The sequence below is a fragment of the Schistocerca piceifrons genome, chromosome X, assembly GCF_021461385.2.
Source record: "Schistocerca piceifrons isolate TAMUIC-IGC-003096 chromosome X, iqSchPice1.1, whole genome shotgun sequence".
NCBI lineage: Eukaryota > Metazoa > Arthropoda > Insecta > Orthoptera > Acrididae > Schistocerca > Schistocerca piceifrons.
In genome coordinates this window covers 874,902,898-874,974,986 of record NC_060149.1, presented here as the reverse complement: position 1 = coordinate 874,974,986, position 72,089 = coordinate 874,902,898, and positions in this window count along the sequence as shown.

The window sequence follows — 72,089 nt, the reverse complement described above, 5'->3', positions numbered from 1 at the left end:
GACCTCACACAAGTCTTCGCACCCGAGAGGAGCTCACAAAACTTCAGTGGACTGTTCTTCCTCATGCACCCTACAGCCCCGATCTCGCACCGTCGGATTTCCATATGTTTGGCCCTATGAAGGACGCAATCCGTGGGAGGCACTACGCGGATGATGAAGAAGTTATTGATGCAGTACGACGTTGGCTCCGACATCGACCAGTGGAATGGTACCGTGCAGGCATACAGGCCCTCATTTCAAGGTGGCGTAAGGCCGTAGCATTGAATGGAGATTACGTTGAAAAATAGTGTTGTGTAGCTAAAAGATTGAGGAATAACCTGGTGTATTTCAATGCTGAATAAAACAACTCCTGTTTCAGAAAAAAATTGTGTTGCATTACTTATTGAACTGCCCTCGTATTAATGACTTCGCGTATGAAACACGTGTAGCGCTGCTGTCGTAACTTAATTGTGCTATACTTGTAGAAAAATACACATGGCTCACATATTGTCACTAATGAGATAGCGGGTGTTAGCATGCATATAAAGGCAGCCGTAATGTATGCAGTCTCCTTCGTACGTTTGCTACAACTTCTAAGTGTTCCGGTAAAAAATGCTGTACTGCTGTGACATACAGCAGTACATATTAGTTTACATTATATTTCGTACAGCAGTACATTTTAGTTTTAGTTTACATTATATTTCGTACATGGGAGACACGGAAGGTAAGTGGACATTTTGGGTATTCTACATAGCTTTCATTGCAATAGAGAGCAACAAATCTTACAGTAGAGTTATCAAAATGCTGTATAATTAGGTAGACCCATTCCCATTGCAGTGATCGTGCGACTAGCTGTGGACGCCTCAGCAGCCTGTAGATATTCACGCTTGAAATAAAACATCCAAATAAATAATGCTCTGTTAATTATCTTCATGACTGAAAAACATAGTATTAAGCTGCTATTTAAGCCTCATAGTGGTGCTATGTATTTTTATACTACCAAGCAGCATTTAAAATACAACCAATGCTATATGCTTCTACTGTGGAGTAGACTGGCAGTCAGTCATTTATTTGCTAAGTTGGTAGAAACTCTAGTTCTATATGTAAGAATAAAGCAAGAAGAGTTGCTAACATGCACCCAATACGGTGTGTGTTCTCTCAGACTACGGTTTTAATTATTAAATGTGGAAACTTATTACACAAACGCTATCACTATTTATGATTTCGTCACTGACTTGCCGATATTGCAAAGCACCTTGGCTAAAGAACGTTGTATTACCATAGGCGATCGCTGGTGTGAAAGCAAGGCTTAAAAAATTGTATAAACCCCATACATTGGAAATATCTGTATAGAAATAGGGAAGATAAGATATCAGTATTTACTCTAAATAGCAATTGAAAATTGTCAATTGTAGAAAATATGGGTTTTTAGAAAATTTACTACATTAAAGGATGTAAATCTGTTTATATGAACCTATGTTATATTTGCCTTAACTCCAACACTATTTACCATTCTCTATCCAAGTTATCGATGTTACAAAGTGCCCTGAAGTGCATCTTTCTGCCTGAAGAACATGGTACTAAACTGCTATTTATAACTCTACACATCACTACGTTACGGAAAAATAGTTGTAAGAAATTATCCTACCAGCAGTGAAAGCTTGGCCCGAGCACTGTAGGGTTATTAAGTAGAATATTGCACCCAAGTAGGAATGCTTTACTTCTATTCCTGCCACTATATTTTGTATCTAACACGATACAGAACATGTATCTCTGAGACACAGAACTCCATACAGCATGTGTTTTGTAACGAGGGCCTTCTCTGGAGGCGCGTTGCCAATCAGTCAATGAGTCAAGTTTGGAATTGTAATTATCAAAAACATTGTAAATAGATTGGGGGTTTGCAGTATGTATCACTTGTCTGCACAAGGATGCAGTATACAGTAACTGTCAGGCTATGATATAAAACTCACTTTAATAAATACACACGGCTACGTTTCCTCCTTAGGTAGGTGTTTTAAGGTGGAGGGCAATGTGAAGTGTACAAAGAAGATGTAGGTTGCTTATCATAGTATACAAATATTACTACAGATCCCTTATCATGAATAAAATCGTGTTAGGTCAATGATTTGGTTGTGCTGACCCGCAAAGCAGATGTAGCTATATAAATGATCCAGAGGATAATATCAGAAGCTTAGAAAGGTTCTAGGATCGTATCTGATTGGTACATTCCATTCAAAAAGGTAACAGGAAAGCTCAGAAAAAAGATGACGTATTTTACGAGAAAAGCTACTGGGTAAATTTTAAGAAACTGCATTCGACGAAAATATCTGACGCAGTGATCATAAGAATAAAATAAGAAAATAATTAGGAGCATGTACAGAGGAATACAGAAAGTCACTTCTTCTTGCATCAGCATGTGACGGTGGAATAGGAGAGAAAATAGATAACACTGTTATGATGTACACTCCTACATCTACATCTACATCTACATTTATACTCCGCAAGCCACCCAACGGTGTGTGGCGGAGGGCACTTTACGTGCCACTGTCATTACCTCCCTTTCCTGTTCCAGTCGCGTATGGTTCGCGGGAAGAACGACTGTCTGAAAGCCTCCATGCGCGCTCTAATCTCTCTAATTTTACATTCGTGATCTCCTCGGGATGTATAAGTAGGGGGAAGCAATATATTCGATACCTCATCCAGAAACGCACCCTCTCGAAACCTGGCGAGCAAGCTACACCGCGATGCAGAGCGCCTCTCTTGCAGAGTCTGCCACTTGAGTTTGTTAAACATCTCCGTAACGCTATCACGGTTACCAAATAACCCTGTGACGAAACGCGCCGCTCTTCTTTGGATCTTCTCTATCTCCTCCGTCACTCGATCTGGTACGGATCCCACACTGATGAGGAATACTCAAGTATAGGTCGAACGAGTGTTTTGTAAGCCACCTCTTTGTTGATGGACTACATTTTCTAAGGACTCTTCCAATGAATCTCAACCTGGTACCCGCCTTACCAACAATAGATTTTATATGATCATTCCACTTCAAATCGTTCCGCACGCATACTCCCAGATATTTTACAGAAGTAACTGCTACCAGTGTTTGTTCCGCTATCATATAATCATACAATAAAGGATCTTTCTTTCTATGTATTCGCAATACATTACATTTGTGTATGTTAAGGGGCAGTTGCCACTCCCTGCACCAAGTGCCTATCCGCTGCAGATCTTCCTGCATTTCGCTACAATTTTCTAATGCTGCAACTTCTCTGTATACTACAGCATCATCCGCGAAAAGCCGCATGGAACTTCCGACACTATCTACTAGGTCGTTTATATATATTGTGAAAAGCAATGGTCCCATAACACTCCCCTGTGGCACGCCAGAGGTTACTTTAACGTCTGTAGACGTCTCTCCATTGATAACAACATGATGTGTTCTGTTTGCTAAAAACTCTTCAATCCAGCCACACAGCTGGTCTGATATTCCGTCGGCTCTTACTTTGTTTATCAGGCGACAGTGCGGAACTGTATCGAACGCCTTCCGGAAGTCAAGAAAAATAGCATCTACCTGGGAGCCTGTATCTAATATTTTCTGGGTCTCATGAACGAATAAAGCGAGTTGGGTCTCACACGATCGCTGTTTCCGGAATCCATGTTGATTCCTACATAGTAGATTCTGAGTTTCCAAAAACGACATGATACTCGAGCAAAAAACATGTTCTAAAATTCTACAACAGATCGACGTCAGAGATATAGGTCTATAGTTTTGCGCATCTGCTCGACGACCCTTCTTGAAGACTGGGACTACCTGTGCTCGTTTCCAATCATTTGGAACCTTTCGTTCCTCTAGAGACTTGCGGTACACGGCTGTTAGAAGGGGGGCAAGTTCTTTCGCGTACTCTGTGTAGAATCGAATTGGTATCCCGTCAGGTCCAGTGGACTTTCCTCTGTTGCGTGATTCCAGTTGCTTTTCTATTCCTTGGACACTTATTTCGATGTCAGCCATTTTTCGTTTGTGCGAGGATTTAGAGAAGGAACTGCAGTGCGGTCTTCCTCTGTGAAACAGCTTTGGAAAAAGGTGTTTAGTATTTCAGCTTTACGCGTGTCATCCTCTGTTTCAATGCCATCATCATCCCGGAGTGTCTGGATATGCTGTTTCGAGCCACTTACTGATTTAACGTAAGACCAGAACTTCCGAGGATTTTCTGTCAAGTCGGTACATAGAATTTTACTTTCGAATTCACTGAACGCTTCACGCATAGCCCTCCTTACGCTAACTTTGACATCGTTTAGCTTCTGTTTGTCTGAGAGGTTTTGGCTGCGTTTAAACTTGGAGTGAAGCTCTCTTTGCTTTCGCATTGGTTTCCTAACTTTGTTGTTGTACCACGGTGGGTTTTTCCCGTCCCTCACAGTTTTACTCGGCACGTACCTGTCTAAAACGCATTTTACGATTGCCTTGAACTTTTTCCATAAACACTCAACATTCTCAGTGTCGGAACAGAAATTTTCGTTTTGATCTGTTAGGTAGTCTGAAATCTGCCTTCTATTACTCTTGCTAAACAGATAAACCTTCCTCCCTTTTTTTATATTCCTATTAACTTCCATATTCAGGAATGCTGCAACGGCATTATGATCACTGATTCCCTGTTCTGCACATACAGGGTCGAAAAGTTCGGGTCTGCTTGTTATCAGTAGGTCCAAGATGTTATCTCCACGAGTCGGTTCTCTGTTTAATTGCTCGAGGTAATTTTCGGATAGTGCACTCAGTATAATGTCACTCGATGCTCTGACACTACCACCCGTCCTAAACATCCGGGTGTCCCAGTCTATATCTGGTAAATTGAAATCTCCACCTAAGACTATAACATGCTGAATAAATTTATGTGAAATGTATTCCAAATTTTCTCTCAGTTGTTCTGCCACTAATGCTGCTGAGTCGGGAGGTCGGTAAAAGGAGCCAATTATTAACCTAGCTCGGTTGTTGAGTGTAACCTCCACCCATAATAATTCACAGGAACTATCCACTTCTACTTCACTACAGGATAAACTACTACTAACAGCGATGAACACTCCACCACCGGTTGCATGCAATCTATCCTTTCTAAACACCGTCTGTACCTTTGTAAAAATTTCGGCAGAATTTATCTCTGGCTTCAGCCAGCTTTCTGTACCTATAACGATTTCAGCTTCGGTGCTTTCTATCAGCACTTGAAGATCCGGTACTTTACCAACGCAGCTTCGACAGTTTACAATTACAATACCGATTGCTGCTTGGTCCCCGCATGTCCTGACTTTGTCCCGCACCCGTTGAGGCTGTTGCCCTTTCTGTACTTGCCCAAGGCCATCTAACCTAAAAAACCGCCCAGCCCACGCCACACAACCCCTGCTACCCGTGTAGCCGCTTGTTTCGTGTAGTGGACTCCTGACCTATCCAGCGGAACCCAAAACCCCACCACCCTATGGCGCAAGTCGAGGAATCTGCAGCCCACACGGTCGCAGAACCGTCTCAGCCTCTGATTCAGACCCTCCACTCGGCTCTGTACCAAAGGTCCGCAGTCAGTCCTGTCGACGATGCTGCAGATGGTGATCTTTGCTTTCATCCCGCTAGCGAGACTGGCAGTCTTCACCATATCAGATAGCCGCCGGAAGCCAGAGAGGATTTCCTCCGATCCATAGCGACACACATCATTGGTGCCGACATGAGTGACCACCTGCAGATGGGTGCACCCTGTCCCCTTCATGGCATCCGGAAGGACCCTTTCCACATCTGGAATGACTCCCCCCGGTATGCACACGGAGTGCACATTGGTTTTCTTCCCTTCTCTTGCTGCCATATCCCTAAGGGGCCCCATTACGCGCCTGACGTTGGAGCTCCCAACTACCAGTAAGCCCACCCTCTGCCACCGCCCGGATCTTGCAGACTGAGGGACAACCTCTGGAACAGGACAAGCAGCCATGTCAGGCCGAAGATCAGTATCAGCCTGAGACAGAGCCTGAAACCGGTTCGTCAGACAAACTGGAGAGGCCTTCCGTTCAGCCCTCCGGAATGTCTTTCGCCCCCTGCCACACCTTGAGACGATCTCCCACTCTACCACAGTCGTAGCCCGATCGGGGGATGCGTGGGACGAGCTGGCCGTCCCCGACAAACCCACATCCGGACCCCCACAGTGATGCCCATTGGCAACAGCCTCAAGCTGTGTGACCGAAGCCAACACTGCCTGAAGCTGGGCGCGAAGGGATGCCAACTCAGCCTGCATCCGAACACAGCAGTTGCAGTCCCTATCCATGCTAAAAACTATTGTGCAAAGAACGTCTGAACTAATCTACAGATAACGCAAACAAATCGACACAAAATTTAAACAGTTATTAAAATACAAGATTGCCTAGTAAATGCAGTAATGCTGCTACTTGCGCACTGCTGACACACTGCTCGGCGGCGAAGGAGACTACGCGATTTTACACTATTCAGGTACTAAAACGCGGTGCTACAACTCTCAAATACTATAATACGCCCGAAATTTATGAATTAAACAATGCAAGTACCAAAAACACGCAAAGAAATTAAGAATTAAACTATGTAACAAATGAGTGAGCTAGGAGTATATGACTTGCTGCTGCAGCTGCTTATCCAACGGCGGCAGGGAGCACACCATGCATTGTACAGTGGCCTGCGCTGTATTTGCTTAGATCTAGATGTAGGCTGTTCTTGGACGACGCAGTTGTCTTTATAGACAGAACACAGTAGCAAATTGCAGAGCATCGACGACTGGTACGGAGATTGTACTGTACGATTACAATATCGTTGGGAACATTAACGCCCATATAATACCTAGGAGTAGCCATCTGGATTGATCTATATTGGAGTGAATACATAAAGCAAAAGGAAATGCTGCAGGACTCTGACTCATTAGGAGGGTTCTTAGGGAAATTTAATTCATACACAAAGGAAGAAGTGGATTACAAAGTACCTATACGACTAATTTTTGAATATTGTTCGTCTGTTGCAGATTTTTGTCAGACTGGATTAATAGATGATACAATGATTATCACCAAGCACACAGTCACATAGTCGGTGGAAGACGGTAAACAGATTTCAGGAGCAGTCGCTGGAAGAGAGGCAAAGCTTATCACAGGGAGTTATACTGCTGAAAATTCGAGGAAACATGTTGAGAGAAATATATAACTTCCTTCCACACATATCACGTGAAATGATCACAACAAGAAACGAGCTAATACGGGTGACCAAGCGAGGTGGCACACTGGACTCGCATTCGGGCGGACGACGGTTCAATCCCGCGTCAGGCCATCCTCATTTTGGTTTTCCGTGATTTCCCTAAATCGCTCCAGGCAAATGCAGGGATGGTTCCTTTGAAAGGGCACGACCGACTTCCTTCCCTGTCCTTCCTTAATTCGATGAGACCGATGATCTCGTTGTTTTGTCTCCTCCCCCAAACAACTCAACCCTAATACGGATGGAGCAGGAATGAGAGTTAAATGTCACAGGCACTCTCCACCACATACTGTAGCATTGTATGCAGGTGCTACACGTCTGATTTTCGAAACAGGCACTGGGGTTGCCTCAGAAAGCTGCTAGATTTCTTCCATGGAATCCTATTTCAGTTCTTACAAAACATCTATAAGTTGCTTGTTGCAGTACATTAGCGTGATTATAAATGACTGCTATGAGGGAGAACATATCGCTCTATCGGAGGTACCTGACCTTGGTGGTGGTATGGGAGCTAATAAGGAGTGTGAATGAACTTTTATAATATATAGTGCTTCTTTGCTGTCATTCTCGTACAGAAGTCATAGGAACTTATCAATTTCGTATTCGTGGAAGGAGTTTACCACTATACAACAATAACAATGAATTAGTACGATTTAGGACTATTTTTAAACTGCGATGTAATAGTTACAGAAAGAGAAGTGCGGATAACAGTAAGGAAATTGAGCGATTTATCTTATGTCCAAAATCGCATAATCCTTAGCTTTTGGCTCAAGGGTGGAAGCATTTCCGAAACGACTATTAACTGTTTGCGTGCCGCCGTAGTTAATGCACACTGCGCGTGGCAAAACGGCGCTATCCAAAACGGGCGCTAAGGCAACAGTGGTGCACTAAGGGTCATAGATAACAAGGGTGAATGACAGCTGCTGAGTCTTGCAACTGTTGAGCAACTGATTGCCCAGACGAACCAAAGGGCTTCCAACCGTAACTCCTCAATGAACATTCAGTGAAAGTGGCTGTGCATGGGCCTCCGCTGCAGGCGCCTGGTCCAAGCGCCCGTACTGCCTATTGTTCATTGGCAACGAAGGTTGGAAGTAGAACACCAGTACTGCAGCTGCACGTATACTGAGTCGCACTAGATGTCCTTTTTAGATTAATCACGTTTTATACTCCATCGGACAGATAGTCGTTGGCGTTTACGGTGAGAAACGTCTGAAAGGAAACACCCTCCAACAATCATCGGAACTGTCCTGGCTGGAGGGTATTCCCCGAGTGATCTCGTCATTCCTGAAGGCAGTCTGGATCAACACAGGTATGCACATATCCCTGGGGACCATGCCTCTCCCTACACGCAGATTGTTTTTCCTCGGCAGGATAGTATCTGCAAGCAGTACAACGCAACATCTTGCACGGTAGGCGGGTGGTTTGAAGAACACCAAAAAGAGTTTATCGTACTTCGCTGCCCACCAAAATCGCAGTATTTACACCTAATCGAGAATCTGTAGGAGCACCTCGATCGAGCTGTTCGCACCATGGATCCTCACCCCAGAAACCTAGCGCAGGTGGCCATGGAATTGAAGTCGACATAGTTCCACATCCCTGTCGGTAGTTTCTAGAAGTTCACTGACTCACCGACGGCATATCTCTCAACAGTCTGCACTGCAAAAGGTGGTTATTCGGGGGTTTCACACTTTTCAGAAATTTAGAGTAACTTGTTCGAAACTCGACGGGGATTAAAAAATGTGACTGAACAGTGTGTGAAGTAATCAGAACGTTTAAGATTTCCGACATACAATGAACACAATAGCCACTCCCTACACACTAGGGTGGCCTTTATTTTTCAGCTTTCAAAAGGCTTACCTCTGCCCCCGCCCATCCCTCCCCCCCCCCCCCCCACTACTTTGTTCCAGTCAATAAGAAAATGATATGTGCAAAATTTTAGTTCAATCGGACAGCTACATAATGACCGTCAGTGACCACGAAGTTTTGAATTTTTGCTGTATAAATTTTGCTACACAGCTCCTCATTATTATTGTTATTATTATTATTACTATTATTATTATGAAATAAAGTCTTCTTATTAGATATACATACTTTTAATCACCCTGTTTTAAGACTTCAATCCTAATATTGTAAATATATGTCATAACTTTATTAATAGTAAAATATTAGTAGCGTAATACAGACGGCTGTTGCAGCTTCCTCCTACTGATTTGTAGAGTACTGCTGCCTAGCGGCGAACACTTAAAACCAAACAAAGAGACTACTGTCGTAATGTCAGCGAGCTTCGTGCCAATAGCTGCATACAAACGTTTGCGGTGTTATTGTTTATGTTACTCCGGAATGGGAAGTTGCTCCCAGCACTGAAAGGCGTTGAGAAGGTAGATAGACTGGCAGTATTAGTAACATTTCAAGGCGAGGAACAGATGTCTGGAGTCTGTGAAATCCCACCATATTCTGGAGAAGATCAAGCCATGACTGTTTCTCAGGCTATAGAGAAGTGCGGTGTAGCTCTCAAAATTCGTGCACTTTGCTGTGATATGACAGCAAGTAACACAGGTCGAGTAAATGACAGCTGTACAAATATAGAAAAACTGTTCACTCGGGGCCTATTATACCTCCCTTGCCGTCATCATATTTTTGATTTGGTGTTGAGGACCGATTTAGACTCACTCACGAGGGCAATTTCCGGCTTGGCCATGAAGCATTTTTAGAAATTTAGAATAACTTGGTTGAAACTCGAAAAGAATTGAAAAATCCAAGTACAAATCTTTCTACAGACATGTATGCCGACACTGTACTAACTGTAAAATGTGTGATATTATAGCTTTCCTTGCGATGTGTTTATATCAGTCAACATATCTGTGTGCTTTAAAACTTCACATCACGGAGTGAAGAACTTGTAAAGAATGGCTTGAAACTAAAATTTCAAAACTCTGTAGCTAAATAGTTGATAAACACTCATCATTGCTATACGTAGTAGTAGGATTGGAATGCGAAAAGTTTGCACTTTATTTATACCAAAGAAAAAGGCGAGGAGTAGTTTGATACGTTACCGTCTCCTGGGTCGTGCACACCTCCCGGGTTAACAGCCACCGCAGCACTGCCACTGCAGGCCAGTGTCTTGTGCTCGGGATGGCCGCTGCTTCACGTATGAGGACGAGATACTGCCTCATCTCAGTCACTAACATACCTCGACAGCAGCGGCCACACTTCAACAAAATTAAAGTGCCCCGTCCATATAGACGGTCGATTCATTGTATGGCAGGATGCCACTTCTCTGCGTGGCTTTCAGCTATTTGCAATTTTCTGAAAGTTAGAATTTAGAGTTTTGCTTACCGCCCACTTTTGTTCCAATTGACAGAAGGCAGTCTGTGAAAAATTTCATCTCAGTCCAAAAAATTCTTGGCGGTCCTCAAACGCCTTGAAGTTGGAACATAGCATCCGCAAGTACCTGATAATGTACAGTCTATTATTCACGGATTTCTTGAAATCTATCTTTCTACGTAGAAACAACCGCCTGTGATTACCCAGAACCACCGGAGCTGACGATGATCTTTCTTGGTGGCATTCCAAAGTACGGGATATCGTTTCAAGCCCTATGGTTCATTCTAGGTGGAAAGCAGTGGCCATATACGCATTCTACGTATTCATGTTTCAAAACCAGTTTCAGTTATCTGATATGGAGAACTCATTACTGAGAACATGTATTTTTCTTGCATGTGTGTACGTCTGAGCCTGGCTTCTGTTCACAGAAGCAACTAATGCCCCTCACCGTGATTTCCCAGTCATGGGTCAACTGATAAATTATCATGATATTAATCCAGAACCAGTAAGCCTGTTGGAAAATAAGTTTCAAATCACCGCTGGTACTTAGCTCCAGAAACTGTGGCTTTAGCTTGGTTTGATGGCAAATCAAATGGTTCAAATTGCTCTGAGCACTATGGGACTTAACATCTGAGGTCATCAGTCCCCTAGAATTTAGAACTACTTAAACCTAACTAACCTAAGGACATCGCACACATACATGCCCGAGGCAGGATTCGTACCTGCGATCGTAGCGGTCGCGCGGTTCCAGACTGAAACTTCTAGAACCGCTCGGCCACACAGGCTGGCGATGACAAATCCCACAAAGGTCAAGGAAAATAGAGCTCAAGTTAACTTGGAATTAGAAAAAGGTGTAGAAGAGGAAGAAGCAAAAAATCGAGTGAAATGGTACATTACACAAAATATTATCTTTCTTCGATTACGAATATTGACTGTCATCATTTGTACCATCTTTAACGGAAAATATCTTCACGAAGTTTTCCATTACCATCAATTTTCTCCAAAAAGACCCTTCAATATGGAAATCTGTCTCCATTTACAAAAGTCCTATACAAAAAGTTGAGGAGATGGTTGATGTGACTGATGTTGCAGAGGGAAGTGTCAAACTCATTCATGAGTACAATAAAATTCCCATAAAAGACGAAACAAAGAACTATTTTATTTTACAGATTGTTGCTGGGGATCGTAAAAATACCCAGTTGCTGCCATATATTCTCATAGGAATAAATGATGTTCAGTGTCCATTCAATCAAGTTCTTTTGAGTCTGCAGAAATGAGTGTTGTGAAATAATTATTCTAAATAAACTTTCTCATAGAAGAAATGGGTGCTTATCGAAAATGGAATTGATGTTTGTTAAATTTTTCCAGTTGTTTGAATTTGTCGAATGATCTTTTCAGTAAGGCGAATCAAAATGATTTGAAACAATGTTGTTGGGTTTTCTTGACTGTGTCACATACGTGACTCTCACGAAAGACAGTTATACAATGGAGATAAGGAACTATACAATACGTTTTAACGGAAATAGGTCTTGCGGCTGCTGTGTTCCAACTAGTAGAATTTGTTGGACTCAGATGAAATTTTTCACAGACTACTTTTTTGTCAATTGGAACAAAAGTGGGGTGTGGGAGAAGAAAAATTCCAAGTTTCAGAAAATAGCGTATAGCTAAGCGCCACGCTGCTGCACACGCTTACACCACTGTGGGGTGCTTGCTGCATAGACAAGTAACAACCGGCCGTATAATGAATCGACTGTCTATACATTTGCCGAGGTCCGCTGTGCCGTGCACGGACGGGGGACTTTAATGTTGTTATCTGAGTGTGGCCGCCGCTGGTGAGGTATGTCAATGACTGATGGCTGAGGTAGCACCGCATCCACAGACGTGAAAAGGTGTACAGGACACAGGTGTACAGTGAGGCAGTGGCGTTGCAAATATTTGCAGTGCAACCATTTCGCGTTCCAGTCCTACTACTACCTATGGCAGTTATGAGTGTTTGGCAAACGGTGAGCTATAGAGTTTTGAAACTTTAATTTCAAGTCATTCTTTAGAAGCCCCCTACTCCGTGATGTGATGTTTTAAAGGATACAGATAATGTTGACCGATACAAACACGTATCAAGAAACGTATAATATTACACATTTTATAATTAGTACGTGTCGACACACATGTCTGTAGAATGATTTGTACCTGGAGTTTTTAAATACAAGCTTCCACTGTAACGGCATAGCGTCTGAGTAGCCATGTTTGACTGAGATGTCATTTTTTTGGTCACAGATAATAGTCATTAAGATAACTGGTTGCACCAACCAGTAGGAAAATGTTCATTCGAAATTTCTGCCAGCCAGTAGAGCTAGTGGAATGGGGAAGGGGATAAAATCTCAGGCGAGCATTTTTGTGTCATAAATTATAGTAGTTATGATAATTCTGGCAACAGGATAATGCCCCTCCATTTATACATCACTTATTTGGCTTAGAGGAATGGAGGAGGGAGGAGGGGCATATTGGGATGAAGACGACCATTTTTTGATCCATAAATTATAACTATTATTATAATTTGCTCATCAATTAGACTTACATAAACATAACGTATGAGCATAAGTAACTGGTTTTTTTACATATGGTTGGCTGATTGATCTGAGGGACGGGATCAAACAGTGAGGGCATCTGTCCTATCGGATTAGGGAAGGAAGTCGGCCGTGCCTTTTCACAGGAACTACCGCAGTGTTCACCTGGACTGTTTGAGGGAAATCACGAAAAATCTAAGTCATGATAGCCGGGCGTGGGTTTGAACAGTCGTCCTCTCGAATGTGAGTCTATTGTGCTAACCACTGCTCCACCTCACTGGATTTTACGTACGGGTCACAGGCCAAGTAGCTGGCCTGTTTACACAAGGAAAACAATGCGTCCTTTGAGATAGAACACACTCAGCCCTTATACTGTTTGAATTTCACACTACCGTGTACTTCCTAGTTCACGTGTGGCACAGTTGTTCCTTAGTTTACAGAGTGGGTCGCCTATCCATTGCTGGCTGCGTCCATACTCACTTACCTATACTATTAGTGGTGACTAGGACTACACCACGTCTGGACCAGGCTCTGCGCCTGCTTTTATGAGCTGTATGAGCAAAGCTGATATCTTGTCATAACAGAGGCATGTAGGATGGCCATGAATACTGCTCGCTCCAGCCATGCAGTATGTGTCACTGATCGCAGCGTACACCGAGAAATATTCCACGCCAGCCATCAACATTGGGTCTGTAGGCTGCTTCTGACCTGGTGCCTCCCAGATTGTGGTCTACTCCAGCCGACTCCAAGACACCTTCTGGAGTCCTTGATCACTGTCCACACTTGGGTGCCTACGGCAGCGCATCCACTGGCAGCTGCTGGTGTGACCAGCCTACACCAAAGTTCACTGCTGCTGCAAAGGCACCTAACTACCGTGTGGCTATAATTAAAGTGCAGATAATCGCAGAGGTAAAGTGTAGGCCGTAATTATCGTACTGTAGTGAAACTTGGTAGCTATACTAATACGTTAATACAAAACCAGTTTACGCTGGAAAAAAAACATTAATTCACTTTTGACCAGCAGGTCCAAACCTGGCGCTCTGAGTGCAAGAAACATGTATTGTGGGCAGAAAGATGTATAATGGGCAGAAAATGTCAAACAAGTGATAAAGGCATTGAGCCGTGTGCAGCTAGCATTGGTGCTGTTGGTAGGTTGGCATCGCGTAATAAGGATAGTGGCGTCTCGTTTCCTTCTTCTGTTTACTGGCGCCACTACATTTGCTAGCGTTGTCTGTGCACGAGTGGCAGCAGCAGCGTTTATCGATATCTAGTACCCGCACTATCTTTTCAAGGACGTGAAGTGTTTTCCGGGTAGTGTGTGTTGGTAGTTCAGTTGGGACAGAGCAGCAGAGAGGTTCGGCAGCGCGCGAACATGCCGGGACCACTGGCGGCAGGCAGGCATCGCCGGATCGAGGGGCTGTAGTTGCGAGGGCCACAACCTCGTTGTATACCGGACCCAAGACGTTTAGTTGAGTGAACATTAATCTAGTAGTGAAACCTCCACTATTTGGTGATCACGCCGTTTGTTCGTGTGTTGCTGCTCGCAGGGTTGCTGTGAGACGAACAGCAACAAGTGGAACGTAACGAGTTGGAGGAATCTATTAGCCCTCTTCTACTGCCTGTTATTAGTTTTTGAATTTTGTGTTATTATTGGTGAAGTGCAACCAGCGGTATTTTACTGCCTAGTGGCCGCTAACGCCCAGTTACCTGCCATGGAGGTTAGCGTATTTTTGCAGCGGTGTATATTTCCTCGTCTTTCCGATGCTGTCCGGCATGACGTGTAGTTCGACAGCATCCTTGATTGCGGTATGGATTGTGGTTTCTTTTGTCTACCTTGGCTGTAGTAGTTCCTTCTGCCTTTCGATGTTTTAAACACCGTCTTCTGAAGACGCAATGCTGTCTGTCACTTCGTTCTCGCTTGAATTATTCCGTTGTTGCACTGGTTATCACACGTTAGGTGGATTTGGTACGAGCATTGATCGGCGTTTAAACTGTCCCTGGTTTGAGTTGGCATCCTGTTAGGTGAGCATAACTCTTGGCTGCTTGTCTCACTGCTTACGCAGCTGTAGGAACTTTTCACAGATCGATCCTTTGAGCACTGTCTGTGCATCACTCCCTTCTTGATTTGATCTGATTGTGTCAATAGCTTAAAAATAATATTTTGTTTAAATTATTCCTACTGCTTGTGGCCTTCAGCCGACAAATAATTTGAATTCTTCTTAATAAGATCTTCAGGCATCAGTGTAGCTTCTGTTACAGTCAATTTTTTAATGATTGTTTAAAAAATTATTTTCAACGTGTAGTTATCTTCCTCACTTGTAATTCAGGTATTTAGCTGCTGATTGTTCTGAAGTATTGCTCGTGGCCTTCAGCCGACAAATAATTTTGAATTATTTCTTAATAAGGCCTTCAGCCGTCAGTGTAGCTTGTGTTACAGTCAATTTTTTAAATAAATGATTGTATTTTTAAAAATTATTTCCTTAAATAAAGTGTATGTGTTTATGCAACCATCGGTAACTGATTAGGCCCCGTTCACACCTTTTCCTGCTTTCCGTAAGTCACACGTTTCAGGTATAATACTGATTTTATTATTAACCATTGCATACACAGTTTGTGCAATATGAACACCAGAGGCGACGATGAGATGATATACAGCGCCAGATTTTGACCAGGTGGCCTAAACTGAAACTAATTTTTCCAGAGTTAATTGGTTCTCCTGGTTGGTTGGTTAGGTGGTTGATTTGAGGGAAGGGGACCAAACAGCGATGTCATCAGTCCCATCTGATTAGGGAAGAACGGGGAAGGAAGTCGGCCGTTCCCTTTCAAACGAACCATCCCGGCATTTGCCTCAAGTGATTTAGGGAAATCATGGAGAACCTAAATCGGTATGGCCGGACACGGATTTGAACCGTCGTCACCCCGAATGCCAGTCCAGTGTGCTAACCACTGTGCCACCTCGAACGGTCGCTTCTGCATTAACGCATTAGCGTATGTACCAAGTTTTGCTCCCACACGTCAATTACAGCCCGCACTGAACCTCCGTGAGTAGCTGCGCTCTAATTACAAATACCCAGTATACTTCTTCCGTGGTTGACAGCTCAGTCTGGCATCTTAATTCTGGCGTCTATCTCCTGTTGCTACGTGCTGAACCATGGAGGCCCTGTTGCTACATGCTGAACCATGGAAGCACCGTCGCTGCCACTGAGAGCAAACACACGCAACAGAGGCACTGCCTACTTCACTATTACGGCTCTATGAACTGTGCTAATTAAATCCTCTTATTATTATTATCATTATTATCACTGTCTTTATGATTCCACGGCAACTCAGCGAGTAATTCTTTCTACCAACTGTCCTGCCTAACATCTTGCATCATCGTCGTCATTATTTACGAGGTCAGTAACACTCGGGACTCTCCTGACCCCGTTAGAGAATAATTGTTCATAATTGACCTCACATCCTGCTTTTATTTTCTTGCAGCAAGTTCTCAATTTGGAGTGCTTGATGACTTTCACACAAGCAATCACGTCCCCATTGGTATTTACCTTTCAATAAGATCAGCTCTAGGAAGCAAGCTTCCATGATGCACGACCACAAATTTCTGACTCGATTATTAGTTCCAAAAACTGTATAAAGATATGACAAGCCATCAGGAGTAATTATGAAAAAGTTGCCAGGTGACAAACAACTGCTGTACTGAAGCAAGAGTGTCTCCAACATAAACATGGAAATATTGCCTAGACTCTGGCAGAATACAGTGATTTGCTAACTGTCACTGAAAACCAGGATATATCTATCCATCGCCATTGGGAATTAGCAGAGATTTTTTAAGCAAACGTCATCCATTTGACTGTAAATTACTACTCATTTATTTAACACAATCATGATTTTGGCTTTAGTACCATTCTCAAGCGCAAGTTGTATTGAAAATTCTTGAAACGTACAGATCACACGGTGCAGGGCATAATATGAAGCACAAACAGTCATTTCATATTGAATGATATTACTTATAAGTCGCAAAATGTCCGACACACCAACATCGCATATTGTCATAGAGATAGTGTTTTTCTTTGTCGTTATTACATCGCCCCTCGCCCCACATGGACAGGTAATGGGATGTCAGTGGTAAAGTAAACCAACTGTTCAGCCAAGCGACAAGTAAAGAATAGCTATGACGAAAATAAACACTAACATGAGGGTGAAGATATTTACAATAAATTAAAACTTTTTTTAAGTGTGAAACAAAATGTATATTTTTATATACAAGAGAAATGTCTTCCGTCTTTTTCAGTTAAAAACAGTAGTAATAAGAGGTAAACTGAGCACAAAATGAGTACATTTAAAAACATTTAAAACATGATGCAAAACACTGATGATAAAAAGAAGCACTTCACTGTCACAAAAAGTGGAGGAACCCGATGTTTGATAGGTATCCATTGCTGAATGGAGAAAGGTTCGCCGTAAACGAGGGTGGGCAGGTGATAGTATAAGGATGCATGGTATCGATGGGGTAGGAGTCACTGTTGGGAGACAAGAAGAGAGGAGTAGATGGGCATATTGATGAGGCTAAAATATGAAGCGGAACTGGGGAAGGGAAAGAAGGGAAGAGGTCAAAAAGAGGTGGAGAAATATGAAGATGGACAGAGAGGGATGCCTGATGAGGTGGAAAGAGTGGAGTGGATTTAAAGTTGGTAGGATGGGAAAATGTCAGGGTGGAGTTCATAATCTGGTAGAGGCAGAAGGTAGAAACTTCTCTGCGAGAGTGTGTGGTGGATATGTAGGTGTAGGGGTGACAAGATATGTCGGTAGAAACACGGCAGCGTTCTGTGTTGGGAAGTGAGGTACAGTGCATGGAGTTAAAGGATCTGGAAGGACTTGTAGAAGCTGGGTGGGGCTTACATACATGCAACAATAGTATAGCAAAGCATGGCTCAGAACAAAGTTTTACATCTACATCCATCTTCATCCATACTCCGCAAGCCACTTGACGTTGTGTGGTGGAGGGTACCTTGTAGTCTTGCGCATAATAGCTCGCGATAGGGAACGTTCACTTTAGTTCGCGGTTCCGTCGCGAACTAGGTCGCTCTCTTAGTTCGTTAGTTCCCATCTTGATTTCCAGAAAGACAGTTCGCTCGCTTTGCTACCGCAGTACCGCTACTGCACACGCTATATTATTCTAACAAGCATGTCAAAAGTAGAATTCCAGCGGGTCTGGACGTCCCGTTTGATAGGCAGATTCATTTGCTGCTGTGTAGCAATCAGTTTCTTTTCTTTTTTTTTGCCTTGTGTACTACGTTGAAAAACTTGACAATATTTTTAACTTACGCCAAAATGTCAGATATTTCTTTGGTAGCTGCTTGTACTACAAGATTTAGAGAGTGGGCGAAACATGAGACTGATCGCCACTCACCAAGTCTTACAGCAGATAAGATATTTGCAGCATTATCGCTAACTATAGCAGCAACTTTGTGGGAAATATGCCAGTCTGTCATAACGTCTTTCATGAAATTGCACAAGTTTTGGCTGGTATGCCGCTCTTTATAATTGATACAACCAATTAATGCCGACTGAAGTCTAGTCTCTTCATCTATACGGTGGGCTACAATGGCTATATAGCTTTCATTACTCCTCGACGTCCAACCATCAGTACTGAAAGATAACGCAGATACAGCTTGCACCTTAGCCGGCCGAAGTGGCCGTGCGGTTAAAGGCGCTGCAGTCTGGAACCGCAAGACCGCTACGGTCGCAGGTTCGAATCCTGCCTCGGGCATGGATGTTTGTGATGTCCTTAGGTTAGTTAGGTTTAACTAGTTCTAAGTTCTAGGGGACTAATGACCTCAGCAGTTGAGTCCCATAGTGCTCAGAGCCATTTGAACAGCTTGCACCTTCTTTCGTACTTCATCCATTATGTCATTGTGAACCCTTGATATTGAGTTTTCCGATAACGTTTACCTTGATGGAAATTTGTAGTTTGGGCAATGTGAAACTAGTTCTATCAGTTTTCGAAAATCTTTTTCTTCCACAATTCGTAGAGCGTGATGCCCTGTAGCTAACATCTTGACAACTTGTCTGCCTATTTCTTCAACCTTTCGGACTGACAGTGGTCTTCAAATATATTGATTCATTGATTGTTGGGAGGCTGATACCGAAATAACATTCTGCATTAAGGATGTAGTTTGATTTGCTTGCAGTGAGTTTCAACTAGACATCATCGGTGGTTGTCTTTCCATCGTTATTGGGATTAAAGCGTGTTTGTTTTCATATGCCGGGTTAAATTTCCGTTTGAGCCTCCTACAATACTTACCAATGTTGAACAGTGGTTACATTTTGCTTTTCTTTTATCTGTGCCTTCAGTGAAATGTGTCCACAAGGAACTATGTTTAATTTTTGATGACATCGTAATAAACAGCCTAAAACAAAACATAATAACCCTATAATGAATAGATACGCATTACCGTACTCCACATCATCGCATTGCAGAAGTCCATTATTATGTAATGATAGTTAATTTTCATTACACATTTTAGGTACTGTACTTACCTAACGCTGTGTACGATTTTACTTCTTGACACTATGGCTATATGTCAGACACTGCAGTGCAGAATACCGTAAAACAGAAAATTCGCAGCACTGAACTATGTAACTGCAGCTGGCAGACGCTCAGCACGATATGACGCTCATCGGCGAGGGGGGGGGGGGGAGGGGTGAAGCACGTGATTTTATAAAGCCTACTGCTCCGTCTCGCTATTTGCCGTCGGTCTTCGGAAAAGAGCGAACGAACTAAGTAGCGAGGTTATCCGTGAACTAGTTCGCGTAGTTCGCCTGTGGGACTGCTCTTCCGATCTAGTTCGTTCGCGAACTACACAAGACTAGTACCTTCAGTACCTCTATCGGTTCTCCCTTCTATTCCAGTCTCGCATTGTTCGTGGAAAGAAGGATTGTCGGTATGCTTCTGTGTGGGCTCTAATCTCTCTGATTGTATCCTCATGGTCTCTTCGCGAGATATACGTAGGAAGGAGTAATATACTGCTTGACTCCTCGGCGAAGGTATGTTCTCGAAACTTTAACAAAAGCCCGTACCGAACTACTGACCGTCTCTCCTGCAGAGTCTTCCACTGGAGTTTATCTATCATCTCCGTAACGCTTTCGCGATTACTAAATGATCCTGTAACGAAGCGCGCTGCTCTTTGTTGGATCTTCTCTATCTCTCCTATCAACCCTATCTGGTACGGATCCCACACTAGTGAGCAGTATTCAAGCAGTGGGCGAACAAGTGTACTGTAAACTACTTCCTTTGTTTTCGGATTGCGTTTCCTTAGGATTCTACCAATGAATTTCTGGTATCTGCTTTACCGACGATCAACTCTATATGATCATTCCATTTTAAATCACTCCTAATGCCTACTCCCAGATAATTTATGAAATTAACTGCTTCCAGTTGCTGACCTGCTATATGGTAGCTAAATGATAAGGGATGTTTCTTTCTATGTATTCGCAGCACATTACACTTGTCTACATTGAGATTGAGTTGCTATTCCCTGCACCATGCGTCAATTCGCTGCAGATCCTCCTGCATTTCAGTACAATTTCCCATTGTTACAACCACTCGATATACCGCAGCATCATCCGCAAAAAGCCTGAGTGAACTTCCGATGTTATCCACAAGGTCATTTATGTATATTGTGAATAGCAACGGTACTACGACGCTCCCCTGCGGCACACCTGAAATCACTCTTACTTCGGAAGACTTCTCTCCATTGAGAATGACATACTGCGTTCTTTTATCTAGGAACTCATCAATCCAATCACACAATTGGTCTGATAGTCCATATGCTCTTACTTTGTTCATTAAACGACTGTGGGGAACTGTATCGAACGCCTTGCGGTAGTCAATAAACACGGCATCTACCTGGGAACCCGTGTCTATGGCCCTCTGAGTCTCGTGGATGAATAGCGCGAGCTGGGTTTCACACGATCGTCTTTTTCGAAACCCATGCTGATTCCTACAGAGTAGGAAGTCATTATACTCGAACATAATACGTGTTCCAAAATTCTACAACTGATCGACGTTAGAGATATAGGTCTATAGTTCTGCACATCTGCTCGACGTCCCTTCTTGAAAACGGGGATGACCTGTGCCCTTTTCCAATCCTTTGGAACGCTACGCTCTTCTAGAGACCTATGGTACACCGCTGCAAAAAGGGGGACAAGTTCCTTTGCGTACTCTGTGTAAAATCGAACTGGTATCCCATCAGGTCCAGCGGCCTTTCCTCTTTTGAGCTATTTTAATTTTTTCTCTATCCCCCTGTTGTCTGTTTCGATATTTATCATTTTGTCATCTGTGCGACAATCTAGAGAAGGAACTACAGTGCAGTCTTCCTCTGTGAAATAGCTTTGGAAAAAGACATTTAGTATTTCGGTCTTTAGTCTGTGTCCTCAGTTTCAGTACCATTTTGGTCACAGAGTGAGTGGACATTTTGTTTTGATCCACCTATCGCTTTGACATAAGACCAAAATTTCTTAGGATTTTCTGCCAAGTCACTATATAGAACTTTACTTTCGAATTCATTGAACGTCTCTCGCATAGCCCTCCTCACACTACATTTCGCTTCGCGTAATTTTTGTTTGTCTGCTAGGCTCTGGCTATATTTATGTTTGCTGTGAAGTTCCCTTTGCTTCCGCAGCAGTTTTCTAACTCGGTTGTTGTACCACGGTGGCTCTTTTCCATCTCTTACGATCTTGCTTGGCACATACTCATTTAATGCATATTGTGCGATGGTTTAGAACTTTGTCCACTGATCCTCAACACTATCCGTACTTGAGACAAAACTTTTGTGTTGAGCCGTCAACTACTCTGAAATCTGCTTTTTGTCACTTTTGGTAAACAGAAAAATCTTCCTACCATTTTTAATATTTATATTTACGGCTGCAATCATCGATGCAGTAACAGCTTGATGATCGCTGATTCCCTGTTCTGCGTTAACTGTTTCAAATAGTTCGGGTCTGTTTGTCACCAGAAGGTCTAATATGTTATCGCCACGAGTCGGTTCTCTGTTTAACTGCTCAAGGTAGTTTTCAGATAAATCACTTTAAAAAAAAAAAATTCACTGTATTCTTTGTCTCAGCCACCCGTTATGAACGTTTGAGTCTCCCAGTCTATATCCGGCAAATTAAAATCTCCACCCAGAACTATAACATGGTGGGGAAATCTACTCGAAATATTTTTCAAATTTTCCTTCAGGTGCTCTGCCACAACAGCTGCTGAGCCAGGGTGCCTATAGAGACATCCAATTACCATGTTTGAACCTGCTTTAACCGTGACCTTCACCCCAATTTCGGATCTCTGTCAATTTCCTTCGATACTATTGCACTTTTTATCGCTATAAACACGCCTCCCCCTTCACTGTCCAGCCTGTCTCTGCGGTATACATTCTAATCTGAGTTTAGAATTTCATTACTGTTTACATCTGGTTTCAGCCAACTTTCTGTCCACAGTACTATGTGGGCATTGTGACCGTTTATTAATGAAAGCAGTTCTGGGATCTTTCTATAGACGCTCCTGCATTTTACTATTACCACATTAACATTGTCATTCCCTGTTGCGTTTGGCCTACTACTACCTTGCCGCGTCTCAGGAGGCGTCTTGTCGGGACTAGGGAGAGAGTTCTCTAACCTAAAAAATCCACATGTGCACTCCACACGTACTCCGCTACCCTTGTAAACGCTTCCTGCGTGTAGTGCACGCCTGACCTATTCAGGGGGACCCTACATTTCTCCACCCGATAGCGGAGGTCGAGAAATTTGCACTCCAGATCTCCGCAGAATCGTCTGAGCCTCTGGTTTAAGCCTTCCACTCGGCTTCAAACCAGAGGACCACGATCGGTTCTGGGAACGATACTACAAATAGTTGGCTCAGATTCCACCCCGCGAGCGAGGCTTTCCGCCTTCACCAATTCCGCCAACCGCCTGTACGAACTAAGGATGACCTCTGAACCCAGACGGCAGGAGTCATTGGTGCCGACATGAGCAACAATTTGCAGTCGGGTGCACCCAGCGCTCTCCATCGCCGCCGGCAGGGCCTCCTCCACATCTCGGTCGGATGAGAACCCCCCCCCCCCCCCTCCCGGCAAGCAGAGTGAACACTGGCCTTGTTGATGTGGAGGACAACGGAAGGAGGCAGTTCGAAATTTCAGCCAGTTAGTAGTTTTAGTAGTTGAAGTCTGTTGTGAGCTTCCTATTGGATACCTAGTAGGTAATGTTTCCATGTTAGTTACCTTTAGATGATTACTCACAAATATATAAGTGTATTGGTTAACTGAATAGAGCAGCTGTAAATGTGAAGGTAGAAGTCATGGAGATGGTAGGTGGTGGTGGTATGTCCTGCAATTCTGCCTGGGTTTTAAAAGGGTTTATCTTTAGGAGCCACTGATTTCACCAGGAGGTAAATTAACTGAAGTGGATTTGGAGTGATTTCTAAAGTGTAGGACAGATGGCGAGGAAAGCGATGTCATCAGCATACTGAAGGAGGAGGACTGGAGGAGGTGGTTTGAGCATATCAGCAGTGTGCAGGAGACAAAGCAGAGGGAAACAGAGAGGTGGGGCAAGGCTGCAATGGAGGTGAGGGAATTGCTTTTTTTTAATGGTGACAAAAGGTGGACGATTAGAGAGGAATGATACAATAAGGTGGACATTATTGACAGGAAGTGCATAAATCTGGAGTTTGAAAAGAAGACTAGAAAGCCATACATTGTTTCAGGCCTTCTTTAGGTCGAAGGAGACAAAAATAGAGGATCTACAGATGTTGAGTTGTTGTGATAGGATGTGGGAGAGGTGTATGAGCCTGGACAACAGAGGCAGGCCATTATCTGAGTTGTCAATATGTAATGCAGTCATGACCAGATGTTACATTTTCTGTGAAGTAATTGATTTATGTCTCGTATTGTGACTGGGATGTTTAATTTTGTTTGTGGTATGTTGTCCAATTACTGGAACGTGGCAGACAGCGGTGGAACAGTGGTATTTGTAAATTTATGGATGATAGGGAATGGGGAATAATGAGAGTGAGAATTGTTTGGAATTGAGAACATGTCAGTGAGATAATACGCAAGTGGGTCAGCTTTGCTCAGGTTGTCCCGTAGGGGATAGTTGCTATGGGGGAAGCAGGTATTGAGCCATAGAATGACTGCCAGTGACTCAGTGGAATGCTTTACAGCACTTGGAAGAGTGAATGAGGAGTGTAGTGTGGAGTCTCTTGCATGTCTGGCGCCCATCCGTGCGTTTTTTAGCGTTGTATAAATTCCTAATGTTTCTTAATCGTTGCCAGTGGCGTGTGAGTGTATCCCACTCACAGGTCCGTTGGAAGGAGAGCTATAAGCGACGAGATTCTCACAAAAGGAATTGTGCATATTGTGGGAGTGTTAGTCAATGAGGATATATGGCCTTGGTACTGATATAGGGCAGATATAGCACCCAGCACGTTCTGCCACAGGAAGGCCATGGTGTGGGATCATCATCAGATTTTTAGAAAGTTAGTGGGTGGCTTTTTGTCTGGGTATATGGATTCCCAGTATGCATTGCAGGTGACATGGAAGAAGCTGTGAATAACTTTTGCACATAGAATGAGATGGGGTGCATGAGGTTTGAGGTAGTGTATAGGAGATGGTGAGGAGAACAGGTAGGTGGTCACTTCCAAATACACCGAGGATTTCTGCAGTGAGACGTCCAAGGATATTGGGAGATGCTAGGATGACATCTGGGAGTGGTGTTGCCATCAGTACAGGTGTGCTGTGGGATGCTGCAGGGTCACCTGGGGGGAATCGGTAAACTGACATCACCGTAATCGATTTTGCAATGGAGTTGTGCAATGGAGCTTCTATGGATGTTGAGTTCAACAATAATAATATAGGTGGAAATGGTACAGTCACTGTAGCTGAGGAAATCTTAGAGGTTGGAATTATTAGGACAAATGAAGGTAACGATTATGGTTTCGAAGGAGAGGCTAAAGATAATGTGTTCAGTGCGATTGTTGAGTAAGGGTTGTGGCTACAAAGCCCTGATTCCTATTCCAATACTAGCCAGGGGAAGATGGATGATATAGGCAGAGAGTCAGATAGTGTGATAGAGTTGGAGCAATGTGACGCTAAGGATGAAATTATTGACGTTGTGCTGGGACGAGATATGCATTAAAGGGGGGTTGACAGTGGGCAGGGAACAGACATTGTGGTATAGGATGCTGTATTGCTTTTACACCATGATGAGAGCCTAGGAATTGGTTGCATGACTGAGGAGATGCATGGGCTTAAACATGGTTGCTGAGATGGGAGAAAACGAAGTGGACTTGGTTTTTAGAGTATGTAGTTTGGGTTCTGAGATGGAAAACAATGTGACTGCCAAGGAAAATTTGCTGTAGGAATTGTGGCTTTTGGAAGGGGATGGAGATTCTGGAGGACACTAGTGATGAATCTGATGATATCTGTGGTAGTGGGAGGTGGGTGGAGTTAGTTATTCGGATGGGTAATATGGTTAATGTGATGGACAAGTACTGTTAATTCTGGTCTGATGGATGAGGGTTTGGCTTTGCAATTTGGTGGAGTAGTTTGGGCAGATATCATTGCAGGGGTGCAGGAGGGATGGGGAGCGACGTTTCTAGATTGTTAAAGGAAGTGGGAAGCTTACAGAGAGGACAGGTGGGTAAATTTTTAGAATCAGGAGTGATGTGGCATTATAAAAGGGGCATTTTAACAACGATAGGATTGGGGGAAGGATCTGAATGCTTCTAGTTTATGATGGTGGTTGTCGGGGCTCTATCTGTAAGGTGGTGTTTGATGGGTGGAGCAAACTCTGTGAGGACTCACATAAGGATGGTGGGACCTGAGTCATAGATACATAGGGGTGTGCTGATTTCTAAGACAGGATTGAAATTAAGTTTGGAAACGACCTCCTTCATTGTGATTAAAGGGCCTATCTAAGTTATCATAGCAGTGAGGGTGAGGGGACAGCGAGGAGACTGAGATTTTTTGGATGGGAAGGCAGTCTTGAAGGGAGTAAGAGAGATATGAGAGCCAAAGGTATTGTATGGAGTTTTTATTGAGGACTGAATATTTTCAGGGTATGAGTTCAGTGATGGGAACATGAGGAACATACTCGTACTTCCTGATTTCGATAAGGAGGTATTTGATATTTACGAATTTGAAGTCAGGCTGGGATGGGATGAAGGTGTGAACAACTGAGACAGAAAGTGCAGGGGAGGGAGCGGTGTCCATTTGTTCAGCAGGATCCTGAATTGTATGGGGTTTTCTTGTTACAGTGTTGATAGTCGAGTCTGCATTATGGCTCTCCTGAGGTTTTTTGGAGGTCATGTGTTGGAGCAGGATTTAGGGAATTGTTGAAGTTGGGATATGGCTTGGTACAGGTCCTTAAATTTACCTTGAGTAGATTTGGCTGCTTCTTGAGTGTATTGTTATTTCTGAAGTTGCCATCACGCCTTGGTTTTATTTCTGCTGTTGTTGCAGGGGAAGCAGTCGGTGTGGGACAAGTTATTAATGAGGGATACGTGTAGGAAGTTGTAGAAACAGTTTGGAAGTTACGTGGGAATGTTAGGTCAGGGGTAGGAAGTGACTCTTGATAGGCACGAGACTGTAAAAGGGGAGGGTGGACATTCGGTCATGGACCAGAAAAGTGCTCCATTTAGTGACAGCGGGAGTGGGCAAAGGGGTAGTATAAATGATAGAAGTGGTTTGAGTGTCCATTGAGGGACAACGAGACAGCAAACTGATAGTTGATGATATTTACTGGAGACAGAGCAGAGATGGTGGAGTATGACAACAGCGACGACTTAGGTGATATGGTGATGACGACGACAGACGAAGCTAACGACGACGAATACGGAGGGCGCAAATCGACTGTCGCGGCACCGAAATGACAGCAGAGAATGCGACGATGGCGAGACAACAGTGAGACGGAGGTGGCAACAGTTACGATGATCCACAAAGTAATGTGATGATGAACATAAACGTACACACACACACACACACACACACACACACACACAGAGAGAGAGAGAGAGAGAGAGAGAGAGAGAGAGAGAGAGGAAAGACGTATCAACGCACAAGTTGCAAGTAAACTAACACCAGGAACAGGTACAATGTGAATCGTAGGAAAGTACCTGCACCAGTCTATGTGTATGTAAGGACAGTAAGGTAGGTGATGCAGAGTATTGATACAGCAGTCTGTGCTCGCGGTTCATGAAGTTCCAACACTGTAAATCTAGTGATTATTTGTTCCTTAATAATTTAATTGTGAAAGAAATGAGTGAAAGAAAGAGAGATTACCCCAACGGAGTTATGAAAAGAAGAAATTAACATAAAAGGAGGAAATTATAGAGGAATTGCCCAAAATTGCTTCATTTTTACAGCAATCAGATTCTGTTAGTGATTTACTTTGCAATGGCAAGTACTAAAACCTTACCTGTCTCCACAAAAAAACTACTTCCCGTTTATAGTTTAGGTCACGTTATATAGCGTTCTACGCTGTGCAACGTAGGACTCATAATTATTATCACATGTCGTCGCTGAAATGTACAACATATATCATTTTATTTGAATTATGGTAACAAACCGTTGGTTTAGATTAAGTGTGCTCATGCGATGCATGTCGCTCGTGAGCAGCGGCCTGTGAAAACTTGCATCTAGGACTATCGTCTAGTCGAACAAATTTCACTAGGTAAATACATGCGAGCAGCGAGTTCGCTAGATTTGTACACACGCAGTACGCACCTTTATAAGAAAATACATTCCATAATTTTATATACAGAAGTTTTCCCACATTAGGAGTATGTATATGGATGTTTAATTTCATGCGCTTCGTGCAGAGTGTATTAATTAAATAAGTTTTTTATCGTACACACTTAACAAGGTGGTGATAAATTAAATTTGCTTATAACAGTGAGTGTATATCTGGAACAGATCTCTTTCAGCCAACACATCTGGTGTGGAAAGGGCGATGAAAATAAGATCAGTCAATGTAGATTTTATTAAGTACAGATATAATAAAATAAAATTTTAATCAGTATAGTACAGCATTACTATTTAACTTCGTTACCGCGAAATCGCTCAAGACTAACTCATGGTTAACGCGAAAAAAATTTGGTCCAGGCAGGAATACATTAGTTCTAGTAGTAAATTGTATCGGTTAACACGAATTTTGGTTAACGCGAATTACGAATTCTCAGTCCCAACAGTAATGAAGTTTCGTTTTAACACAAACTTCCAATGTTACAATAATTTTTTTACGAAATCAATACAAGAAATGTAACTACAGAGCTAACTACGTATTGTTGACCCGTTCCTAACGTATTGTAGGTCAGGACCCGCCATTATCAGCGTGTACGGTACGTTCAACGAAAGATTCATTCTGTAAACATTCCTCAAGCTGTGGCTAAGCCATGGCTCCGCAATATGCTTTCTTCCAGGAGTCCTAGCTCTGCGAGGTCTGCATGAGAGCTTCTGTGAAGTTTGGAAGGGAGGAGACGAGTTACTGGCGCAATTAAAGCTGTGAGGACGGGTCGTGAGTCGTGACTGGATAGCTCAGCTGATAGAGCACCTGCCGGCGTAAAGCATGCTTCCCGAGTTCGAAACTCGGTCCAGCACACAGTTTTAATCTGCCAGGAAGTTTCATTATAAAAGTATGTTTTACAGATGTTTAAAGAAAACAGATATTTAATGAAAACAAAATAAGAGCTAATACCTCCCATAGCAAAAAATAGTTCCTTGGGAAAACTGACCCGATGGAATATTTGTTATAAGTAAGGACGATAAACGAATTTTTATTATAAGATTGATGAGTTTATTGATTATAGATTAGACGATAACATCTGACTGAACGAGATAAATTGCAGAATGGCATGTTCGATGTGTTGAGTTTGCTGGTTACTTATTTCCCAAGACTATTAATTTCGTCTTAGACCTGCTACAAATATTTGGTTTTAATCTTGATGCACCGTGGAAAACATCATAGGTTACATAGTATTTGTTATAACGTTCATTTGCCACGAATGGAGTATACGAAAAATAGCTTACTAAAGGAAACAAAGACACATTTTATACCGAAAAATAACAGGAACACTCCCGGTATACGTACGTAAGTAACACTTTGCAAAAGAGTAACATGAACGAACAGAAATATCTCTCAACATACACCAAACTCGCAGAGGATTGCAAATAGAAAGAGCACAAATATAGAGGTCAGTCAAACCACATTGCAGTTTTGCAGCTATGCAAACTGATATTCGTCTGAATTTTTTTTTGGAAACGAATAGCTAACACACTTTCGTAAGACACAGGCCAATCACTGTTACGTTCACCGATGCCTGCGCAACGGCGAATTCTATTTTACATTACATTCTAAAATAAGTGTACTACTTTCAATTGCCGGTGCGGACTTGGTCCACTCGGTTCCAAATAAATGTTCACTCAGAGGTGCCGAAACGCCATTCCGGCCGAAATTAAGCTCTGTACTCCACTATTTTATTCACATTTTGACGATCCTCCTATGTTCTGGAGGAATCTCGGCAGTGATACTTAGAACTTTTCGTGCTGCTATGAAGGTTGTATACATGGACGAATCCTGGAGATACTAAAAGGTATCTGATAGATTATATAATGGTAAGACAGAGATTTTGGAACCAGGTTTTAAATTGTAAGACATTTCATGGGGCAGATGTGGATTCTGACCACAATCTATTGGTTATGAACTGCAGATTGAAACTGAAGAAACTGCAAAAAGGTGGTAATTTAAGGAGATGGGACCTGGATAAACTGAAAGAACCAGAGGTTGTACAGAGTTTCAGGGAGAGCATAAGGGAATAATTGACAGGAATGGGGGAAAGAAATACAGTAGAAGAAGAATGGGTAGCTCTGAGGGATGAAGTAGTGAAGGCAGCAGACGATCAAGTAGGTAAAAAGACGCGGGCTAATAGAAATCCTTGGGTAACAGAAGAAATATTGAATTTAATTGATGAAAGGAGAAAAAATAAAAATGCAGTAAATGAAGCAGGCAAAAAGGAATACAAACGTCTCCAAAATGATATCGACAGGAAGTGCAAAATGGCTAAGCAGGGATGGCTAGAGGACAAATGTAAGGATGTAGAGGCTTGTCTCACTAGGGGTAAGATAGATACTGCTTACAGGAAAATTAAAGAGACCTTTGGAGAGAACAGAACCAGTTGTATGAATATCAAGAGCTCAGATGGCAACCCAGTTCTAAGCAAAGAATGGAAGGCAGAAAGGTGGAAGGAGTATGTAGAGGGTTTATGCAAGGGCGATGTACTTGAGGACAATATTATGGAAATGGAAGATGTAGATGAAGATGAAATGGGAGATAAGATACTGCGTGAAGAGTTTGACAGAGCACTGAAAGACCTGAGTCGAAACAAGACCCCGGGAGTAGACAACATTCCATTAGAACTACTGATGGCCTCGGGAGAGCCAGTCATAACAAAACTCTACCATCTGGTAAGCACGATGTATGAGACAGGCGAAATACCCTCAGACTTCAAGAAGAATATAATAATTCCAATCCCAAAGAAAGCAGGTGTTGACAGATGTGAAAATTACCGAACTATCAGTTTAATAAGTCACAGCTGCAAAATACTAACGCGAATTCTTTACAGACGAATGGAAAAACTGGTAGAAGCCGACCTCGGGGAAGATCAGTTTGGATTCCGTAGAAATGTTGGAACACGTGAGGCAATACTGACCTTACGACTTATCTTAGAAGAAAGATTAAGAAAAGGCAAACCTACGTTTCTAGCATTTGTAGACTTAGAGCAAGCTTTTGACAATGTTGACTGGAATACTCTCTTCCAAATTCTGAAGGTGGCAGGGGTAAAATACAGGGAGCGAAAGGCTATTTACAATTTGTACAGAAACCAGATGGCAGTTATAAGAGTCGAAGGGCATGAAAGGGAAGCAGTGGTTGGGAAAGGAGTGAGACAGGGTTGTAGCCTTTCTCTGATGTTATTCAATGTGTATATTGAGCAAGCAGTAAAGGAAACAAAAGAAAAATTAGGAGTAGGTATTAAAATTCATGGAGAAGAAGTAAAAACTTTGAGGTTCGCCGATGACATTGTAATTCTGTCAGAGACAGCAAAGGACTTGGAAGAGCAATTGAACGGAATGGACAGTGTCTTGAAAGGAGGATATAAGATGAACATCAACAAAAGCAAAACGAGGATAGTGGAATGTAGTCGAATTAAGTCAGGTGATGCTGAGGGAATTAGATTAGGAAATGAGACACTTAAAGTAGTAAAGGAGTTTTGCTATTTAGGGAGTAAAATAACCGATGATGGTCGAAGTAGAGAGGATATCAAATGTAGACTGGCAATGGCAAGGAAAGCGTTTCTCAAGAAGAGAAATTTATTAACATCGAGTATAGATTTAAGTGTCAGGAAGTCGTTTCTGAAAGTATTTGTATGGAGTGTAGCCATGTATGGAAGTGAAACATGGACGATAACTAGTTTGGACAAGAAGAGAATAGAAGCTTTCGAAATGTGGTGCTACAGAAGAATGCTGAAGATAAGGTGGGTAGATCACGTAACTAATGAGGAGGTATTGAATGGGATTGGGGAGAAGAGAAGTTTGTGGCACAACTTGACTAGAAGAAGGGATCGGTTGGTAGGACATGTTTTGAGGCATCGAGGGATCACAAATTTAGCATTGGAGGGCACCGTGGAGGGTAAAAATCGCAGAGGGAGACCAAGAGATGAATACACTAAGCAGATTCAGAAGGATGTAGGTTGCAGTAGGTACAGGGAGATGAAGAAGCTTGCACAGGATAGAGTAGCATGGAGAGCTGCATCAAACCAGTCTCAGGACTGAAGACCACAACAACAACAACATGAAATATCAGCCAATCTATGCATTGATCATTTGTGTTGCTCTGCAGTATCAGATATGTCATATATGTTTTATTGTTGTTATTATCGCTTTGTTGAGCGCAAGGTTGAATTTCTAATATTTCTATATGGGTGATAAAAGTTTTCCTGTCACATAATCTGTTACTTTTCCAGTGCCTCAAGAGCACATAACAAGATAACATAAGATGTCAATCTACTCTTACTCATGAAATATCTGTATGAAAACTGGCTTATTTTTTGGTAGAAAAATGTAAAACAAACGAATATCAATGATCTGTAAAGATCTGCACCGTTGTTCATTCGCCTTTTGCACCTTGCATCCCTCACACCGCAGCAATCTTAAGACTGAACAACCTATAAAATAGGGTCCCCCTTGATATTTCAAGTCATCAAGGAGACCTGTGAAACTATTTGGGTTTACAGGGACTGGTTCAAAGATTAATTTAAAAATGTAAAGATTTGTATAATTAACATTTTTAACCCTACAGTTTTGGATAATTTACCAAAATTCTCAATATTATGTTTACTTTATTTTATTTTTAGATTCATCTGGAACATGTTGTCTGCGAGAGGTTCGGGAAATAGTAATAACCCACACCAAAATAATAAATCTTCGTCAGATAGAGGAAATTTTGAAGACAGCCATGGTGAATGTGAAATAAGAATAATTTTTAAACTGGGCCCATTTAAACCACAAAGACCGTTTCCAAAGGACTCAGAAACAAAGAGATGTTTTTCAACCTATCGTTAGTCATATTTCAATAAGGCTGGTATAAAAACTTCAAAGCCATGGCTACGTTATTATAATATTTTGAACAAACAAAATTGTCTCTTCTGTTGGTTGCTTGCAGATGCTCAAACCAAATCATACTCCTTCGCATGGGTTAACGGTGTTTTATTTAGAAGCAGTTTTACACAATGTACACACATAAAAAAAAATGGTTCAAATAGCTCTAAGCACTATGGGACCTAACATCTGAGGTCATCAGTCCCCTAGAGATAGAACTACTTAAACCTAACTAACCTAAGGACATCACACACACCCATGCCCGAGGAAGAATTCGAACCTAAGACAGTAGCAGCAACACGGTTCCGGACTGAAGCGCCTAGGACCGCTCGGCCACAGCGGCCGGCCTGTACACACATCAAAAAAGTTTTGTATCACCTCGGTTCGAGAGTTCCGGAATGTGTACAGAAAGTGGGAATAGAGATCAACATCATTTCTGCCATTTTTATTGCTCATAGAAACCACACATTTTATGTTGTTCCACCATACAGCTTGATCTTCAGAGGTGGAGGTCCATATTGCTGTACACACCGGTACCTCTAATACCCAGTAGCACGTCTTCTTGCACTGATGCATGCCTGTATTCGTCGTGGCATACAATCCACAAGTTCATCAAAGCACTGTTGGTCTAGATTTTCCCACTCCTCAACGACGATTCGGCGTAGATCCCTCAGAGTGGTTGGTGGGTCACGTCGTCCATAAACAATCCTTTTCAGTCTATCCCAGGTATGTACGATAGGGTTCATGTCTAGAGAACATGCTGTGTTGTTACCCTGAAGGAAGTCATTCACAAGATGTGCACGATTGGAGAGCGTTTTGTCGTCCTTGAAGACGAATGACTTGCCAATATGCTGCCAAATTGGTTGCACTATCGGTTGGAGGATGGCATTTCGTATCGTACAGCCTTTACAGCACCTTCCATGACCACCAGCGGCGTACGTCAGGCCCAAATATTGCTTCCCCCACCCTCCCCAAAACAGCATGGAACCTCCACTTTGCTCCACTCGCTGGACGGTGTGTCTAAGGCGTTCGGCCTGACCGGGTGCCTCCAAACACTTCTCCGACGATTGTCTGGTTGAAGGTATATGCGAAACTCATCGGTGAAGAGAATGTGATGTCAATCCTGAGCGGTACATTCGGCATGTTGTTGGGCCCATCTGTACCACGCTGCATGGCGTCGTGGTTGAAAATATGGACCTCGCCATGGACGTCGGGAGTGGAGTTGCGCATCATGCAGCCTACTGCGCACAGTTTGAGTCATAACACGACGTCCTGTGTCTGCACGAGAAGCATTATTCTACATGGTGGCGTTGCTGTCAGGATTCCTCCGAGCCATAATCCGTAGGTAGCTGTCATCCACTGCAGTAGTAGTCCTTGTCCACCGCAGTAGTAGCCCTTTGATGGCCTGAGCGAGGTATGTCATCGACAGTTCCTGTCTCTCTGTATCTCCTCCATGTCCGAACATCGCTTTGGTTCACTCCGAGACGCCTGGACATTTCCCTTTTGTAAGTGCCCTTCCTGGCACAAAGTAACAATGCGGACGCGATCGGACCGCGGTATTGATTGTCTAGGCATGCTTGAACTACAGACAACACGAGCCGTGTACCTCCTTACTGGTGGAATGACTGGAACTGATCGACTGTCGGACCCCCTCCGTCTAATAGGCGCTGCTCATGCACGGTTGTTTAGATCTTTGGGCGGGTTTAATGACATCTCTGAACAGTGAAAGGGTCTGAGTCTGTGATACAATATCCACAGTCAACCTTTATCTTCAGATGTTCTGCGAACCGGGGTGATGCACAACTTTTTTTGATTTGTGTATATCTGACAACGAAAGCTGTGAGCAGCATATTAACACCGCTCTGTATTTTAATAATTGGTTACAAGGTAATATTATCGATACTTTACTGCAAAGTGAAATCAGTAGTACAATCACTTTCTGGCGAGATGTATGCACCGTGTTATTAATGTCATAATTTCTTTAGCTTCATGCAATTTATCTCTAAGATGCCACAATTCTTAATCTGGAAATTTCGTGTCAATTTTACGTTTACTATGGATTTGTGATCCTATTTTATAAGAAATTCTTTTAAAGTCCAAAGGTGAAATAAATTACGATGGTTGTCCAAAAAGTAATGCATAGCATTTATTTTCTCAGCTACGAATGCGAAACGTTACGTATGTATTATTTGAAGTCTCCTGAGTGAGCGCGCCCATTTCCACCACTTCTGACAGACAGCGTAGCGTAGTTTCAAAATGGCGTATATAGGTGATGTACGTTACAAGCGACGTGCTGTCATTAAATTTCTCACTGCAGAGAAAGGAACTGCGGGGAATGTTCACAAACGCTTGTGCAAAGTCTATGGAGCATCTGCTGTCGACAGAAGTACAATTAGTCGCTGGGCACGGAGGGTGAGGTCATCAGAAGGCTGTTCGGCGGAGCTCCACGATTTGCAATGGTCGGGGAGACCATCCACGGCTGTCACACTTGACATGTTGCAGCGAGCTGATCTTATCATTCGCGAGGGCAGATGCATTACGACTCGGCAGTTAGCGCTGCATTTGTCAGTCAGCAAAGAAAGTATCCGCCCTATTGGATATCAGAAGTGTAAAATGGACTACAAACCTTAGTCTTGATTTGTTGCAACGTTTTGAAGCTGAGGGGGAGGCCTTCTTGTCCCGGATTAAGACAGGTGATGAAACCTGGGTTCATCATTTTCAGCCCGAAAGAAAATGACAGTCAACGGAATGCAGCCGTTCCCAATCCCCACAGAAAAAAAAACTCAAAGCAACTACTTCCGCCGGTATGGTCACGATCACTGTGTTCTGGGAATGTGAAGGCGTGATTCTCAGTGATGTGATGCCAAGAGGCGATACCATTAATTCAGAAGCATATGTCAATACATTAACAGAACTCAAGACGCGCTTCCGGCGGCTTCGGCGCCACAGCAACACGATAACGATCGCCCTCGTACAAGTCTGAGGACTGCTGAAGACATCGCAAGACGAGACTGGACAGTGTTACCCAACAGCCCTGACCTAGCCGCCTTGGACTTTCACTTTTTTGGGCCATTAAAGGACGCCATTCCTGGAAGACATTTTGAGGATAATGAGGAGGTGATTCACACAGTGAAGCACTGGCTCCGCCACCAGCACAGGGATTGTTATCTGCAGGGCATACACGCCCTTGTTTCGCGCTGGAGGAAGGCCATAGAACGGGATGGAAGTTATGTGGAAATATAGGGTTTGTAGATAAAACACCATTCTTTCGTGTGTGTAATCCTCATTATGTTCAATAAAGAATTGTTGAAGGAAAAAATGCGGTGCATTGCTTTCTGGGCAACCATAGTACTTCAGGCCCACGATTCAAATTGAGGTTATTAGTTTACTTACTACCGCAGTTAAAGAAAATATTTTTTAGAAATTAAAAAAGCTCCATTTCTGGTGATTATTTTAGATACACCTCAAGCCCTGTCAAAAACTGACCGACTTTCTGTAGTTTTTCGATACGTCTCGATAGCAGAAAATGATGATCATGTGCCCAAAGAAACAAAATCGGCGAATCCTTTTTAGGATTTATATCAGTAGCTGATTGTAGTTCAGAAGGGTTTAAAACTGAAATTTTTAATACTATAAAAGAATATGGAAATGGTTTCTCCAAACATAGAGAGCAGTGTTACGATGGAGCAAATATTACGTTGGGTGTGTATGAAGGATTACAAGCCCTTACAAGAGACATGCACCAAATGCTGATTATATTCACTGTGCGGCACACGCATTAAATCTAATTTTAAATGATGCTGCGAAATGCATTCCTGAAGTGTCAATTTTTTTCGATTATTTGGAAAAAATATATAACTTCCATGGCAATAGTATAAAACGCTGATCAATGCTGAGGTACGATAATTATTTAAAATATAAAGTTACCCATAAGAAGATGTGCCCTACTAGATGGTCTTCAAAACACGACGTCTTATCGGCTGTAAAGAAAAATTATTCATTAATGATGAAAACTTTGTACTAGATAAATTTAATTTCCGCTAAAAAAGACAAGCGTGACGAATTTAAAAGTATAACTAATATTTTAGAGAACTACGATTTTATAGCGCATGTCGCTTTTTTTACTCATTATTTGAAATCATTAATTCAGTTTCTAAGGTTCTATAGCAGGAAATAATGCCTTACAGAAAGCTAGTATTTTACCAAGTAATGTTTTGAATAGAGTGACCGAAATAAGAAATCAAAGTTCATTCATGGTTTACTAAACGAGTCCAGAGACCTAGCAAAAGAGTGGAGGCTAACAATGGTTCTCAAAAGTAAAAGGGGGAAGATGATGAAGCGATATATTGATGAGTTATCAGAAGATAAGAGAATTTCAGACCCGGAATCTTACTTGAAAGTAATTGTGTAACATTGCTGTTTAGATATACTAATTTCTCAAACTAAAAAAGATTTCAAAGCTTCTGTGATCTTAGTGATACATTCTAAGTGTTACAACTGCAGAAACTCTTATCATTTTCAAATGTAATAATAAAAAAGGAAACGGGAAAAATTTACTGCTAAATACATTAAAGACATATCATTTGATCTGTATCAACAATTAATATCTTTGAAAATTTACTTAAAAACTGAAATTCAGAAAATCCATCCCAGTTAGGAACTTACGGTATTATTACTTGTTAGATTCAGTAACCGTGCATCCAGTTCTCCGGACGTAGTAACAGCATGTTTCCTATTTTTGACCCTTCCTTTAACAACTGCAACAGCTGAAAGAAGTTTTTCGAAATTAAAACTGATTAAAAATTATCTTAGGACTTCTATGAGCCGAGAACGGCTTTCAGACTTGTCAGTGCTATCTATAGAGGCAGAACGTCTCGAAAAACTAAAATCGTCTTTAGCTATGGATGGTTTAATAAGTAAGTTTGCCGAAAAAAGACGAGAAAGGTGTATAACTGAATTGTTTGGTTAAATTGGCTCCTAGGAGCATTAATTGTAAATAATTACTTACCTATGTAACCTATACTTAATCAATAAATATTTATTTTATCCAAAAGGAGAGTTTTGTTTCAGTAGTGAAAACTCTTTGTCCTCCATTTGAGCTTCGCCAGTCGGGTAAAATGGCCCCGCAACAAATTGTGATACAGGATCCATCTAAGGCAAACTACGTCACTGGTTATGCAACTGGATTCGTGATTTCCAGTCAGAGGGGTCACAGTTCGCATTAACTGATGAAAAGTCATCGAGCAAAACAGAAAGGATTTCTTGCGTTTTCCAACGTAGTTTTATAGGTTCTCTGCTGTTCGCTCTCTACATAAACGACTTAGGAAACAATCTGAGCAGCCATCTTAGGTTACTGGAGATGAAGCTGTCGTTTATCGTCTAGTAAACTCATCAGAAGATCAAAACAAATTGGAAAACGATTTAGAAAATATACCTGAATGTTGCGAAAATTTGCAGTTGTCCCTAAAAAATGAAAAGCGTCATTTCATACACATGAGTGCTAAAAGGAATACGTTAAACTTCGGTCACACGCGACATCAATATAATCTAAAGGCCGTAAATTCAACTAAATACCTAGGAATTACAGTTACGAACAACTTAAGTTGGAAAGAACACGTAGAAAATGTTGTGGGGAAGGTAAACCAAACACTGCGTTTTATTGTAAGAACACTTGGAAAATGCAACAGATCTACTAAAGAGATTGCCTACGCTACGCTTTTTCGTCCTGTTTTGGAATACTACTGCGCGGTCTAGGATCCTTACCAGATAAGATTAACGGAGCACATCGATAAGGTTCAAAGACGAGCAGCACGTTTTATATTATCGCGAAATCGGGACCCAAGTGTCACGAACATAATACAGAATTTTCAATGGACACCATTAAAATAAAGGCGTTTTTCGTTGCGGCGGAATCTTCTCACTAAATTTCCGCCACCAACATTCTCCTCCGTTTGCGAAAATGTTTTGTTAACGCCGACTTACATAGGGAAAAACGATCATCATAACGAAACAAGGGAAATCAGCGTGTTCGTTTACCGAGGTGAATTACTTCAAAAAAGCGGAAGGAAGAGAAAAAATTAGGGAAATATGTCGGAATATGCGAAGATATCAAAGTGATGATGATGCACTCAAGTCGGTAAAGGTCAAGTTTGACAATCCGGACGCAACTAACATAAGGGCTTCATATAAAATACATAAAGGTGTACTGTATCTTCAAAGATTAAATAATCCAGGGAAGTGGAGAGTATGTTGGCCGGAACAACACACTGAAGTGCTGATAGATTATGTTCACTTGTCATATGGCCATTGTGGTGCACGGAGTGTACCGATAAGTTAGATGAATGCATTACCTTTAACAACATGGCACGAAGGGTAGCACAGAGGATAAGATCTTGTGATCTATGCCAAAAGGCGAAAGTAACAAATGCAACTAATCAAGGGCCCATGCAATCAATAAAACCTGATGAAGTATTAGAAATAGTAGCAGTAGATATCTTTGGACCATTACCGAAAACCATGGGGGGTTTTGTGTACATATTTGTAGCAGTTGAACTTTTCTCAAAGTATATAAAGCTATATCCCTTGAGAAAAGCTACTGCCAGAGCTGTGTATGATAAAATGGTGTGTGATTATTTCGTGAAAGTAGGGTAGCCAAAGAGAATACTATCAGATAATGGTGTTCGGTTTTGCTCAAAAATGTGGAAGGATGGGATAACTGAGAAACAGGTAGAAGTGGTACATATCTCAGCTTATCACCCATCAAGCAATCCGGCAGAAAGATATATGCGTGAGATAGATCGGTTATTTAGGACGTACTGCCATAGTAACCACAAGAAGTGGGGCATGTATGTGAGTGAATTCGAAGAAATCATGAATTCAACAAACGAGAGCACTGGATTTACTCCAGAAGAAATCCTGAAAAAGACAGGAATTAAAAGTCTAGTAGAAGACCTACTAGAATTTCCAGATAGAGTTGAATTAGATTATGATAGTAAAAAGAACTTAGTAAAAGACAAGATGAGAAAATAAGCAGATGCGAGAATTCGTCGTCACGACGAAAAAGTAAGGAATCCTAAATTCAAAATAGGTGACCTCGTTCTTGTAAAAACACATGAAAAGTAAGTGAAATTAATAACGAGATCAGCAAATTTAAATATATATATAATGGACCATTTAAAATAGTGTCCATACCCTATGTGAATGCTTATTATTTAGAGTACCCATTAACAGGCAAACGCCTGGGAGTAAGAAACATAGTGGATCTCAAAAGATATGAACCACGAATTCTACCAGATTGAAAATAAATATATAAATAAATATTAAAGTAAACCAATATGTAAATAGTTTTGTTTCTTTTGTTCTATGTGAAAGGTAAATGTTCACTAAAATATGTTGCAGTATTCTAATGAAACTTCTAGTTTAAGTAGAGACTAAACAGACTGGGAAAGACTGAGCTTCTAAGAAAGCCTTAATAGATGTGTAAATAAGTGTTGTGGAAGAGATAGAAAAGTGAGGAGGTAAAGTGAAAAGGACGGGCTATAAAGTAATAGGCGCATAATGTGTGTTTTACTTGCCTGAGATAAAAGAAGTGTATTTAAAATTTTTGTAAAAGAGATGTTTAAAGTGTACTGTGTTTAGAAGTAAGAAAATTGGAAATAATATATGTAAATCATTTATGTAATGTTTAGCAGGAAAGAGAGAAAGAATTGGTGTTTAATTTTAAATATGTAATATAAGTATCGAGGTGTATCAGTAAGAAAGGGAAAACCCTTGGTAAAAAGCTTAACGAACATTTCAGATTCATTATAGGAGAGACTTCTTATTGAATTATCACTGTTAGATACTTCAATAAGAAGTGGGGCATGTGTAACGGAACTGAAATGATGGTGGGCTGACAGTAATTTGGAGCCCGCGCGTCGGAAACGGGCGCGCTGGTGTGAGACTGCCAGGGAGTGCACCCTGATGCCATCTATTGGCGAAACTGGGAATTAGCGCTACCTGTCAGACAATGCACTAAGCTCTCGGAGTCAAATGTATTCTTTTTCTTGGTAATTATAAGTTATTACTGTATAATTTAATGTTGTAAAGCGCTAGTAGTAAATCATTATGACTGGTATGAACTCCAGGGTAATAAATATAAATATTCTTAAATACTAAATTATTTCGGTAAAAAGGTGGTAGGGGAACGCCCCCACTCTTGGTGATACGAGCGTAGCTAGGGGTAGCTGGAGACACAGGGACTGAACAATGAAATGGCCTGGGGAGTGTTGACGTGATCGAACGTGCATAACTGTGCTCACGCAAAAGTGATTGTGCAACAGCGAAGAGGCGAATATCGTCGCCGTTTGTGGAGCAGAACGCGACGAATGGTTGCCGAAGCCGTCTCTATGCCACTGGGGCTGATTGTAAGAGTTCCTGCGCCCAGATTTTATGGCGGACGTGCAGTAGCTTATACGAGTGCTACAGCTCGTAGTTCCAGCCCCCATTAAGGGCATGAGGCGTGAAGAGCTGCGTTAGCCACATGCATCTCACCACCAGCACTGACACGTCTACCCAAGGCAAGACTGCTTGCAATTGTTAAGTCGAACTTTGTATACATGTAAAAGGAGAATACCAGTTTTCTTTTATGCAAGTGCAGAGGACAGAATATAGTAATGAGTAAAATTACGACACATGTTGTTCATTGTAAAGTGTAGTAACCTCAAACATAGTATAGTGAAATCAGACTGAGGCCACCATCGCCTCTTTCATTTACAATTCTTTTGGTTGTAGAATACTTTAGCGTATAAGAATGTTGAAAAGAGCAATGGTCACACCAGAATGAGTCGCCTATTTATAGTTACTTAAAATTTTCTGAGTAACCTTTCAAGTAAAGTCACTTAATTAATTCTATATCAATTGTCCAAAGAGTAATATCCAAAATCATTAAATAAGTTGAAGGATAGAATTTTGTTAACCTAAGTTGGATAAATTGTCTTGGTAGTAATTACCAAGCCAACTCACAGAAATTGAGAGAGTATTTGCTTTGTAGAATCACCTAGAATGATCAGAAATAGTAATATTCAGAATTAAGTTTAAATTCAACTCGAGCCGTTTCACTTTGAAACGAGCCAAAAAATTGATTTATTCTTTTGCTCCTTCAGAGCTGGCGACCGTAGTTATAAGTATTTTCAGGAGGATTCGACGGTAAGTCTGCTGCTCTCGTCGTGCTGATAGGATTATCCACTGCTGCTAGCTGTGGTGATTGGATACATAAGCTCACTACCAAGTTAAGTGGGTCAGGTAGGCAGTGTTACCGTGTGAACTGTAGGGCACTGTAGGCCGTGGATCAAACCCGTTCAATCATCACAGCTCATTGGGAAATAGTCCGGTTAGGAGTGTACTAATCATTAGGTAAATACTGGCGAGTAACGGTCAAAAATGTATACGCAAGTGAATTTAGCAAGGTCCATGTAGCACATAGTTAATGTGGTGCAATGGCGAGGGTAGGAGTGGAGTAAAAGTGAGCTGAGCTTGTGGCAGCTGTGCTGTATTCAAAGATTAACAACGTGAATTCACTACTACCTCTTACCATTAGGACTGAGCTATTTACGGTTAAAATATGTAGAGTAAGCGCAAAGGCGTGACAGCTACAAGTCCGTATTGGCTTTATACATACGGAAGTAGGAAGCGGGTCATTCCGTCAGTGGAGGGGGTTAAAACAACCGAGTCAGTTGAGAACATACCCCATTTACTGATGGAAAGATTCGGCGGTTCGGTCGCAGGGTCCTCTAATCCCTTTGCGGTACAGTCGTTCGGCTATACAAAATAGATACCACGAGAGACCACTAGACAACACTGTTCTTTAAGGCAATCAGTGCGATGTAACATCACACCATGATACTGCAAAAACTAGAAAAACTCGTAATTAGAGATGCGTTAGTCCCTAACGCTTGTACAGGTTACAATGACTTTCAAAAGCTTTACCATCTCATTACAATCTAAAACAACTAACTATGGCACATAAACTATGTAGTAATCCTTAAACAAAGTAATTGTTTGCATGAACAAGATATTCTGAGACAATGTCTGGACTAATAAAGGTCTATGACAGGTCGAAGTATTTTTCCTCTGTATAAGGTTTTCCTGTAGCTGCTAAATGTCCCAGTGACGATTGGTTTTTGCATAAACTGGTCGTTAAAGGAACTGGTTAATGAAAACGCGGTAAACAGCGTTAAACGCTCTATAGAAACCGCAATATTAATGTAGTATAATCAGTAACGTCACTGTACTAATTATTCATAAAAAAATTATTGGCCCACATGTTTGAACTATAAATGACATGAAGAAATTTTTTGTTCTGGATCTGGACAGAAACCCGCCAGACGTAGCCACTACTAACTAAAATGCACTTCGCACCTGCCCGGGACTTTATCAAGGGAACGATCATCAATGCTCACTAGCCATAAAGAGATGTGAAATATTTGTTTTGCTTGGCCGGAAATCTAAGCCGGCGCGTAATGTCGCTGTTTCCAATCCATAAATAGACGTTAGGTATTAACTGCTTGCTCACCAGTAGTGAGATGCTCACATGTTTCAATAGAAATAACGGTACCTATTGTTATTGTTGATTATTCATGAACAGCCATTAAATATGCAAATTATTTTTCGGTGGTAGGTCAGTGTGCACTTGCTAGGCCGTATAATGGAATTATGAATATATTTGTGCTGGACCAGGATTGCAACCCAGATAGTTCCATTCTACAGATCCGAATTCGAATTCCAGTTGAGGACCCAAAATTGCAACTTCTCAATTTAAAATTAAATATGAACACTGTGAACGAAATAAGCATTCATAAATTAAATGGAATAAACTTTTTAGTGTTAGTTTACTTGGCGTTACCATAGGTGAATTATATCTTTTCGTGAATATTAAAAATGGACGCCATGAGTGCGAATCGAACCTATACCCCACATTTATCAAACTACGATCAACCCAGCATGCCACTGCAACTCACAGTTGACAACGTCCTGATTGTGTTGTGTCCGACGATGTGCCTAGAAGCTGTGAAAAAATCGTACTCTCTCGATTAACTGGTTAATTACCTGCTAGTTTCTAATGCGGGTATTATTCTAATCTCATGACTGCGTGATATAAGGACCATTCTAGCCTTAATACCTCCGATTTGATAACAATACGAAATTTTTTCTATGACAACTAATGTTTTAGTTCGAGAAATACAACTGCAGCGTGTGAGGTTACCAAATAATTCGACGATTGCTGTCATCATTGCTATTATTATTTTCATTATACTGTTAGAACACATGTGACTGAAGGACAGGTATATGCTCTTTGATCATTTTTAGAACCATCTGCCCAAATATAGTAATTATGTAGTTTCTTCCATGTATAGGGAATACTTTTCGATTTAATGTCGGAAATCTCCAATTCTTCGTTAATCACATTAAAATTAAATTAATTGCTGAAACCTTTACTTGAGAGCAGAAATCGTGTTGCTTTTCTTTATGTATTTGCGCTTAGCAACGATGCTTGTAAAAGGCTAAATCTGGAGGTAAAACACTATTCAAAATACAGGGATGTTAATGTCTGCTGTTAAATGTCAAGTGTTTGCTTTACAGATGACTCGGTCAGACTGTTGTGAATCATATGGGAGTTACACTGCTGCTGATTAATATCTCTCTCATTTTTTTGTGTTGTGTTTAACAAACTACCGAAAAGAACATATGCATTATACAATATAGTAATAAAAATTGATTACAACTTATCATAACGGTACAAAAAAAGGCTGCCTTCTTAAGGCAAAATATTCCAAATCATTAAGATTTAGCAAGAGAAAGTAAAAAAATCATTCAGTTCCAACACTTAAGTCAATATTATTGACAGAAGCAGAAAAAAACGGTTAACATGTGTGCAATTCTGTAAATGTTGTGTCTATATATCCACATACTGGAGAATACAGGTAGCGATATAATGGGGGAAAGGTTTTCATCGATGTCTTTACTGATTGCTGATCTGCTTTCGAGATTCTATTTTACAGAGGAGGAAAAAGTATTTTCGCCACCAGTATTTGACCCGACAGCAAGCGCAGTTTGCAATTTCATGTCCAAACTTTTTATCCCTACACAAGCAGCCATTTGCAACAAGCCTTGCCTTCTTGTCGCCTCAGTCGTAGATTCGTCAGCTAAACAGCGACGTAAATAGCCCAAGTATCTGCAGTGTCTTTTTAAACGACCTTCCTGGTATCAAAATTATTCGTTTGATACCTTCTATTTCATCTGCTGAGGGAGAATCATTCAGGAAATCTAATTAGAATGATACGATATTAGTGACTGAATTTAGAAGGAAACTTTTGCACCAGTCCAGGAAGTAATTCGAAGGCCACATTGCTGCCAAATGTATGCTGCAATGTTGACAATTCTCCATTAGACTGGTGACAGGCGAACACGCCTGCTAACGCGAAAAGTCTCTTCAGCTTGTAACCATAGGAGAAGCTCGCGTAACACAGACGTGGCAGAGCCGGCGTTGACTTTAGCGCCGGTTGCTACTACTTTGATGAGGACTTGAAGTAACAAACGTAAAGGCCAATTAACTACCGATTGCAACTTGAACACCAGATATAAATATCGGGGGAATAATTTACGGGACCCTCCTTTTAAGTAGCTGTTTTAGCTATTTTTGTTATTATGCCTTATAAGAACTGGAAACTAAAAAAAATTATTTTTCAGAAGCGATTAGGTTCTGTAGTATCACCTAACGCTATTAACAGAATGAGTAAATAATATTATTTCTGCTATTAAGTACGTGAAAATAATTTTTATTACGTAGGATTTCTTTGGCACTAGTGTAGACACATAACAAAACAGATGAAACCAAAACATGACACTGATTACAAAACGCGAACAACAACAAAGACATTTCATAAACTGCTAATAACACATTGTCTCATTTACAGCTCAAAAGCCGTGTTACGGTGTGTGATAGAGGGCACTTTCCACATAACTATCACTTCTCTAATTGTTTGCTTCAGGCACGAATGTTACGTGGGAAGGACGATTGCTTTTAAGCATCTATGTGCATTCTAATCTCTCTAATTTTATCTTCACAGTCTTTCTGCGAGATATAACTAGGAAGAAGCAATTTTTTACCCGACTCTTCAAGTTACCACCGGTCAAGATATTAAACAGTAGACCATACCGCCGTGGAGGCTACCTCTTTTGCAGCGTCTTCACCTGGAATTGAATGAGCAACTCTCTGACGCTTTCATGCTTACTAAATAATCCAGTAACTAAAGTATTACTTGGATTTTGGCTATCCTAAAATGGTTCAAATGGCTCTGAGCACTATGGGACTTAACGACTGAGATCATAATGGAAGGTGTCAGGCAATCCAACACCTTCCATGAAAACCCTGACATGATAAGCAAATCCAGTAGTATCTCACATAGCTCCGAATAAATCGTGACATTAAATTAACCAAAGTAATACGAGTAACGAGTGAGTAAATGGAATACCACAGACTAACACAAGAATGCCTAAATGCATGTCATACCTTCCCACCGTGAGACAGACGCAGTTCCGAGGGGCAAACAAGAACAGAAGCCGAGAGCAGAACTGTGTTAAGCTGGAAGGCCCTACGATAAGGGACGGACACCCACGTCGCCAGCTAACCGCTAGGACCACCTCAGCTGCAACTTTCAGCGTGAGACTTTCTCGCGTCTCTGTTACGTCTGGACGTCTGGACCACCCCCCAGCCCATGTTAAAAGCTAGAGCCCTCCAGAACAACAGTATAGATCTTACGATAACGCAAAAAGGGCCACACCCTAGCCGCAAGTTTTAGCGTGAGACTTTTTCGCGTCTCTGTTACGTCAGGACCACCTCCCTCCCAAGCCAAATAGCGTATACCTTCATTGTTTTAATACAGATCTCAGAAAAACAGCGGAATTTTAAATCAGAAACTTGCTTATATACATTTGTGAATAGGCTAAATTCTTGTAACGTCTTTTTTGATTTTCGGTAATTTAATTGATTTATTCTAGCTAAAGTATTATTTTTGCCATGAGTGAGAAGTGCCTGACTTGCCGTAGAATTGTTAGTTCCGGGGTTTGGTGTGATGGATGTAGTAGTTTTTTTCACTGGGGGGACTGCAGTGGCGTGGGTGTTGGGAAAGTGGATCAGGCTCATCAGTGGTTATGTAGGATTTGCAGCAGAGATAGGAAGATAGTGGAACAGGAGGGGAAAATTGCTGCCCTTCAGGCTGAGCTAGATCAGGCTAGGGAAGATCTGGACAGGTTAAGGAGGGAGAAGGGCAAAGAGAGGTGGGAAGTGGCAACAGGTAGCAGAATGAACAGGCCTAGAACTAAGTCTGACAGTTTTGTGGTGAATGTCAAAAATAAGTTTGACCTGTTGCTTCAGTTAGAAACTGATGAGCCTCAAGCAGAGGTTGGTGTAGACAGGACACAACAAACTTTCAATAGGAAATTGAAAAAGAATGTAGGAAAGTCATCGAAAAGGAAGAAAGTTTTGTTGTTGCTATCAATTATAAATTTTCACCAATCACCAGAAATTTTATCTCCACCAAGTTGTATCTCAGTCCTAGGTAATTGCATTGATGAATTAAAGTCACCCAACCCAGTTGACGTAATCTGCCTCTCTGAACACCATGTGACCACTGGCATAGGAACTAGGCCTAAGCACAATGAGAAACTCAGACAGGAGAGTACTGCAAATGTTAGAATAAGGAAAGGTTCTCATAAAAGTATAATTAAAAATAATGTAAGTATATTTCATCAAAATATTGGGAGTTTAAAGAATAAAGTAGATGAGCTTCTGCTTTGTTTAGAAGATTTAGAAGCTGAGAATGAAATAGATATACTATGCCTGTCTGAGCATCACATTGTAACTGATATGGATAAGGTAAATGTAAGTGGATATAAGCTCTCCGCACATGTAATGAGAGAAAATATGGAGAAAGGAGGAGTTGCCATATATGTCAAAAGTTATCATTGTGCAAAAAGTATAGAAACAGAAAAGTTTTGTGTAGAGAAACATATAGAAGCATGTGCCTGTGAGCTTAAATTAAATAAAGGCACATTTATAATTGTAACTGTATATAGGTCCCCATCAGGAAATTTTCATCTATTTCTGAAAAATTTGGACTCCTTGTTGTGCTATCTGTCAGACAGGGGGAAGCAAATTATTATTTGTGGGGATTTCGATGTAGATTCTCTGAAAGAGGGTAATAGGAAAAATGACCTTGAAGTATTACTCGGTTCTTTCAATTTGACACCCGTTATTGATTTTCCTACTCGGGTGGTAAAGGATAGCAGCTCACTGATAGATAACTTCTTTATAGACCAAGATAAGTTTAACCAGATAAATGCTCAGCCTGTTGAGAATGGTCTTTCTGATCATGGTGCACAGCTAGTTACAATATATGACATAGCTCCATTCAGCAATACTAAACAGTCCTCCAAAGTAGTACGTTCAGTCAACGATTTAACAATTGCAAATTTCAGGGAAAGCCTACAGCAGTTAGACTGGGGTGAGGTGTACCGTGAACCTGATGCCAATTTAAAATATAATTTATTTCATGACATTTTTGTAAATGCATTTGAAAACTGCTTCCCCAAGAAAATAGTTAAATATACTCGTAAGAAACCTTGTAACAAACCATGGCTTACTAAGGGTATAAAAATATCTTCTAACCGGAAAAGGAAAATGTATCTGACAGCAAGAAAGAGTAGTGACCCAGAAACTATCAAAAATTATAAAAACTACTGTGTTATATTAAGAAAAGTTATTAAAAAATCCAGGAGTATGTGTATCATGTCTGAAATCAGCTACTCTGATAATAAAATTAAAACAATTTGGAATATTATTAAAAGAGAAACAGGTCAACCAAGAGCAGAGGAAGACAGTATTACCATCAAATTGAATGAAAACTTTACGAACAAAAAGTCAGAAGTTGAAAATATTTTTAATAATCATTTTCGAAATGTTGTGGATATTGTAGGATCCAGGTGTTCATTAGAAGATGCTAGGCTGTTAATGGAAGAGGCCATACCTATGCAATTTGATACAATTGAAATCTCACCCACTTCTCCCTCTGAAATTAGGAAAATAATAAACTTGCTTAAAAGCAAAAACTCACGTGGAATTGATGGCATTTCCAGCAAAATACTAAAAGCTTGTTCTCAACAGATAAGTAAGATTCTCAGCCACCTGTGTAATAGCTCTCTGGAACAGGGCATTTTCCCTGATAGACTGAAATATGCTATTGTTATACCTTTGCATAAAAAGGGGGATAGATCTGATGTCAACAATTACCGTCCAATCTCCCTTCTAACAGCTTTATCCAAAATTTTTGAGAAAGTAATGTATTCAAGAGTAGCTTCACATATCTGTAAAAATGAAGTACTAACAAAATGTCAGTTTGGTTTCCAGAAAGGTTTTTCAACAGAAAATGACATATATGCTTTCACCAGTCAAATTTTGAAGGATCTGAATAACCGAACACCATCCATTGGGATTTTTTGTGATCTCTCAAAGGCTTTTGATTGTGTAAATCATGAAATTCTGCTAGACAAGCTCAAGTATTGTGGCATGAGTGGGACAGTGCACAAATGGTTTAATTCGTACCTAACTGGAAGAGTGCAGAAAGTTGAAATAAGTAGTTCTCATAACATGCAAAGATCAGCACATTCTTCAAACTGGGGAACTATCAAGAATGGGGTTCCACAAGGGTCAATCTTGGGTCCTTTGTTGTTCTTATTATATATTAATGACTTGGCATTCTATATTCATGAAGAGGCAAAGTTAGTTCTCTTTGCTGATGATACAAGTATAGTAATCACACCTGACAAACAAGAATTAACTGATGAAATTGTCAATACTGTCTTTCAGAAAATTACTAAGTGGTTCCTTGTAAACGGACTCTCACTGAATTTTGATAAGACACAGTACATACAGTTCCGTACAGGGAATGGTATGACGCCATTAATAAATATAGACCTCAATCAGAAGCATATAGCTAAGGTAGAATATTCCAAATTTTTAGGTGTGTCCATTGATGAGAGATTAAATTGGAAGAAACACATTGATGATCTGCTGAAACGTTTGAGTTCAGCTACTTATGCAATAAGGGTCATTGCAAATTTTGGTGATAAACATCTTAGTAAATTAGCTTACTACGCCTATTTTCACTCATTGCTTTCATATGGCATCATATTTTGGGGGAATTCATCACTGAGGAATAAAGTATTTATTGCACAAAAGCGTGTAATCAGAATAATAGCTTGAGTCCACCCAAGATCATCCTGTAGACATTTATTTAAGGATCTAGGGATATTCACAGTAGCTTCTCAGTATATATACTCTCTTATGAAATTTGTTATTAACAACCAAACCCAATTCAAAAGTAATAGCAGTGTGCATAACTACAATACTAGGAGAAAGGATGATCTTCACTATTCAAGATTAAATCTAACTTTGGCACAGAAAGGGGTGAATTATACTGGCACTAAAGTCTTTGGTCACTTACCAAATAGTATCAAAAGTCTGACAGATAACCAACAAATATTTAAGAAGAAATTAAAAGAATTTCTGAATGACAACTCCTTCTACTCCATAGAGGAATTTTTAGATATAAATTAAGAAAAAAAAGAGAAAAAAATATTTAAAAAATAAAAAAATAAAAATAAAAAATAAATAAAAACAAAAAAATAAAGTTGTTATATTAACTTAAGTATGTTGTTAAATTAACCTAATTATGTCATGTATTAGAAAATTCGACTCGTTCCACATCATTACGAAATATCGTATTCATGATCCATGGCACTAGTATTAATCTAATCTAATCTAATCTAAAAGATAGAGCCCTCCAGAAGAACAGTAGACATCTTACGATAACACTGAAAGGACCACACCAGCTGCAAGTATTAGCGTGAGACTTTTTCGCGTCTCTGTTACGTTACAAACTTTAAAAATATTGCCCCACCTCGAAAAGTATAACGTTTCCCATTGCATAGACAGAATTTTTGTAGGCGGAGTTTAAGCTTAACATTGAGACCCTGATTGGTCAGATGAAAACACAGCCAGATAGTTTTTTAAACCAACTTCAGTAAATTGTAGTAAGGAGAAGTTAGGGGAGAGTTGCTTCCAAGACGGCGAGGTGAGCGGAGCTGTGCTGTCCGCCGCCCCCTGACGAACACCAACATGAACGCACGCGATGCCGCATAACAGCGCATAAAACATCACTCAGAACTGCAGAAGTCTCATCTGTTACACCCCCTTTTTGCGTAATACTAGTGTCGATCCTCAATTAAAGCTCATGGTGTTAACATTTGCCACTTGAAGTAAAAATCTGAAACGCGATTATTTTTCTGTTATATAGTTATTGAGAAGCCACATCAGCCACTGTAATTTACGAAAGATTAGATAAGTATTTAAAGATAATTGAGGGTCACTGTAGACCATTTTGATAGTTTTCTCTTTTGTGAAACTTAATTTAAACCTTGGATTATAGATGTGATTTGGCATGGGTCATCCTTCGATCCATTGTAGAACTTGGAAACCCATTCAGGGACTATTCGTTCACATTTTTGTTGAACGCAGTTGGTTTTTACCATCCTGTATTAAAACATTTCCTTTTATCAATAGTGCAATTTATAGACAATGTTTTGAGAGTAGAATAAAATTTCCAATGGTAAACTTAACTGCTTTTTCGACGTTATTTTACCAGCTAACTAAAAATAGGAAAGCCTTGAACCCCTTCCACTAAATTTAGTTAGTATTAAGATTCTTTTACAGGGAGTGCAGTGGAGCTGACGCTGAAATCATTAAGTATTTGGTTATATCATCGCTAGTCTCACTGAACTCTTCTGAACTCTACATGTCATGTGTGGTCTGACGTCTCCTTACCAGCAACAGGTCCCAGGTTAAAACTAGTCAATTCCCTAAAAACACGCTCAGAGCGTCGTTGCTCGAAAGTGGTAGGCAGACACGATATAGAATAAACAGACACCATGCAGAATGTTAGAATCAGTCCCCTAGAATTTAGAACTACTTAAACCTGACTAACCTAAGGACATCACACACATCCATGCCCGAGGCAGGATTCGAACCTGCGACCGTAGCGGTCACGCAGTTCCAGACTGTAGCGCCTAGAACCGCTCAACCACTCCGGCCGGCTGGCTATCCTACCTGGTATGGATCTCAGAATGATGAACAGTATTTAACTATTGGTCAAAGGACTGTAAAAAGTCAATATTGTAAGAAGTCAAGGAACATGGCATTTATCTGATCACATGTGTCTACTGTTTCATGGAATCTCGTGGGTGAACAGAGCGTTCTGAGTTGCACACGATCCTTGTTTATGTAAATCGTGTTGATTCGTACGGAGTAGATTTTGAAACTTCGAAACTTGTTTAACGTGCGAGCGTGAAACATATTACGAAGTTCAACAACAGACCGAAGTCATAAATGTAGACCTATAGTTTTGTGCATCTTTCCGACGACCCTTCCTGAAAATGAAAACAACTTGTGCTTTTTTCCAATCATTGGGATGTCTCATCAGGACATTTACGGTAAAATGATGTTAGGAAAGGAGCAAGTTCTTTCGCATACTTTGTGTATAATCCAGTTGGTATACTTGCAGGTGCAGTGCCCATTCTTCTGATGAGTGATTTCTGTTGCTTTACTACCCCGTGGTCGTCGTTCATGCTACGATTTATAGGGGGGACGATGTTTCGTTTACAGAAGTAACTAAAGTCCATATTTAGTATGTATTATATTCAGAAAAATGAAATACAACTTATCACGATAAAGGTACAAAAAACGTCTGTTTTATTAATTCAGAGTACCCCAAGTAGTTAAGGATTATCAACAGATTATGTAAATTCGGCTGCGAAATGCTCTTTGTCTATGTTCAGTCCACAGTCATACAGGAGCGTCACAGAACTACCACAAAAGTTTGGAATTTAGCAGTATGTTCAGATACATAAAGTAATAAAGTACAATTAAGGGAATAAATCCGAAAATTGTTGATCTGCAATTATATGGCACGGAAAAATACATTTTCTTTACCATTTGTTATTCATCTGCCTGCCTTTCCGTCTACTAAAACGTCTTGTTCTCAGGACATGTAAAGATATGAAGTAAAATTTGTGCCACGTGCTAGGGTCTACGGTCCCGTGGCTGTGTAAATAAATTGAAGCTCGTAAGTTACTTCTCTCAAAAGATACAGCCTGGTATGTCAAACGTTCTGATACTCGGAAATGTAATCCATAAAAGCTACAGATGAATAGTGGTTGGAAGTATTGGGCGTGCTGGTTTAGCGGTGAAGTGTGCGCCTCCAATTAGAAAAGCCCCAGGATCGAATCTCTTTTATACCATGGATTTTTCAGTCTTCATTTTAACCTACTGTTCACCTCTCCATGATGTAACGATTATCCTGAAACATCGCGTGTTACGGTTTACCCATTTAACTGTACTTGGCTTCTCCCCGCTTGGATGACTGGAGTAGTTTAGGGACACACAAGTCACCGAAGTGGTGTCCAATAGAAAAACTTGCACCAGGGCATTAAGCAAAAGGAATTTCTGTTCTCTAAATACATAACTGTTTTTGTACAGAACTCACATAGTGTGAGTCATACTCGTACTTTTCTGATTATTCGCTTTCGTTATAGTGTTTTACACTCAGTATTAAATAAAAATAATCTATCTTTTATGCTTCCGTCGGTACTGGAGTCCTGCCTGCACAAATAACTCAAAGTAATATGCTTTCTCATTGACGTCAAACAAAATTAATTATTTCACTTTGATGGCCTCATCGGATTTGATGTCATTTGCCATGTGAAAAAAAATTATTGTTCCCATAGTCGTCTTGATCAATGATCACAAAATAATTTAAAATCAATAGTCCTTTGAATGACTGAAAAAGAGTGAAATAGACTAATTGAGTTATGTGTATATTATGGTCTTCTTCTTTCAATTAAATGTCTTAGCTGGTGATGATCGATCGTTTTCGGTTTAGTTACATTACACCTTCATTTGAAAAAAGTTTAAGGCAAACACATTTTGCTTTTGCTCATAGTAATTAAGTGCTCAGTAAGAGTAATCGAACGGTAAACAAAACGTTCGGCCGATCGGTTCTAGGCGCTTCAGTCTGGAACCGCGCGACCGCTACGGTTTGCAGGTTCGAATCCTGCCTCGGGCATGGATGTGTGTGATGTCCTTAGGTTAGTTAAGTTTAAGTAGTTCTAAGTCTACGGGACTGATGACCTCAGATGTTAAGTCCCATACTGCTCAGAGCTATTCGAATTTTTTGAAACAAAACGTTCTTTTGTCATAAAGTTTCCTCCCTAATGACACTTTAGATCCAGTATCGTGTCCAGTTTCCATCCTCCTGTACAACAGCATTTAGCCGCCGGCGAACAGAGGCAACATATTTCCGGATGAATCTCTTATTCTACGACAGCTCTTCCGATGAATCATGAACTGCTTCGGACAGCGATGCCTTGGTTGTTGGTGTAGGTCTTCTACACTTTCTCCATCTCTGCCCATAGGTGCTCTACAGGACTGAGGTCAGCACATTTTGGAGACCAGTCCAGGAGATCGATGTCTCCATTCATTTGAAACCATTGTTTTACACAATTCGTTGTATGGACTGGGGAAAGGTCATGCTGGAATATTGTACTGCCTCCCGAAAACCTCTGACGAACAGAAGGAAGTATTATGTTCTCCAGTATTTGGCAGTAGTATTGACTAGCAAGTGTACGGTCCAGTTCCCACAAAGCGCCACAACCAATTACTGATATCCATCCCCAAACTGTGACAGAAGTTCGGCCACATCTATGCCTCTGATGAACATAGTTTCTGTTAAATCTCGCTCCACGTGGACGATATATAAGGACAGAGCTATTTGGCGCAGTAGAAAACACCTTCTCGTCCTTAAATATAACTTGCTCCCAGTATGAAAGTGACTTATTACTGGACTCCAGAGCGACTTTTAATCTGGCAGCCCTATGTTGCCTCCATAACCGCGGATTTTCGTCCATACCTTCTCTTCTCGTTGAGACGTGGTCGTATGGTCAACCTTCTCACGCTTAGCTGAAGGATGTTCCTTATTTCTGTGCTGGTCCTGAATGGGTCGTCATCACTGCACTGGAGTATACTATTCTCTTGATACTCCGTGGAAGTCCGTGGACGCTCAGGGCACGACGGCGGTTGACGTGGCCTTCATCCGCCATCCTCTTTACCCAGAGATGAATCGTAGGTTTGCAATATCCTAGGGCACGGGAAATGGCACTGATACAGTATCCATCTTCATAAAGCGCAAGAATGCGACCTTTATCGATTTCCTTGACCTGAGACATTGCTGGTAAGAACCTAGTGCCAAGGCAAGAGGAAACGAAGTGCCATACGAGTGGGACAGCACTTTCTTCGCCTCAGAAGTCACATTCATTCCCGTCTACATGCTACGAAAAATATTTCATAAATGAGTTCCTCGTAAGTATTACACTCCTGGAAATTGAAATAAGAACACCGTGAATTCATTGTCCCAGGAAGGGTAAACTTTATTGACACATTCCTGGGGTCAGATACATCACATGATCACACTGACAGACCCACAGGCACATAGACACAGGCAACAGAGCATGCACAATGTCGGCACTAGTACAGTGTATATCCACCTTTCGCAGCAATGCAGGCTGCTATTCTCCCATGGAGACGATCGTAGAGATGCTGGATGTAGTCCTGTGGAACGGCTTGCCATGCCATTTCCACCTGGCGCCTCAGTTGGACCAGCGTTCGTGCTGGACGTGCAGACCGCGTGAGACGACGCTTCATCCAGTCCCAAACATGCTCAATGAGGGACAGATCCGGAGATCTTGCTGGCCAGGGTAGTTGACTTACACCTTCTAGAGCACGTTGGGTGGCACGGGATACATGCGGACGTGCATTGTCCTGTTGGAACAGCAAGTTCCCTTGCCGGTCTAGGAATGGTAGAACGATGGGTTCGATGACGGTTTGGATGTACCGTGCACTATTCAGTGTCCCCTCGACGATCACCAGTGGTGTACGGCCAGTGTAGGAGATCGCTCCCCACACCATGATGCCGGGTGTTGGCCCTGTGTGCCTCGGTCGTATGTAGTCCTGATTGTGGTGCTCACCTGCACGGCGCCAAACACGCATACGACCATCATTGGCACCAAGGCAGAAGCGACTCTCATCGCTGAAGACGACACGTCTCCATTCGTTCCTCCATTCACGCCTGTCGCGACACCACTGGAGGCGGGCTGCACGATGTTGGGGCGTGAGCGGAAGACGGCCTAACGGTGTGCGGGACCGTAGCCCAGCTTCATGGAGACGGTTGCGAATGGTCCTCGCCGATACCCCAGGAGCAACAGTGTCCCTAATTTGCTGGGAAGTGGCGGTGCGGTCCCCTACGGCACTACGTAGGATCCTACGGTCTTGGCGTGCATCCGTGCGTCGCTGCGGTCCGGTCCCAGGTCGACGGGCACGTGCACCTTCCGCCGACCACTGGCGACAACATCGATGTACTGTAGAGACCTCACGTCCCACGTGTTGAGCAATTCGGCGGTACGTCCACCCGGCCTCCCGCATGCCCACTATACGCCCTCGCTCAAAGTCCGTCAACTGCACATACGGTTCACGTCCACGCTGTCGCGGCATGCTACCAGTGTTAAAGACTGCGATGGAGCTCCGTATGCCACGGCAAACTGGCTGACACTGACGGCGGCGGTGCACAAATGCTGCGCAGCTAGCGCCATTCGACGGCCAACACCGCGGTTCCTGGTGTGTCCGCTGTGCCGTGCGTGTGATCATTGCTTGTACAGCCCTCTCGCAGTGTCCGGAGCAAGTATGGTGGGTCTGACACGCCGGTGTCAATGTGTTCTTTTTTCCATTTCCAGGAGTGTATTTTGAGTATCATGGCAATAATTTAGTCTCTAGTTTTCATACATAGTAATAATGAAATCGTTTTTAAATATTTTTGAAACAACATTTAGATTCATGTAGTGATTAAGGTCATGGTGCTCTCGCTTAAGCACGCCATACACGTCTGTAACAACACATTCAGCCAGTGGCGGGTTAGCGTAGTGGCTAAAGCGCAAGGTTTGAAAACTCATAAAATGAGCTATGAATCCTGCCATAACAATAATTTTTTAATTTGATGTAAACAACGAGTTATTAGATTAGATGTACAATGCTACTTTTATCGTTTACATTATTTGTAGTATTGTGTGTATACGCTTTCGAATGCTCTGTGGAGGAAATCAAGAACATGTAATCTCCAGTAGCTTCCGTATTATACATATGCCTCAGTTTCAAGATGAACTCAGCCTTCAGTATATAATACTTCTGTATTTCTAGCAGTACCATACCTACAGGTGCTAAACTCTGCTTCAACTAACACACAACTTGTGATGCCTCTTAGGATAAGTACTTATGCAGTGCCGTCAGACGAAGAGATATACCTGCCCTAGACTTTGAGGACTTTGCTTAAAACTCTTCCTACCTCGAAAATGAGCATTTAATTTTTGGGAAATCAGAGAACGTTGTTGCTTACGACGTTTTAAGAGGAAACTTAAGTCCTTAGCCAGATTTTTTTCACAGCTTCTAGCCGTATCGCCGGACACAAGAACACAATCATGACGTTGCCAACTCTGTGTTGTAGTGGTCTGATGGGTTGATCGCAGTTTGATAACTGCGGGGTATAGGTTCGATTCTCACCCATGGCGTCCACTTTTAACATTCACGAAAAGATCTAATTCACTTATGGTAACGCCAAGTCCAGAATGTTAGGTCGCACAATGGTTCAGATTCCGCATTAAACACAATATCCCTTCACTACCAACAGCGTCAGAGCCTGTTTAAATGGCGCCATAACAAAGGCGGCAGCCGCCGAAGGCACAAACTGTCGCCAGTAAACTAGCACTAAAAAGTTTATTTCATTTACTTTAGGAATGGTTATTTAGTTCACAGTGTTCATATTTAATTTGAACTTGAGACGTTGCAATTTTTGGTCCTCGATTGGAATTTGAATCCGGATCTCTAGGAATGGAACGGATCTCGGTTGCAATCCTGGTCCAGCACAAACATATTCATAATTTAGTTTTACGCCCTAGCATGTGCAAACTGACCAACCAGCGAAAAATAATTTGCATATTTAATGGCTGTTCATGAATAGTCAACAATAACGATAGGTACAGTTATTTCTAGTGAAACATGCGAGGATCTCACTACTGGTGAGCAAGCAGTTGATACTTAACGTCTATTTATGGATGGCAAACAGCGACAGTACTCGCCGGGTTCGATTCCCGGGCAAGCAAAACAAATTGTACCCTCAACTCATATTGATACAGCTCGCTGCTGGTAAATACATTCGATTTCTAACGTTTGATTTTACTTCGTTAACAATCCGACAACGTGCTAGATAGAAAATCCCGTCACAACATTTTAAATCATAGCTTTCCAATTTTCAGCACATGCATACTTGGTTACTTGTGAAGGAGAGTATATTAAACATCTTTCGTGGTTAATTAACAGGGCGATAATGGTTTTGATGTAGTAGAAATAATTGGGTTATTTCGTTTCAAGTTCAGATGTGTTAATTAATACTGGTGAAAACCTTCATGTTTCAAGTCTCTTTACGGCTAGTCAGCACTGATGATCGTTGCCTTGATCAAGTCCCGGGCAGGTGCGAAAGTGCATTTTAGTTAGTAGTGGCTACGTCTGGTGGGTTTCTGTCCAGATCCAGAACAAAAAATTTCGTCATGTCATTTATAGTTCAAACATGTGGGCCAATAATTCTTCATGAATAATTAGTACAGTGACGCTACTGATTATACTACATTAATATTGCGATTTCTATAGAGCGTTTACCGCTGTTTATCGCGTTTTCATTAACCAGTTCCTTTAACGACCAGTTTATGCAAAAACCAGTCGTCACTGGGACATTTAACAGGTGCAGGAAAACCTTATACAGAGGAAAAATACTTCGAACTGTCATGGACCTTTATTAGTCCAGACATTGTCTCAGAAAATCTTGTTCATGCAAACATTTACTTTGTTTAAGGATTGCTACGTAGTTTATGTGCCATAGTTAGTTGTTTCAGTTTGCAATGAGATGGTAACGCTTTTGAAAGTCATTGTAACCTGTACAAGCGTTAGGGACTAACTCATCCTTAATTACGTGTTTTTCTAGTTTTTGCAGTATCATGGTGTGATGTTACATCGCACTGATTGCCTTAAAGAACAGTGTTGTCTAGTGGTCTCTCGTGGTATCCATTTTGTACAGTCGAACGACTGTACTGCAAAGCGATTAGAGGACCCGCTGGACAGCTGTTATGTTGGTTTGCATGCAAATGAGGCGTATGACAATTCAGGTCGTTCGGATACTTTTGCGCATGATAGTACATCTACAAGTTTGAGCAGAGAATTCAGATTCTGTATTCTATCAAAAAACATTTTATGTACAACGGCGAAAAACAGATGCAGTATGGCCTGAAGAACTTCGTGATATAGGAAAAACTATCAGACCCATAGCTACAGAAAAGTATAAATATTGACAAAAGCTACTAAGCTGGGTGCTTAAATTTTTCACTATTTCTACAAAAGTATACCTCAGACTAAAACAACAAAAAGTGAGAAGGACCCAGAAGAAAATGAACACGATGAATGTATTATCAGATAAATCGAAGAGAGAACTCTGCATTTATATATCGTATTTTTGTCTTTTCTTTCAATTTATTAATGAATGGGTGCAGAATTTGGACATAAGTATTTGTCATTGTCACATGTTTTGAATTACCTATTTTTACTTTAGTCTCCAGAAATAGTTATTTTTGTTCTGTTTGCTTAAACTATGCTGAGCAAATAATATTTTTATTGCTCTTGCACTCTACAGTTCGTGGACTGGTTTGACCAGCTCTCCATGGTACTCTGTACTGTGCAAGCCTCTTTATCTCCAAATAACTACTGCAACCTTCATACTTCTGAATCTGTTCTCTGTATTTATCTTTTGGTCTTCCTCTACTATTTTACCCCCCAAATTTCCCTCTGCTACTAAATTAACGATCCATTGATGTCTCAGAATGTGTCTTGTCAACTGAGCCCTCTTTTTAGTCACGTTGTGCCGCAAATTTCTTGTCTCCTCAATTCTGTTCAGTATCTTCTCATTAATTACATGATATGCCCATCTACTTTTCAGCACATTTCAAAAGTTTCTATTATCTTCTTGTTTAAACCGTTTATCGTTCATGTTTCACTTCCATACGTGGCTACACTACAAACAAATGCCTTCAGAAATGGCTTCCTAACACTTAACTCTATATTCGATGTTAACAAATTTCACTTCTTCAGAAATGCTTTTTTTGCCATTGCCAGTCTATATTTTGTATCCCCTCTACTTCATCAATTACTTTGCAGCCTAAACAGCAAAAGTCATTTACTGCTTCAGATGTCTCGTTTTTTAATTTAATTCCCTCAACATAACGTGATTTAATTTGACTTCATTCCAGTATCCTTACTTCGCTTTTTTTCATGTTCATCTTACATCATCCTTTCAAGACGCTGTCTATTCCATTCAGCTACACTTCCAAGTCCTTTCCTGTTTCCGACAAAATTACAATGTCATCGGCATATCAAAGTTTTTATCTCATCTCCTTGAACTTTAATTGCAACTTCAAATTTTTCTTTGGTTTCATTTACTGCTTGCTCAATTACCAATTGAATAATACAGGAGAGAGGTTGCAGCCCCATCTCGCTCCCTTCTCAACCACTGCTTCCCTTTCATGCCCCTCGACCCTTATATAACTGCCATCTGGTTTCTACACAAGTAGTAAAGAGTCTTTCGCTCCCTTTATTTTACCCCTTTTACTTCCAGAATTTCAAAGAGGGGTATCCAGTCAACATTGTCAAAAGCTTCCTCTTAGTCTACAAATGCTGTAAATGAAGGTTTACATTTCCTTAACCTATCTTCTTTGTTAAGTCTTGGGGGTCAGCATTGCGTCGCGTGTTCCTTGATTTCTCCGAAATCCAAAGTGATCTTCCCTGAGGTCGGTTTCTACCAGTTTTTCCGTTCTGCTGTAAAGGATTCGTGTTAGCATTTTGTACCCATGACTAATTAAACTGGTAGTTCGAATGTTTTCACACCTTCAGCAGTTATTTTCTTTGGAATTGGAATTATTACATTCTTTTTGAAGTCAGCGTATTTTGCATGTCACACACATCTAGTACACTAGATAGAAGAGTTTTGTCATGGCTGGCTCTCCCATTGATATCAATAGTTCTGACGAAACGTCGTCTACTCCCGGGGCCAGTATCTACCTTTCCCCTGGTGAAATATGCATCTAAATCCTTACATTTGTTCTCTAGCCATTCCTTTTTACCCATTTTGCACTTCCCTGTCAATCTCATATTTAAGACATTTGTGCTCCCTTTCACCTACTTCATTTGCTACAAATATTTTCTCCTTTCCTAAATTAAATTCACTATCTCCTGTGTTGTCAAGGGATTTCTACTACACCTTGTATTTTTACCTATTTCATCCTCTACTTCCTTCACTATTTCATCTCCTAAAGTTAACCATTCGTCTTCTGCTGCATTTCTTTCCGCTGTTCTAGTCAAATCATTGCCTAATTCTCCCACTGAAACTTTCAATAACCTCTGGTTTTTCAACTTATTCTGGTTCCATCTCCTTAATTTCCTACTTTTTTGCAATTTCTTCAGCTTTTGTCTACAGATCATAACCAATAAATTGTGGCCAGAGTCCACTTCTGCCCCTGTAAATATCTTAAAGTTTAAAATCTGGATCTGAAACCTCTGTCTTATCATTATATAATCAATATGAAATCTTCTGATACCTCTAGGTCTCTTCCACGTATATAGCAGTCTTTCACAATTCTTAACCCAAGTGTTAGCGATGATTAAATTCTGCTGTGTGCGAAATTCTACCAGGCAGCTTCCTCTTACATTCCTTTTCCCAGTCCATATTCACCTACTACTTTTCCTTCTCTTCCTTTCCCTACTATCGAATTCCTGTCCGCCATCATAATTAAATTTTCGTCTCCTTTAACAATCAGAATAATCTCTTTTACTTCATCATACATTTCTTCAATCTCTTCATTATCTGCAGAGCTAGTTGACAATATAAATCCGTACTACTCTAGTAGTTGTTGGCTTCATGTCTATCATGGTATGATAATGTATCCACTATGCTGTCCGTAGTAGCTTACCGGCATTCCCATTTCCTTATTCATTATTAAAAGCACTTCTGTATTACTCTTATTTGACTTTGTATTTATAACCCGGTATTCGCCAAACCAGAAGCCCTGTTCGTTCTGCCACGGAGCTTCACTAATTCCCACTATGTCTAACTTTAACCTATCCACTTCCCTTTTTAAATTATCTAACCTACCCGCCCGATTAAGGGATCCAACATTCTTCTCTCCGATCCGTAGAACTCAAGTTTTGTTTCTTCTCATAACGACATCCTCCCGAGTTTTCCCCACACAGAGATCAGAATGGAGAACTATTTTACCTCTGGAATATTTTACCCAAGAGGATTCCTCATCATTTAACCGTGCATTAACGCTGCTTGCTCTTGGGAAAAATTCGGCTGTAGTTTCCCCTCGCTTTTAGCCGTTAGCAGTATCAGCACAGTTATGCCGTTTTGGTAGATGTTACGAAGCCAGATCAGTCAATCATCCAGACTCCTGCTCTGAAACTATTGAAAAATTTGCCAGCCCTCTTCAGGAACCACACATTTATTCAACAGATACCGCTCCATCGTGGTTGCAAGTACAGCTGTACGTATCGCTGAGGTACGCAAGATACGGCAAGGTCCATACTTCCATGGGGGGGGGGGGGGGGGAAGGGGAGGAAAACATTATATCCCTCAATATACAGTATCTACTGATATACAGTATGTATGATTGCTTTTATTTGTTAATTTCAGTATCAGTAATACTGATATTACCATTCAAATATCAGAGAAGTATCCTGTATAATAATGATAAACACATATTAAATGTAACGGACAGCAAACTATTGTAATAATCACCTAGACAATATGGTAAGTATAAATAAAGATGGTTTAGCAAATACTTTTCTGAGGGGTAAAATAGCGTAAGAGCTATTCACCCCGTAATATTACACAAAAACATTCGATAAAGACTAAGTACACACAGAATTTAGCAGGAAAGGATATAAAAAGTAAGGCTCTTCGTAACTGTTTTTTGACTTACTTTATAGGTAGCAATATCTGAGCCGCAGCAGCTTCTTTGTGCTCACCTGTGAAGTTAGTGAAATGTCACTTACGATAGTTTGCCTCTGACGTCCAGATTTATGACGAGATGATGAGCGTCTCTGTCGGTATTGCCGCAGCAGCGGGCAACGGGAGGGACTGCAGGCATCGGTTATCGTCGCTCAAGACCGCCACCCACGCAGCAGCTGCGACCGCTACCGTTGCCTTCACCGACGACACAGACCTCCGCCTCCGTCCCTAGGCCCTCCGCATTATAGTGGAGTGGCGCAATAGAGAAGAACGTAGGTGGTAGCTGCCCGTCGGGTAGCTACCACCAGCCGCCGCACAGCAGTGCCGGCCCATGGCCTGCCCGGCTTACTTCCTCAGCGAGGCGGCCACACTGCAGGCCCGCCGCACTGGACGGCCTGGCCCGCCTATCACGTATACATCCCGCACTGCATATCAACCTCTACAGCTCGCGAAGATGCGGTAGCCGATGCGCAATGACCAGTTTTCGTCCAGAGCTCTGGGCGACTTCATTCGTCTCCTCGGAAGGGGAGCCCGACAAGCGTTTGCCATCTTTCGGTCAGTCAACGATGACAGAAACGAGGCGCACACTCTGCAATATTTATCAAATGATTTTACAGAAATTATTCGCTAAAAAAATTATTTTTGCTTTACTTATAGCTGTATATGTCACGTCCCTCATGATATGCGCATTATTTCATTAATGGTCATAGTTATTGTGATACTCTGTAGGAATCAGCATGGGTTTCGAAAAAGACGATCGTGTGAAACCCAGCTCGCGCTATTCGTCCACGAGACTCAGAGGGCAATAGACACGGGTTCCCAGGTAGAGGCCGTGTTTCTTGACTTCCGCAAGGCGTTCGATACAGTTCCCCACAGTCGTTTAATGCACAAAGTAAGAGCATATGGACTATTAGACCAATTGTGTGATTCGATTGAAGAGTTCCTAGGTAACAGAGGGCAGCATGTCATTCTCATTGGAGAGAAGTCTTCCGAAGTAAGAATGATTTCAGGTGTGCCGCAGGGGAGTGTCGTAGGACCGTTGCTATTCACAATATACATAAATGACCTTGTGGATGACATCGGAAGTTAACTGCGGCTTTTTGCGGATGATGCTGTGGTATATCGAGAGGTTGTAACAATGGAAAATTGTACTGAAATGCAAGAGGATCTGCAGCGAATTGACGCATGGTGCAGGGAATGGCAATTGAATCTCAATGGCCGGCTGGTGTGGCCGAGCGGTTCTAGGCGCTTCAGTACGGAACCGCACGACCGCTACGGTCGCAGGTTCGAATCCTGCCTCGGGCATGGATGTGTGTGATGTCCTTAGGTTAGTTAGTTTTAAGTAGTTCTAAGTTCTAGGGGACTGATGACCTCAGATGTTAAGTCCCATAGTGCTCAGAGCCATTTAAACCATTTTTCAATCTCAATGTAGACAATTGTAATGTCCTGCGAATACATAGAAAGAAAGATCCCTTATCATTTAGCTACCATATAGCAGGTCAGCAACTGGAAGCAGTTAATTCCATAAATTATCTGGGAGTACGCATTAGGAGTCATTTAAAATGGAATGATCATATAAAGTTGATCGTCGGTAAAGCAGATGCCAGACTGAGATTCATTGGAAGCATCCTACGGAAATGAAATCCCGAAACAAAGGAAGTAAGTTACAGTACGCTTGCTCGCCCACTGCTTGAATACTGCTCAGCAGTGTGGGATCCGTACCAGATAGGGTTGATAGAGAGATAGAGAAGATCCAACGGAGAGCAGCGCGCTTCGTTTCAGGATCATTTAGTAATCGCGAAAGCGTTACGTAGATGATAGATAAACTCCAGTGGAAGACTCTGCAGGAGAGACGGTCAGTAGTTCTGTACGGGCTTTTGTTGAAGTTTCGAGAACATACCTTCACCGAGGAGTCAAGTAGTATATTACTCCTTCCTATGTATATCTCGCGAAGAGACCATGAGGATAAAATCAGAGAGATTAGAGCCCACACAGAAGCATACCGACAATACTTCTTTCCACGAACAATGCGAGACTGGAATAGAAGGGAGAACTGATAGAGGTACACAAAGTACCCTCTGCCACACACCGTCAGGTGGCTTGCGGAGTATGGATGTAGATGTAGATTTAGGTGTAGATACTTACGTGAATTTCGGAAAAGCGTGCAATGAAAAATAGAGGTCACTGTGATTTTTGGATTGGTGCATATTACATAATATGTTGTTGCGTATGAAATTTAGCTAACGTATTGAATTTTTCTTTGGACTTGAGTAGAGGTATCTATCTGTCACCAATCTCGAGAAAATTGATCTGATGTAGCACACTCATTAGCGATCGCACCACACCAGCGATAAAGCCAGAGTGAAATACCAACATTCCTCATATTTCATGAACTGTTTCAGATATCGAAATGATACTTTGGTAAATGATAGCACGCTAAGAGGAGAATATTTTACCATATCGTTATTTTTGGAACAAAATATTTGAAGGCATTACACTTTTTTGTTCTCCCGCAATTGTGTCTGCACAACGCGTTAGTGGCGTGAGAGTGTAAACTCCCCTGTGTTTTGGCTCTTCAGTCTGGAATCGCGCGACCGCTACAGTCGCAGGTTCGAATCCTGCCTCAGGCATGGATGTATGTCATGTCCTTAAGTTAGTTATGTTGAAGAAGTTCTAAGTGACTGATGACCTCAGATGGTAAGTCCCACAGTGTTCAGAGCCATTTGAACCATTTTGTGTTTTGGCAGAAGACCCAAATTTCGACATGGCAACTAGAGAAATGTGTAGGCTGTACTCAAAATTCGCCACTCATGACACTTCACTGAAAGTTTCAGCGGAATTCTTTTTAGATACTAACGGAAGCAGGGGCAACAGTAGATCTTTTTGGATACTCACCGCGCAAGTGTGGATGTGGAGGGCCCCACTGAATATTTAAAAAAAAATGTGAGCGTAGGCTACAGTCTAGAACGGCACTTCCCCTAGAGCACTCGACATTTCCCCTTCAGCGCTCTGAGCGATCCCCCAACACTACCGCTCCCTCCATACATCCCATTCGACTGAGTGTAGTGGCCGAGGCATTTTACGCGAACTATACCACTCTAGAGGTGCTGTTGCCTCCTCTCAGTGAGGGATTTCCGTATATGCCGAGAAAAGTGTTTAACACGAAACTGATTGGGCTGAAATATTTCACTTTGTTAGAAGAAGCCACGCGGGATTAGCTGAGCGGTCTGAGGCGCTGCAGTCATGGACTGTGCGGCTGGTCCTGGCGGAGGTTCGAGTCCTCCCTCGGGCGTGGGTGTGTGTGTTTGTCCTTAGGATACTTCAGGTTAAGTAGTGTGCAAGCTTAGGGACTGACGACCTTAGCAGTTAAGCCCCATAAGATTTCACACACATTTGAACATTTTTTTTTTGTTTTGTTTAAGGAAATTCATTCTACACTGTGCATGCGAAATAAATGCTCGACAATATATTAGAAGAAATTTTTTGAAATGCTACTTGCTGCTTAAATGTGCTCATGCAGTTGCTAATACATCTGATTAGATACACTTGTTTACACTTTGAATATCTTCATTTTAAGCAAAGTGATGGGTTGTATTCGCATCGCTGTCTCGACCATTAGACACGTTAATTAGGTTTCGTCACTTCCAGAACCGATACCTGACTGACTAGCATAATGTAATGTGCTGAAACTTTCAGTACTTGAACCTGCGCAAAAGCAACATTTTTTATTCTGTTCAGTCTAACAAACAGAAATAAGAACAGAACTTCTGGGAGTTGGTGAGACAGCATAAAGTATGTACTGAGTATCTAAGTTTACTGAGAAGTGTTTTGTTGTCATGTCAGACCATTTTGTTTCGTGCTAAAGAGAAACATAGTATGTCATTACTCCGGGTCCACAGTACTATTTCATGTCAACGGATTATTTAAATTTTCATGTATCTGCACTAACATACAAACATGGTGGCTTGGGGTGAGATAAAACTGACAACATAATGTCTACAATGCAATAATCATTCACAAAGAAAGAGGTTTCTTTATTTGGCTGCAATAAATCAACACTACTTTGAGAACAGTTTGCGTAAATGAAAGCTACAAGGCAAACAAATACAATAATCGACTACCAATTTGGAGAGAACATAAAAAAGTGGTATGAAAAACCTTTACAACGTATTCCTTCGTTCATGTTCTCTGATACCGGAGTTGCTATGAAGAAAGACAGGACATCAACGTTGTCCTGGTCCAGAAGTTACCGGCCAGTACTTAGAATGGAACATGCACAACTAAAATTTCTCTGTGGTGCAAAGCTGAATGACTGTACCAACAAAATTTTTCAGGCGATCTTCTGGAGAGGGGGAAACTTTTTTCTGTTTTCATTCGAATCATAAGCTACATTTTCGACCAATTTGCAACTCTGGTATATGTACCTATCTAACTCATCTATGGGAATCGGATTGTCGCCAATATCTGCCCAAAAAGCGAACTTCTGTACTTTTGTTTATGGCTGTAAAACGAAGACTTTTAATAGCCTATACCGCTTGGCAGAACATCACAATGTAAAAGTACCAGGGAAAAGATGTTCTGTTCTTAAAAATATTTGAATTATTTTCCAACGTATGAGGACATCGGCAAAGTTGCCCTCAGATTTTACGTGGACAGTCCGACAAACAGTTCACGTACATCTGGTTACTATTTAGGTGAGAATATACCTGAGATAACCATCTTTTCTGCGGCCGAATTTAGCTTTATTTGGTATACGGTGTTTCACGAAGGAGCATCGTTTTGTGAATGGTCACTCGAAATTATTGACGTAGTAGTTACTGTACTATATGCTTTACGTCTCCCATAACTTCAAACCTCTGAGATTCAGACATCATTTTCAGATGTCGAAATGGTGCCCACAGGAAAGTAGCTATCTCGGGGGCCTTTTCCTCTATATAATTTTTGAGGTGGAATCGCAGTATTTGTTTCACAGGCTTCTACGTATGAGGTTCTTTACCTAAAGGTTTGAGGAGCTTCATCGTCGGTGGCAACAGGAGGAGCAATGAAGGTGATTTTTCGGTTTCCAGCTCCTTTGAGGTCTCCATCAAGGGATTTAAGAAAAATCTCTGCTTTACAATTCCTCAAATAATTTACGTGCTAATGAATACCGGTTTAATATAAAAACACAGTAGTGTACATACCGTTAGAACAGAAATCAGTTCGTCCATCAACGTGATGTCAATCCTTCTATTCTCTCTGTTTCTCGTTTCTGAGAAAGCTTTTTACACAGTACCCAATGTTGCCTTTTGACCTATTCATGCACTGTCAGTCGTGTGTTCCAGCGAGTATCGTTCGACTGCTACAGTGTTCTCTGTAGGATACGGATACGGCCACTTTGCTCTGCAAATGTCACAGTTCCTTCACTGCAGTCGCAATACAATAAAGTTGCGGGAAATTGGATGACATTTACCGCGCATTGAACGCATATCTTAACACTGTGCTCAGCACGTGACAGGGACAATTCAGTCTAGAATATCCACGGAAAACAGCGATAGTGTTGGCACCTTGGTCAGTCGTAAAAGGTACACCTTTGAGACAAGTCGTCTCAAAAATTCCTTTAGAATAATTTCGTCTGTTTTAGACTCGTCTGAAAACAGGATGGTAGAGAAGAAGCATGATCTGAGGTCCCCATTAACAAAATAAGAAAACGTACGTATCAGGAAAGAAATCCTTTTTGCGCTACATATCCACATATCTGTGTTGCCGAGCATTCACCACCGTTCATGTAATAAAATACTTCAGGCATAATTTTCTTTCTAAACTTTTTCATTTTTTGTGTGATGTGTAGTGCGACACTTGTGGGGTGAGGCATAATAGGTTTCGCGGATGATTTTCCGTAAGTCGCTGCAGTATCGACTAATCTCTGAGCTACATCCAAAAATCCTTCACCTCCGATAGCTTCATAAGATCTCAGATCTAGTTGCACACATAGCAACTCATTTGTCAGTAATCTTGCCCTGAGCAGATTTGGGGAGGGCGATTTTGGTTAATACATGCCACTTCTTTGTTGGACACACACGAATAACGTGAAATATGCGAAGTGCCAGATGACCCCTTAGCATTCAAGTAAAGTTCATTGCACTCCACACAACAAGCATAGTTAACAGTGTTGATATCACTGGCCAAATTTGACTTCCGAGATTTGTATCAAGCTCTATGACTCTGTACCCACCAGATATTACTTTTTGTTTTATTTCCCGTTTTCTTGACATACTTCCGTTCCTTTCCAAGCACTTGCAATTTCCACACCCATCTTCTATAGTAAGAAAAACATAAAAGTCTCTTATACCATTGCTTCTGTTTGACACATAATAAGACAAAGTATCTTTGCAAAAGATTAAATACGGGCTTTTTTAAATAATTTACTAGAATTTATTAAAGATTCATGCCCCATTTATTTGTGGCCATTGCGATAGGATTGCTACTAATTGTGTTGGAGCAGCTGTGTCACAAAGCATCTATTTTAGAGGTACGAAGATGTCACAATGTTGTACAACTCCCGCCATCCTGGTTATAAAAACTGAAACAGCTTAAACCGTGTGCATGAAAATGGCCGAGGCGATTAGTATCATTAGGTAAGGCAATAAAGTGGCTGATGTGAGGAAACACGGCAACGAACTAAGAAGCAATATGTTGCAAAATATAGGATTACACTGTTTTTACGACTGCTTCTGCAAAGTCGTATGCTCCTTCGGATTAAACTCTGACGTGAGACTCCAAGATTTCATATATAGTACAACACAAAAATCGCAGTACGCTGAGAAGGGAAGATAGCCTCTGTCTGATACCGATCTAGACGGCATGTGAAATAATATGAATAGGCCTATATATGGGAGGAAAACAGTTTCAGAAAAATATAACGAAAATCGAGAAAAGACACGAAACGTATTATTCTATGTCTGTGTACATCAAAGCAATAAAAGCAGTTAATTTACAACTGAATGAAGGCTGCAGATGAATCTAATGAAATAATAGTTCTATGCTATAGTAAGAAGATAAGTAAACACACGTCCGGGTATGTCTGTCGATGTTTTGACGCAGCGTCGTTAATAAAAATAATTTCCTTTGATAAATACCGGCACAGATCTCATGCAGGCACCCTCAATTCACAAATAAAGCCAAAATAACTTTATTGACTTTTTGTCTGCAGTAGTGATTTCCTCGACGTATTTTCCTGACCCAACGAATTTTCCTGTATTATTTTAAGCCAGAATTTTTCAACGTATATTGATTCGACTTCCTTTACCAATAACCATGGCCATCACTCACTATCTAACTGCGGCCAGATTATCTTTGTTTCAAATTCAATGCGATATTTCGTATGTTACATATTTGATTACGTATTAACACTTCCTACGATCTGTGTCCTATCATTTTTTTTTCTTTTGCCATAATGCATGCAGAATTGGAAAACGATCGTTATTTGAAGTCCTATATACAAATGCGGCCAAACGTACTACTTTCGCCAGCAGAAGCAAATATTTGCAAGTGCACGACGACAAACACCAGCAATGGGAAAGTAAACTACTGTTTCTTTTTTTTTTTTTTTTTTCTTTTCAATCCAGATACCCGTAAGGATTTCTTACAATCGAATTCGTCATAATACGGCTTCAGACACTAGAAAACTATACATAATTGCAAGAAACCGTGGTATGCTAAAATTAATTAAAAAGTGGTTCAAATGGCTCTGAGCACTATGGGACTTAACTTCTGAGGTCATCAGTCCCCTAGCACTTAGAACTACTTAAACCTAACTAACCTAAGGACATCACACACATCCATGCCCGAGGCAGGATTCGAACCTGCGATCGTAGCGGTCGCGCGGTTCCAGACTGTAGCGCCTAGAACCGCTCGGCCACCCCGGCCGGCAATTAAAAAAAATGTACTAGATAATTCTAAAAAAAGTTAAACTGAGCCCTACGATGTGGCAGCTGCGTGTAGATGCTGCAGTTATGACACCAAATTGTATGAATTGTATGAAACGTTCTTCCCGAAATAGCTCTAAGTATACTGCATGAGGCGACGCCAACGACACGTTGATTTGATTAAACTGTGGCGTCGATAGTTATGATGCCACAACGTAGGTGCACGCTCTCGTAAGTTGGCACTACGAGGGAAGACTAATTACGCCGACCACAGCACCCTCCGGCCTATGCTGTGGAGCTCAGTGTGTTCCGTCATGATTACCGCCTATTTTCATCAAGAGCAGACGGCCCGGAAACATCGCTTCGACTACCGAGTGGGCTAGCTCGCTATTGAGACTTTAATTAGGCATGGACTATGGCTTCGCACCTACGTGCTCATCGTAGCCAAAGTTATGTATGCCTTTGTTGTTTACTTTGTGTTTACTCTAGTAAAAAAAAAAAGGATTAACGTTACATGCAGAACCGAAATGCTTCACCTCTCCTACTCCTACTCGCTTCCTTCATTCCCGGCCTATAGTACAGAAGCAGACCCACGAGCCGACTATCCGGGCGAGATACAAAATAAACTGTTAGAGTAAAATTTCGTTTGTTAAATAGAGTTACATAAATTAGCGACAAAATAAAGTATGTGTTCCCAGTTATGGGAAGGAAAGGTAAAATACTGTGCGGAGCAGCCTGGCTCGCCCAGTGACGTCACGGTCTCGCTTCGCCCGACAGTGTATTGGCCAGTACGGAGCAGTGTGATGTCAGCCCGTGGGCCGTGCCGATTTGAACGTGGTCCAGCCCGTCCCGTGCGGTGACGTCAGTGCGGAGCAGAGCGGCGCCCGCCCTCGAGATGGGCCACTTTGCAGGATCATGCGGCAGCCCTGCGTCGCAGCCAGGTATAGTGGAAGGACGGCAGATTCGCTTTACTGCGTGGACGGCAACCCCGCAAGCCGGCTGATCTGCAGTCTTTCCCAAAAGATTTAAATGAAACTAATCGGTAAAAAAAATTGATTCTCGCGCATCTCATAGCTTTTTTGTCA